The sequence below is a fragment of the Cryptomeria japonica genome, chromosome 11 (assembly GCF_030272615.1).
Source record: "Cryptomeria japonica chromosome 11, Sugi_1.0, whole genome shotgun sequence".
NCBI classification, from domain to species: domain Eukaryota; kingdom Viridiplantae; phylum Streptophyta; class Pinopsida; order Cupressales; family Cupressaceae; genus Cryptomeria; species Cryptomeria japonica.
Window position 1 is genome coordinate 87261197 of NC_081415.1, and position 72089 is coordinate 87333285.

General features: G+C 33.1%; 1 pseudogene; it reads left to right on the forward strand.

Annotated features, from left to right (window-relative positions):
• The first annotated feature begins 17725 nt into the window (after positions 1-17725).
• Positions 17726-41302, forward strand: LOC131860047 (stearoyl-[acyl-carrier-protein] 9-desaturase, chloroplastic-like; annotated as a pseudogene).
• The last annotated feature ends 30787 nt before the right edge of the window (positions 41303-72089 follow it).

The following is a 72089-nucleotide window of genomic DNA, read 5'->3' on the forward strand; positions in this document are numbered from 1 at the left end:
CCAATGATGACCCAATTGTCATTTTGAATTAGTTGCCAATGGTTTTATTTTCATATTGATCAGAGGTCTTTTGGCATGGAAGCAATTTTTTTTTCACCCCCTCCACCCAACAACCATGATTAATATATGAAAACATAAATTTTCATTTGCAAAGTACATGAAATATAGATAACAATGAGTAGTGCAATTGATTAAAACCTTTACAAATTTTTATAGCCTCTAGAGATCATTTACATTTTGTGGAACCATTTCCATCATTGTTTAAAATGTATTTAAATCCTTACATAATATTCCTTGCCATGAAGTCAAATTGTCATGACTAAGACTATTTATTACATGGTCACATCTAAGGACAAGGGTATGTTCATAAAGGTAGACATAGCAAAATCTTATAACCATGTCAAACGTAATTCCCCGAAAAAAATTATTTTAGCTTTTTTATTTGGAAGGGAGTAGTTTGAGTTGGCCATTAGTTGTGTCACATCATCATATTTCTCTATTCTTGAATCAATATTGAAGCTTCTAAGTTATTTGGAGCCTCAAGAGGCCTATTGCAAGGAGACCACCCCTTATCTCCTTAGTTGTTTATTTTAGTAGTTGAAGGGCTAGGAATATTTACTCAAGGCTTGTGTAAGATAAGGTTTGATTAAGAGTTCGAGCTTAGGCGATAGTATGCCTCCTCACTCTCGTCTACATGTTCTTTATGATATGGCTATGATGGGTGTTTCGAGAATTATTGAGGTGGAGAATTTATGAACTTTAGATAGCTACTTGGATACTTGCAAGAAAACAATTAATAAGGTTAATTCTTTTATCTAATTCTTTAATACTTTTATCTACTTCTTTAATACTCCTAGACTTATTTAAAACAAGATTGCCCAAATTATAAGTTTCCAGATTAGTTTTAAGTGGCCTAATCATTGGTGTGCTTATTTATTTTAAAAATTAGATTTTTTTATTAAAAGAAAAAGATTTGAGATATCTCTAAATTTTCAACATAAGGATCATGAATTCTTAGAATTATATATTTTTTTAATATTTTATTCAAATTTGAAGTCCCAAATAGAAAACAAAGGGTTGTGACTATTGCATTGATACTATTAAATTCCATTCCTACTTAACACTATTCCAATGGACCTAAATACTTCCATAAATTCTATGTATCCATTCAAATAATATTTTTTGTATGACCTAAGTTTCTCGACCCATTAATTTTGTGTAGTTTTTATTCTACATTTGGGGTAACGTGCACTGCCAAGTATTTCCGAACCTTTTTTTAACCACTTTTTAAAAAAAATTGGTTGTTGTGCTTCTGGTTGATTCTTTAACATATTCCTAAATATTTCCAAGGGATAAATTTTCCAATTTCAAACTCTTATGAGTAGGATTTTATGTTTCTTCAAGGATATATGAATAAAAATTGTATATGTAGCATCCTAAAATTGCGACACTTGCAATTTCGACTGCATTTCGGTCTTCACGATGGTGACACAACATGCAACCTGAATGGAGACCCCAAAACTTGCTTGCGACACTGAAAACTGCATTTTTCAAGCACCCTGGCCTGAACCTCCTTGCACCCTGCTGTCCCGGGAGGTGGGACCAGAGCGCCCAGCGCCCTGGTCCTTCAGGACCAGGGCGCCCAGTGCCCTGGTCCCTGGGTCCTATTTTGGGCCTGGTCTCCTAAGGGGCTCAGGTCTTTTTGTTTGCAATTTGGAAATTACATTTCCTGGTCGGCCTAAGGTCGGGAAAATCAGTCTATCAGCCCTAAATGACAAGTATATAAACTACATTTTCCTCTCTCATTTAAAAACACAGATGAATGAGGGAAAAAGCGTGGAAACTATACTCAAACATTCAAACATTCAAGCATTCAAGCATTCAAGCATTCCTTCAAGCAATTGATCATTTCAAGTCTCCATTCAAGGCTAAGTGTTGCATTCAAGTCAAGGATTCAACCATTGAAGAGGAGATCACATACTACATGCTACAACATACAACATACAACATCTATACCTTCGCACATAAGGATACAAACATCCTTAGAACAAGGTATTAGTACTTGTTTTACATACATTTACATTTACAGCTCTTGCTCATTTCTTGGTTAATTCCAAAACCGGGGTTTGACCTAAAGGCAAACCCCTAATCCCTAACCCCCTAATCGTCTTCGCTTTTCTGTGTGTAGGTTGCAGGTACGCGGCTGAAATTGAAGATCTGGAATCCTTGTGTAGAGACGAACCGATCCCCCTTCGTTTCGCAGATTTTTCGGAGGACTGTGGCGCTGGGCGCCACAGTCCCGACAACTTTTGCTCAAATTTACAGGACAGCGTCGTATCGACATTCTACTGCTAATTCCAGGTCCGCAGCTTCATCCTATAACCCGAACTCAGTTTATAAGCGAATCTTTATGACTTTCTATGTATTCTTAGCTTAATTTCCTTAACAACATTCTTTACAAAAGAGGGTAGCCTTGCTTTCCTAACCCTTGAAATTCATTTAGCATCCAATCTTACATTGTGTGGGATTGGATCTTATGAGTTTCAACCCCTCTTTTGAATGTAAAGTCTCTCCCCTAAGTGAAAACCATCGAATCCTAGCAAACCTCCCTTCTCTCTCCTCGGAGTTGGAAGAGGGGAGAACAACTAGGGTTCGATCGCGATTTTCCGCTTTACATTTTGGTGAACCCGACGTGAACATCCTTTCTGATTTTTCATGCTTAGATCTGAAAAAAAATTTTGATTACATTTCCATGTTTGATCTTTTGCAAAATTTTAGAGGTGATTGCATAAAAACCCTAAATTTTCTTTTTAGTAATTGAACTTGCGAAATGTCTAAATGTTAATGCCTGTTTCAGATCTGCCCTTCTATTACAAATTTTCAATTCATATTTGTGCTTTAATTCTGAAAATTAAGTGGTTAAGTGTCAAAACCCTAATTTTTGAAACCCTCTTAATTCAACCTTTGTCCGACAATTTGACCGATCAAAACATCTCCAAATCAGCTGTAACTTTGGATTCTGCAATAAAATCACAATATCCTTCATCCCTGAAAATTTGGAAAAAAGTTGCGAGGACCGTGTTGCACTCCGAGCGCCATCGTCCCCAACATTTTTTCCAAAATTTCGGGAGTGAGATCTTGCTGTATTTTCCTGCTAAAATCCAGAATTTTGGCTGATTTTGTCAATTATAACACTTTCAAAATTACAGTCAAAGTTGGTCTTGCGATTGCTTGGTCTAAGGCTTCTAATCATTCAAAAATCATTGAAATTAAAATTTTGTGTCAAAATTGCGTTTTTATTATCATAAATCTGAAAATTGTGTTTGCATTCATTCGAAATTTTAGTGCTTTATTCAAATTCTTGCATTTTGTGACTTTTGAAATTAAGTGCTTAATTACAACAACTTTGATTTCCGCTTTCAAAATTGAATTTTGCGTGAAATTGAGTCAATTTTCAAATTTCAAAATTTGCATTGCTCTTGACATTCCCTCTAAAATCATAAAATTCAAAATTTCAGTTTCCCTCTCTTTTTCAAAATTCAAATTTTGCATTTTTCGACAATCTTGATAGGGTTCAATTTTGAATTTACAACTTTAATTTGGCCTATCTACAGATCGTAAAATCACTCAATTTTTTCAGATTAGCTCTAAAATCATCATACCTTTCATCCCTGCAAATTTCGAAAAAAGTTGCAGGGACCGTGTTGCACTCCGGGTGCCACGGTCCCGGACATTTTTTCTGAAATTTCGGGAGACTGTTGTGATTGCATTTAACAGCTTAAATCCAGAAGATTGGCTGATTTTACTGAAAATTGCTACCTCTAAATTCAAAATCTTCTCTCTCTTTCTAGTGCATGAGTTTTACAACAATAAGCCCTACTTACACTATTCCCGTTAGACGAAGCCTTAGAATTAAGTCTTTCCGAGGTTTAACTACTGAGGAGATGGAACCTAATTTGAATAGCCTTTTTAACGAGGACATGGGTAATTCCTCTAATCCTCCTAATGATGAAGAAGCTCTCCATGAGGTTTCTGTAGAACAACTTTCGAAATTGGATAACCAATTTGACGATTTTCGACAATGGATGTCTCAAGAATACCCTGATAGTCAAGCTCTTCCTTTAATTGAGGGTCTAAAACGTATGCTTCAAAGTGATAAGAATGGAATTGATATTTTGTGTGGTATTGCACACATTGTGGATTCAAATGTGATGCCTATGAAGAGTTGTGCCGAAACCTTAGGTTATACACAACCTCCTACCCAAGACAATCATTCTATTCCTTTGACAACTCTTATTGCTAGTATACCTACCTTTACATCAAACATCATGACTACTTCTATACAAGACATTCCTCCCGTGATTACTAGTCATGGGGGCAACCCTTCTTCTTCAATTAACCCTCTTCCTTCATTCAATCCGACTTCTTCATTCATTCCTCCAATGAGTGTTCCTATTACATCTTCACAAATGAACATGACGCAAGGGGGCAATTCATTTAACCATTCCATTCCTCCTTGTAGTGTTCCTCTTGTCCAATCATCTCCTATGACTAATTATCACAGAGTCCCACCACCTTACTCTTTACCTTCTTTCAATAACATCACACCTCCATCTCAATCTAACACATCCAATATGAATTCTTCGACTGAAGCGACCATTAACAATCTAGCACAAACTGTCTCTTCTTTACAGCAACAAATTGCCTCTATGAATCAATCTAAGTTTAGTGTGCCCACATTTGACGTTGCGAGCCCACTTTCTCTTGACATTGTTCGAGCTATCCCTCCTAAACATGTTGAAATCCCGCATTTGGAGCTTTATAATGGTAAAGGAGATCCTCTAACACATGTAAAGACTTTTCAAACAATTTGTACTGATGTTGCTTATGACCAAAGGTTGCTTGCAAAACTGTTTACTAGAACATTAAGAGACAAAGCCCTACAATGGTATTGCTCGTTGCCTTCTTATTCTATTACTTCTTTTGAACAACTTGCAAATGCTTTCATTCAACAATTTCAAAACAATATAAGTCCTAAAGTTACTTTGATTGATTTAATGCATTGTAAACAAGGTGTTAAAGAAAAAGTGACTGATTTCATTGGTAGATATAAGCATTTGTATGCTCAAATTTCTTTTCCAGTGCCTGACAATGATATTCAAAGAATCTTTATTTCTAATTTACAAAAAGATATTCGAGACAAACTTCTGTTTTCTGAGTTTACTTCTTTCCAATAGTTGTGTGCAACTCTTCACAATTATCAACTGACTGTGAGTCAAATGGAACAATCACATCCTATGGCTCCGAGTGATAAGGGTGATAGCAGTCAACAACCATTTGGGAAGTTTAAACCGAACAGAGATTCCATCAAATTCAATGAAAACATCATCAACAACAATGTGAATGCAGCATCAGGTGTGCCTCCTATTTCTAAATTTTTCAAGAAAGAAAGAAAGTATACTCCTTTGAATGAATCATTGCATAGTATTATGAATAAGTTATTGGAACAAAATGTGCTTACTCTTCCTCCTATAAGACAAATTGATCCTACAAAGATTACTTCACCTTATTTTGATAACAAAGCCTTTTGTCAATTTCATCGTCAGCCTGGTCATGATACTGAAAAATGTTTTTCTTTAAAGGGTAAAATTCAGGATTTGATTGATAATAATACTATTTCTGTTTCTGGAGTGAATGATAAAGGCAACACATCTATAGCTCTTCCTAATCAAAATCTTCAGATTTTCACTGATCCATTGCCTTCTCATACCTCTAATGCAATTGAGGCTAATGATTCCTCTCTTTCATCTAATGGTCTTGTGTCTATGACCCCGAATGTGATTAACTTTGTAGAGCAGCAAGAAATTCCTGAAGAACCTTCCATCACATTTGATTCCAGTGAAACCATTAGGGCACCTGATGGTCCTTTATACATAGTTGCAAAAGTCAAGAATACACCTTGCCGTGGAGTGCTTATTGATCCTTCGTGCATGATTAATGTTATTACTGAAGAATTTCTTTTTACTTTGCAATTGAATCAAGTGATCTATGACAAAACAGATGTGATTGTGAAATTATTTGATGCATTTTCTTCTCCCGCAATTGGTTCTATTACATTGCCTATTGAGGTCCATAACAAATCCCTTGATGTGAACTTTGCTATTATTCCATCTTTCGAACAATTTCGTGTGAAGCTTGGCTATCCTTGGCTATCTTCCATGAAAGCTATTGCTTCTCCTATTCACAAGTGTTTGAAATTTCCCCATAATGGTGAAGTTGTTACTGTCAATCATAGTCTCTTTAAACCAGCTGAAAGAACTTCTAGTGTTCCTATTGATTACTTTTGGCCTAAACAATTCCAATCTCTTCCTCCGCGAAGTGATCATCTTTTCAAATCTTATCAAAAGTGGAAAACAGATATGATCTTATCTCTAAGTGAACCTAGAACACCTAAACTTGACATTCCTATCATTCTTGAGAAGGAAGTTCTTCCTTTGAAAGATAAAACTAATGTCTTTCCTCAAGAAGATTCCCAACCCATCCCTATGGATGTGACTATGTCTATGCCTAATAAACCTTCTAAGAGTAGACCTATACCTTCTCGTCATGATGGACTTGGTCTTCTCCCTAAACCAAAAATTCCTCCTTTATATGGAGCAGTTCCTCCTCCTGCCTTTTATAGAGATAAGAGACCTTCTTCTTGTCCTATTATCTAGCCTAAGAGACCATAACCTAAACACCCAAGTGCTAAGGATGAGAACATTCCTCCTCCTCAATCTTCTCCACTTCCTACTAAGACTAGACGAAATCGTTCTGCACGTGAACGCCGACGAAAGCGTCATCTTAGAGCTCAGGCAGCTGCTTCTCAAACTTTGCAATCTCCAAAAACACCTTCAACAAGCATTATTCCATTTTCTCCTCAGCCGGACATTGAGCCTAAATCTCCTAAACATAAGATGCATGATGATCTTGATCCTGTGCAAGTTAAAGATCCTATTTTTATAAATCTTGATGATGATATGGATGAAAATGTTATTCATGATGAAAATATTACTCCTCTTGCTTCTGATAGTGAATATGAACTTGTTGATGTCGATAACCATTTATCTAATGAATTTTCTAAAGCACTTATCCTAGCTCCTAGACAAGAACAATGTGGCTCGGAACATGAACATAGCCCTTGTTTGGATCTTGTGATAGCTCCATCTGCTGTGTTGGATGTTCCTCCTCTAGCGTGTTCCCTACCTTCCCGAAACATTGATCAGCAAGATCGGGGGGTAGATGACGTGCTAGACTAGTTACATTAGCATAGCAGATTCTCTCCCCCTCTCTTTTGTTACTTCTTCTATATTTTATTCTCATTCTTCTATTTGTTGTCCTTGGTGTTGTCTACTTGAGGACGATGCAAAGCATTGAGATCTCTCGGTCTCTCTCATGTTGACTCAAAAGACACATGTGTTCCCTTCTTCTAGGTGACCTTCCTTGATTGGGGAATGAAGAACAATTATGCATACACACATATGATATATATACATGAATTATCATACCGCATACTGACCCCGAGGAAAGTGAAGTCACCTCGTGCTTTATGTTTTGTGTCTATTATCCTTGGGTTTATCTCACACTTGGGGGCTAAATCCTTGCGATAACGTGCTCCTTTCTCATTTCTTATGTGTATCACTACGTTAAAACAATCATCCCCGGTGAGGCGTGTGCGATCGCTTTAACGTAGGGGGGCATACATCCCATTCATATCTTTTCAAGATACTTGAAAATTTCTTGGTAAATTTAACCTTGCCTTGAAAATTTTTGATATCTTTCTTGCATGACTCATAGTGAGGGAATCTTACTACTGACAGTCATGGTTCTCCCTCGTGATCTTCCCTTTTACTTTGTCAATCGAAGTCGTAAGATCCTTAGTCCACTGGGGGCTTGGTGTATCTTGCCTCCTTGACGTGGTGAAAGTCTTTCAATGTTGTTTCCTTGTACTTTACCGGAAGTATGAGCATACATACTCCCGCTAAAGTGGGGGCTAAATGTAGTGTCCTAAAATTGCGACACTTGCAATTTTGACTGCATTTCGGTCTTCACGATGGCGACGCAACACGCAACCTGAATGGAGACCCCAAAACTTGCTCGCGACACTAAAAACTGCATTTTTCAAGCACCCTGGCCTGAACCTCCTTGCACTCTGCTGTCCCGGGAGGTGGGACCAGAGCGCCCAGCGCCCTGGTCCTTCAGGACCAGGGCGCCCAGCGCCCTGGTCCCTGGGTCCTATTTTGGGCCCGGTCTCCTAAGGGGCTCAGGTCTTTTTGTTTGCAATTTGGAAATTACATTTCTTGGTCGGCCTAAGGTCGGGAAAATCAGTCTATCAGCCCTAAATGACAAGTATATAAACTACATTTTCCTCTCTCATTTAAAAACACAGATGAATGAGGGAAAAAGCGTGGAAACTATACTCAAACATTCAAACATTCAAGCATTCAAGCATTCAAGCATTCCTTCAAGCAATTGATCATTTCAAGTCTCCATTCAAGGCTAAGTGTTGCATTCAAGTCAAGGATTCAACCATTGAAGAGGAGATCACATACTACATGCTACAACATACAACATACAACATCTATACCTTCGCACATAAGGATACAAACATCCTTAGAACAAGGTATTAGTACTTGTTTTACATACATTTACATTTACAGCTCTTGCTCATTTCTTGGTTAATTCCAAAACCGGGGTTTGACCTAAAGGCAAACCCCTAATCCCTAACCCCCTAATCGTCTTCACTTTTCTGTGTGTAGGTTGCAAGTACGCGGCTGAAATTGAAGATCTGGAATCCTTGTGCAGAGACGAACCGATCCCCCTTCGTTTCGCGGATTTTTCGGAGGACCGTGGCGCCGGGCGCCATCGTCCTGACAACTTTTGCTCAAATTTACAGGACAGCGCCGTATCGACATTCTACTACTAATTCCAGGTCCGCAGCTTCATCCTATAACCCGAACTCAGTTTATAAGCGAATCTTTATGACTTTCTATGTATTCTTAGCTTAATTTCCTTAACAACATTCTTTACAAAAGAGGGTAGCCTTGCTTTCCTAACCCTTGAAATTCATTTAGCATCCAATCTTACATTGTGTGGGATTGGATCTTATGAGTTTCAACCCCTCTTTTGAATGTAAAGTCTCTCCCCTAAGTGAAAACCATCGAATCCTAGCAAACCTCCCTTCTCTCTCCTCGGAGTTGGAAGAGGGGAGAACAACTAGGGTTCGATCGCGATTTTCCGCTTTACAGTATATATACATAAATTTATTTGTGAAGACCTCTATATGTTTAGCAAGATCTTCTTCATTAGTGTTTATCTTATCATATTTATTAGTATGATTGAAATATAATTTTGATTAATGTGTTAACATCTTAATTCATTTTAAATCTTTAGAGTAGTGTTATGTACATTTCAAATGGATGTATATAATATATTTATTTATTATTAATTATTAATTAATTTGATGTTATTATTCTAGTGTATATAATTGTATGATTTTTCATTCCTTATCTTTCTAATTTATTATTTATTTTTATAAATTTTACTTTGTACCCAATGGGTAAATACCAATCTTTTATGCACTTAGGCAATCTTAAACTCTTTAAAATAAGTCAAAACATTCACTAGTAGTTTATGAATGTAAATAATTTTTGTGCACTCATAACCTACAAACTAACTAGGCAAATATCTTATGATAAGCTTGAATGTTATCATTTCATATGGATTCTGCACACATTAATTAACTATAAAGGGCTAATATATAGCTACTATTACTTGACTTAGTGATAGAATTCGGGGTCTAGTTAGCAATAGGGTTTATCTATTATTATAATTAGTAGTTAAATTATTTTATTCTAATACATACTAAATTATACCCCTATTAACACACTATTAAGTCTAATACGAGATCAAATAATGTGGCCATAATCCTATTTCAGCAATTTGCCTTTAATCATCAATTATCAGTGGATGAACCTCATTATAGATTTTTTCATGACAATCCCTAATATTGGAAGTAGAGTGAAGTTCTAGGATTTTGGTGAAACAATTGAAGACAAGGGAAAAAATATAAGAATGCTAACTCTATTAAAATGATAGAGCCACCATAGGCAATTTCATATTACTCCATAGTTGCATAACAAAATTATAACCATAAATGGAAAAAAAAATTAAAAAATCAAGGAAATTAGATTGTAATACAATTATTATATCAATGCCTTTCAATTTCCTATGAATAACTACCTCAAATTCCCTTACAGGAATAACTTACAAAAATAACATATAACTATGAGTTTATTCAACTACTAACATTAACATTTATTCAATAGATAACTATAATGTAAAATTATCCAATATCCCACCCCCCCTCCCCCACTTATTATATTAACTTGAACAAAGGATAGAAAATTGCAAGGGTTGACCACAATAACCCTTTTGGAGACTTTGATGAAGCACCTTCACCAATCCTCCTTGTCACCCAAGAAACATAAGACCAACTTCACTAATAGCTCTCCTCACTATAGAACTTGCAACCATTTGCACAACATGAGAGAACATAAAGCTGTCCCCAACTTCCTTGCATAATGAGACACATTTTATCTCAAATTCTACATCTTCTTTGATTGTGCCCCATGCCTCCTCTATTGCTGAGAATGAGAGAAAAAATCTCCTCTAATAGTCCAAATTTCCTCCAATTGTGTCAAATATATCCCCTATCTACGGAAATAATCCTTCCTTTCACCAACCAAACTCAAGTACACTAAGTGAAACCACATGAAAACCTATCCCCACATTTCTCCTTGAAGGGACACACATAATGCCAATCTTCCTCTTTTCTTTATAGATAGAAATTAGAAATAGATTTGATTCCCATGCATGAGTCAAGATCAACTTATAAGCTACATCAAAATGATGGAAGTCCTCTTGTCTCCATTTCCTCTAACCTCTAATCATACCCTTCTTATTATTTTCTAGAAGAAAATAGCATTAGAATCTCTGAAAATAATTTCAAGTGTACTGTGAATAACCTTGAGAGTACAATCATTCAATAATACAATGAGCATTGTCAAAATTTGAAGGTGTCAAAACTTTAATAAAATTACACCTTTTTTACAATATTATATAGATTATCATTATTACATTTTATTTAATCCTATATAAATATATAAAATATTTATACAACTTTAAAATTATTAACATCTTAAAATTTCCTATCAAAACCATTATTACTTTATAAACCCACACTATCCAAAAATTTAAAAAAATCAATGACTAATTCTTGCCTTCAATACAATTTCTCACCTCCACATAGGCATGTAGAAATAATATTTATTATCAACCTATTTCATTACATAACCATTTACTCCATAATTTATAGGTCTAACTAGACCCTTCTTTCACTTCTTCAATCCATGTTCTTAATGCAACAGTAATGATCTCCTTTGGTGGCAACAAAATTACCTAATAGTTCTAATCAAAATTTCAACTAATTGTAGCCTCCTTTCAAATAGAAGCAAATTTTTTGCCACTTAGGAACAATTTTCTTTTACTTACACCCTAAATCCTGTCAAATAGATAGTAGTTATAATTTTATAATGTAGAATGTTTCCTTCAACCATTCTTATCTCACTATGGGCATTTCTTGTAATAACATATGATAAAAAAAAGAACCTTAAATGCCTTCTTACAATCCTTCTTAAATTCTTGCAAGAATTTTCTTTTACTTACTTGGGCTAGTAATAGCACAAAGGTCATCTCTTCTCTTGATCCCCATTTGGTTTTTGTGGTTGTTAGATGGGAAGCTGCTAGCTTTGGCCTAGTAGTCAAATTATAAATTCTAGATTCACTGTTTGTTGACTTTGCGTATTGGCTAAGGAACTCACTCTTCAAGAGGTTTTATGGAAACATTCCTCTTATTGACTCTATTAGAAGATGGGTCAGCAATGTTTGGAAGTTGATAGGAAACATTTAGATAACTACAATGGTGGATCTCTATTCCTTATTTTTTATTTTTTGATACTAATATTATTTATAGATTCCTACTAAGGCACCCTAGCTTTCGATCCTGATTGGCTTATATTTCTCTAAGTATTCCCTTGGTTTAAACCCTGTGATTGACTTCAAGTTCCCTACATGGGTCGAATTACCATGTTTACCTCTAGAATTTAAGAGTGAAAAGTTAATCATGTCCATTGCCAAGTCTTTTAGGAAATTATATTATATTGACCCTATCACTAAGTGCAGGTGTGTAAAAATGGTCAACACTTGCAACGTCTTACTTTAACATGATGTTTGTGTAACCTTATTTTAGGGTTTTCACTCTTACTAATTATTTCTTCTATGTTGCACATTCACTCTTTATCATTTGTCGACATTGTGTCCTTCTGCATTTCTTACCTATTTGATTCCAATTCTCTCGCATTTTCAGTTAGGTCTTGTCAATATCATCTTCAAATTGCAATCATTAGGCGTGATCAGCTTATCATGTCCATTGGGTATTTTCAACCCTACTTGGTGTCAAATTAGGGTTTTGTCATGGATCTTTATCATGTCAAGACTTAATTCATTTCTAGTCCACTTTCCTAGGGTTTTATGATATAATTCATTTATCCTATTAACATTTCTTCCCTTTAGGTTAAAAGAATTTATTCATTTATCCTAAGTGTCCTTTTCAGCTAAGTTAATTATTTAATTGGCTAATTTATTTCCCTCATTTGTGAGTTAATTAATAAATGCCTTTTTAATTTACTAATTTTCTAATTTCCTTTTTCCACTTGATTTTCTCCTCTATTTTATCTCCATTTTTTATGCTTAGTTATGTCATAAATCATGAAGCTATTTTCATGGCCAATTTGTCATATTTTGAAAGCTATTTTCTCCATTTTGTCATCAATCATGAAGAAAATTTTGTGGCCAATTTTCCATAATTTGGAGGCTCAATTCTTTTTCAATTTGTCATCAATTTTGCATAGAAGTTTGTCATAATTTGGCATAGCATTTTTCATGCTTTGTCTACTCAATCATGCCAATTTTTGAAGGAAATTGCTTCTTCCATTTTCTCATTCCATTTTGGGTCTCTCATTTGATTTGCCTATAAATTGACTTCATTCCTTCATCATTCATAACCACAATTCTAGTATACTTATGCTACGAATTTTACTTTGCAATCTTGATTTTCCCTTGCATTTTCTTTGTACGTGAGATTCACATACATCTTTTTGAAGGAGAAAGAAGGACAATGGAGAATCATGGAGGAAGTGCTTTGTGATGGTTTGTGTTTTCTTTCAAGTGATAAATGTCTTCATAGCTTTTACCCAAATGGCTAACTAATTTATGTTAGAATGCTTTTACCCAAATTCCTAGTTACATTTTTTTCTTCATTTGTTTATGAAGCAGATTCTACATGCAAGATTTTGTGTGCTCGTAGATAAGAATATAGTGCTTCCTTAAAATATAGAAATTTATTCCTAGAATATAGTGCTTCCTTTAGTATTAAAAAAATTAAAACCTTCCTCAAACTTGCTGCTAAAAAGTTAAAGACCCCTCCCTCCAATCTCCAGGAGTTGGGCCCTATTAGTTCTAAAAAGAAAAAAGTGGGGAAAGCGGTGGAGATAACAAGTAAAAGGGAAGATGAGATCAAATTATATATTCCCCTCAATGTGAACCAGGTGGAACCAAGACATAAAAAAAGTGAGGAGGTGAACATTGATGTGCTCCAAGATAACTCAACCAATTGCTAGGATAAGTATTTCCATCAGGTTATTAGCAAAATCCTCTCTTTAAAATAGGGTATTAAAGATATACTAAATACTTTTACAAAGAAATCGATGCCGGATAAAACCGACAAGCTCTTGAAGATGACTCAAAAGTTAATCGATGATTTGAGGGTCATGAAAACTGAGCACGAGGCTAGAATTGCCAATCTAGAGAAGGGGATGGACAAATTGAAGAGCAAACTTAGGGGTTTGGTAGAAATTAGTAAAGAGGTCATGAACAACAGTGCAGAGGGCCTCAAAAAGGTGAATGGGAAAATGTCTTCTCACTAAATCCCAACTACTTAACAATTTTCTGCCTTCAACCACCAAGTCAAAAAAGAAGAAACTAGACCTAAATCCACAAGGTGTGGATATGCAGGTGTCGATTGGACCTTACACTAGGACAAGAAGTAGGAGTCAGGAGAAAGGCTCCATGAGATTCATAATGGAGGAGCTTGAAGAAATAAATAAGAATATAATTCATAAAAATTCTAAGCTCATGAAAGCTCTTCCATACTTCTATGTTAGTTTTTTGGTAGTTTGCCCAGTTTTCTCTATTTTTTCTTTTTGGGATCTATGGGGTGTTTCCTCTATTTCTGTTTCCATTAAGCTATTATTATTTTTTTGGTTTTCTACTGGTTTGTTCTTAATTTTTGGATTTGGGTTTTGGATCCCTATAAAACTCATTTTATTTTAATAAAAACTGGTTTCTTCAAAAGTTGGTAATTTGGTTCAAGAATTTGAATTTGAGAGTTCTTTGATTGTTTTCCATTATTGCATTCAAGTGGGTCATACACATTTTCCTTGTAAGACAAGTAAGAATACCTAGTTCATTTGGAGGGAAACAAAAACATGTGCATTCTTCTATATATTTCTCTTCTCCTAGAGAGGTTGATCATATAGTGGAAAGAAGGGGGAAATATCCTTTATAGACCCACCTTCTTCTTGAAGTTTTGAAGACACAAAAGGATTCCCACAATTAATATATGTTTGGAGGATTTGTATCTGTGGAACAAGGACAACATGTTGATATCTCGTTTATGGTAAGCTCTTATTCTACTTATTTTGATTTGTATTCTCTTAGGAAAATGAGTCTAGGGAGAAGGACCATGGTAATAAAATTAATAAAAAAATATGTAAATAATTACTTTAATCCTACATAATTTGATTATGTATCCCTTGTAGTCATTGGTTACTATCTCTAGTTTATGTTAATTGATTTAGTCAGTGTTGTCCTTTTCTATTTTGTTGTTGTTTAGCTACTATTTTTTTGGTTATTCGTATGCTATTCTATTGTGATTAATATTCCTCCTTTAGTAATGTAAATGGTTTTAGGATAGCTTCAAAAACCTTCTTAACTCATAAAAAATTATTTATTTTATCAGAGTTCTATAGTATTTTGGCTTTGACAGCCAATTCCATTAGTTGGTCAAGCAATGCATCTCTACAACGAAGTTCTTTGTCCTCATTAATGTTGCTCCCTCTAGTTTCTTCTCTACTTCAAGAGGTATTTGGAAGAGTGACCCTTTGTCCCCTTTTATGTTCATCTCAATGAGTGAAGCTCTGAGTAATGTGATTCAACAGGAAATTAGACTTGGTAATTTAAAAGGCCTCAAACCTTCTTCTCAAGCTTATATGTGCTCTCATCAACAATTTGTTGATGATACCATGCTTATGGGAGAAATTTTTGTCAAGGAAGCTAAAGTTTTGAATTCCATCTTATCTCTATGTGAACGTGAATCTAGGCAGAGGATAATCTTACCTAAAAGTTCTATTTTCTTTCTCAATACCCCTGCTCATAGACAGATCAAAATTGCTGACATTTTGGGGTGTAAACTTGGAAATTTGTTGGATGATAATCTAGGCCTTCCACTTTGCCCCGATCCTCCTTCAGAGACTTTTTGGTCAAGTCTTATTGAGAGGTTTCACAAGAAGCTGGTGGGGTGGAAAGGTTCCTTCCTTAGCCAAGCTGGTAAACTCCTTCTCATTAAAGCTTCCTTGTAGAATATTCCAGTTTATGCTATGAGTTTATTCAAATTCCCAACTAAATTTGCGGATCACATGGAGAAGATTCAAAAGATCTTTTTGTGATCTAGTTCTGAAACTAAAAACAAATTGCATCTTCTATCATGGGAATAGGTGTGCTCCCCTAACAAGCTTGGTGGCCTGGCCCTTAGACACATTCGGTATTTTAATAAAGCTCTCTTATCCAAGCAGTTATGGAGGTTTCTTAAAGAAGATAATGAGTGGACTTCCATATTTCACCATAAATATCATATTCAGGGCATTCCTAATGCCTTGGAGAATTATTTTTTACCCATTGTGGCCTCTGATATGTGGGAGAAAATTTTCAACTCTAAGGACATTATTGCTCAATGAATGAGATGGTCTCTTAGAGATGGTAGATATATCCTTTTCTAGGATGATTGGTGAGTGGGGGAAGGCTCTTTATCCACCTTTACATGGGCAAGAAACCTTAAGGAAAAATGTGTTAGACTTCTTGGCGTCTAGGTTGACGATTATATTTGGGATGGGGTCTGGATTGATATTGTCGACATGGATCCATCCCTTCATCCTGTTCAGGAGTGGCTATCACGGATTCATATTCCCTCTTTCCCTATTGCTAATGAGGTTTTTTGGAGTTGATCATCCTCTAGGGATTTCTCTGTCTCTCATGTTTTTCAGCTCATCACTAAGACCCTTTCTCTGGGCCCCTTTTGGTCTTGTATCTGGAACAATGTCCTAATCCCTAAAATTAATATTTTTTTCTATCTCTTTATGTAGGAGAGGGTATTGACCATTGATAATATTTGTAAAAGGGGTATGGCAATCCCAAACAAATATTTCCTTTGCAAAGAGAATGTGGAGAATGCTAATCACCTCCTCCTTCATTGTTCCTTTGCTATTGAAGTCCAGGCTTTTTTATTTCAGTTATGGGATTAATAGTGGATTTGGTCGACTAACATTATGGATGGCTGGTTCTAGTAGGTCTTCCCTCTCTTAGGGTTCTCTAGAGCTACATGATGCCTCACATTGCTTGGGGTCTATGGAAGGAAAGAAAAAATAGGATCTTCAAAGATAGGGAATCCTCACCTATTTTTGTGGCTCATAGAATTCATAGCTCAATATTAAGGAAAAATATTATCCTCTCGCTCTTTTCAAAAAGGAGATCCTCAGATTGACATTTTTTAGCAGGATTTAGATATCATTGAAGTAGATGGAACTTAAACTAGGACATCTCTATTTTGATTTCCAAGATAAGACAACCCAAAACTATTGTTATTTGGATCCCTCTGACTAGCGGATGGATTAAAATTAATGTTGATGGGGTGGCTAAGGGTACCCCTGGGCCGACTGGTTGTGTGGGAATTTCTAGGGATCACAATGGTAAGTTGTCTTAGTGGTGGTGCTCCCATTGGTCACCCAGACAAACCACTACTCTAAGGCTTACGTAGCTTACATTGGTTTGCATATGGTGGTTAGAGAAGGGATTAACCATGTTTGGTTGGAGATTGATTCGATGAAAATAATTAAATGCATTAATAGACACCAAGAGCCAAGTTGGACAATCAAGCATTTGATCTAAGATTTTCATCTCATGATTGCCAATCTGGATAATTTTAAAGCTTCTCACAAGTATCGAGAAGGAAGTGCCCTTGCCGATTATATGACAAATCTTGGGGTGGATTATGTGGAGGTTAAATAGTGGACGGAAATGGAAAGTTTCCCAAGAAACCTGTGCAAGCTGCCTAGAAAGGATGCCAAATTAATCGGCCACTCATTACCGATTCATAATGACAGAATGTCATTGGGATAATATTTCTTGGTGGAAGTTTTTCATGCCTCCCAATTCTAGCTATTCTAGAGGCTTCATTTTTTTCTAGTTAGGCTTTCTTCTGTGTGTTTTGGATGTGGTTTCTTTCTCTTTCAGAATGGAGCATTTCATGGGGGGTGACAAGAATAGGATGGAACCCACCTCTTTTGATAATTCCAAAAGGAATTCTGAGGCTTGGAATGAGATTTCGAATGGGGGCTTCATACCGTATATGGAAATGTTGAAAGGGAATTCACTGAGTGCCACTGAAGAATTTGTGAGCAGTTGGGATAATGGTATCCTTAAGGTCTATGGCACTGAATTTAGGATTGATGAATATTTTATTGCTAAAATTAGTGGTTTGCAGACGGAGGGAAGGAAGTTTTACAAAGAATGGAATTTTGTTGAAGAATCTATCTCCACTTTCTTTGATAAGAAGGAGTGGAATAGGTTTTAGAAAATGGCTGATGGTGGCTTTAACTAGAAGGATCTTCAGATGCCATGGGTCGATGTGGTAGAAGTTATCATGAGATACATCACTTGTGATGGTCAATATGCAAGCATGTTTTCCTACCGCTTTGTCATTTTGAATCACTTCAGGCATGATAGGAAAATTTCCATTACGTTTTATTTTCTATATTCTTTAAGGAATGGTCTAGAGAAACATGCTAAGAATATAGATGATTCGGTCCTCCATGAGGGCCTTATTCATCTTATTATGGATTTTTCCAAAGCCCATGAATTCAATTCATCCCCTTTTATGAAAACCCATGTTTCCTCTTCCAAACCGGAGGTTTAGGTAGTTTCTGACATGGATTTGGAAGGGGAAGATATCAGGCTTGCCAAGGACTAGAAGCATCAAGATTTTTCTGACAATCTTGAGTATTGTTCACCTTTTGGTGAGGGCCCCACTTAGAATATTACCCCTAGGATAGGTAGTAGTAGACGCAACAAGCACCCTAGGAGGGCCACTAGCAAATATAAAAATTTGGGGACCAAGTCTATTGACTTTATCTCTCCCAAATAAAAGAAGCCCAAATCTAAAAAGGGGGGTGGCAATTTAGATAGTAAACAGGAGATTAAGATCAAAATTCCCATAGACATTGATCCTAGGAAATAGGGGAGGGTTGTCGTTGACCTAGATTTGGGTAAATGCATTTCCTTTGTGGCCAACAATCAATTGGATTGTCTCTTGAAGATGGGCATGGATATTGAAGAAGGGTATTGTGGAAACTTTTACGGACAACTCAGGACCAAATAATACAGAGAAACTCCTTCAGTTGACCTAGAAAGTTAGTGAGGATGTGGACAAGATGAAATCAAATCATGAAAGAACAATATGGAATTTGGAGGTGAGTGTGGAAGAAATCAAAGGAAGTTCGAAAAATTTGGTTGAGATCAGCAAGGCCGCCATGAATAATAGTTTGGAAGGCTTAATGAGGGTCAATAATATGATTGTGGATTCCAAGGTTGATCCCATTGCCAGTATGACTCCTTCAGATTCCAAGAAGAAAATGAAAGTGAAAGGTGCATGTGGTTAGGTTTCTCATCCCCATACTATGACAGGTTTGTGTACTCGTACCAAGAGCAAGAACTAAGAGAAAGGAAGCTCCAAATTTATCATGGACGAGTTGGAGGCTATCAATAGGAAAGTTATTTAGAAGAATGCAGATTTGTTGTATTCTTATCAGTAGATCTATATTTCTTCTAGTCTCAGTCTATTTTGTGTTTTAGGCTATTTTGTGGGCTTGGGACAAGTCGGCTTTGTTGTTTCTATTGATCATGTTCTTTGATGCTTATTCTCTGCATTATGTAAAAATTTTGGGTTTTGGGTCCCTATAAAACCCATTTACCTTAATAAAAAACTATAAAATATCATTCCCAAAAAATCTCAAACTCTTTAAATGCAATAATGAAATTTTTTATACCTTGTTTACCATTTTCTTCTAATTGAACTAAAGTGAAGTGCAACATTTTAGGTACACTTGATGTTCTCTTGAGATGATAGATGGATGATGTAATATGATTTCTAGGTAGACTAATAGCATGACTTGGGGATTTGGTGATTGATTAATAAAATGGTAGCATGATGATAGCATAAGAGTGTAGATGTTAAAATATAATTGGAAGCCTCCAATTTATAGATTTTTCATAAGGAAAATCAAGGGCTATAATATAAGGTTATAAGAGAGTTGGGATTTAAAGAAGATTGAGGAATAGATTGAATTTGTATTCATATCACGTGTTTCACAATATGTGTGCAAGAGCTTGGCATTCTCATACATATGTAAAAAATATTACATTTGAGGGATATATGCTCACACATGTAAGAAAAGTACTAAAAATAATTGAAAATATCAAGGGGTTAGGTGGAATTTAAATATAATCTCAAGAGTTCATGCTCATATATGTGTGAGAAAGGAGTGGGATAAGATGGCCTCCATGTACTTGTGGGATCATAAGTAGGATAGTGAGATATAAAAAGGATGGTGGATTTAGGTTTTAATCCATGTAGTTGAGTTTAAAATTTGGGACATTTAAAAATAATTTTGGGAGACATTTTCATCATTATCCTAATCTATATTTTAATGCTTGATAAAAGGACTTTCCATGAAAATTTTAAGAAAATTAATAGATACACAAATTTTTCAATAGATTGATACATATGAGTCAAGTGTGTACTTATTTTCAAAGACAGATGATAGGAATGGCACTTTGATATGAAAATAGCTCCTCAATTACCTAAAGGATTAAAAATATGAGATAAAAATTAGATAGAGGTCTCATAAAAAAAAAAATTAGTCAATAATTAGATTTTACATACATTCAAAATACAATTTAATATTCAGCCCAAAATAAGGGTGAGCGTAGAAAATAGGATGTACCAAAAAAGTATTAAAGATAAATAGAGATATAGTTATGAATCCACAAGGTGATAATCAGTATAAACCATAACAAGATTATAAATATGTTAAAATAATCATAAATTACATTTATGAAAGCCCTAATCAAGAAAGAAAAATAAGAGAGCTCTAGATCATGTAGAAATGTCAAGTTCAACATAAAATATGATGAGATAAAATATATTCCATACACAACTATAAGATAATTAAATAAATTCAAATAATAATCATGTTTAATTAGATAGGATTTAATTAGGATATAGGATTAGTGATTGTTTTTTATTTTTAAATTAAATGCAATGGGGAACAAGGTATATCTATAAAATTAATGATGAGAAAATGGTGCTAATGATACATAGAATTCATTTTTTATAGACTAAAATTTGAATTCTTTATGTGCTCATTATTGGAAACCCGTACTTTTGTATAGTTTAATCTCATTTCCATTAGATTCGTAATTGATTTACATAAAATTGATCAATGATGAATTGACTTACACTAATTAAATTTGTTCTATCAATTCATGAAATTAAATCACATAAATGAGTACAACTTCAAGACTACAAAAAATGAAAAAAATAAGTATGCATAAAGTCACTTAATTTTATTTAAAGCTATTCAATGAATAATGACACCAAATTGTCCTAGTACATTTGATTAAACAAACAAAAATCAAGAGGCTTCAATCAAACATACTTTTTATGAAAACTACTCATTTGGTACCCCCATGACATCCCTTCCTTTTTCTATTGACATGTTACAATTTTAGAGGTTGAAATATATAACTTCGTGTCATGTACATGAGGATTAAATAAAATTACCTTGAGTCATGATTTTGTCTGTATGTACCTTTTGAAATTAGCTTTCTAGAAAATATAACATATAGTTTTTTATTTATCATTTTTTATATATTTATAAAATTGGTTGATTATCAAAAATAAAAACCTCTATCTTAAATACTAAGAAAAATCAAACTAGATATAAAGATTCAAAAAATAGATTACACTCCACATTTAATGTCTTGTTTAAAATTAAAAATAATCATTTCAATAAATAGGCAAAGAGAAACACTTTAAAAGTATAGGTTTAAATTACCATAATTATCAATAAAAAAATTACTCCAAAAAATGTATGCACTAGATGTTGGAGTTAATAATCTAATTCTAGGAGGTTGTGGAATGATTTTATTTATTGTAAAATTCATGCATTACAATAAAATCTCTTCATAAAATAATAAAATGTAATAATTAATCAATAAAAGTTAACAAACAAAAAAAAAATACTCCCTCCTCTCCCACTCTTTCTACCATTTCTTTTTTTTTTTTTATCTAGCTATTGGCCATATGGATTCAAGAGTGTGATTTTACATCCACCCACTCTTTTGTGAACATGTGTAATATTATTTTATATAAATTATAAAATTTGAAACTTATTCATCAAAACATATTGTGAAAAAAAATTATATGTGTAAAAATTGAGTCTAATAAAATATAAACACAAATTTTGATGCAATGAGTTTATTCATTTAGAATATCAAGATGTACTTTCTATATGCATGAAATTACTAATTTCCTTTTAATCTTACATTATCTCTTATATTAATTAATTGCATAAATGAATCATAGCAATGAATTGCACAAATATATTTCAAGTCAACTCACAAAAGTTAGCTACAAAGGATCCTAGTCTTAGAATTTGAACTTATATATTTAAATTTTAAGTTTAATATCATATACCTCCTAGCATTTGATTTTTCATTGATGTTAATAAGAGGAGACATAAGATTGAGAGAAGATTAAGAGACATAAGGTAGCAAAAAAAAGTTATTAGAAATAAACTTACTGAGATTGAGTAGTATTCTTAGTATGGTGTGATAACTGAAACACGTCAAGGTTTTATCCCTCACTTATATTTAAGTGCTTGGATTAAAGTTGGTTTTTTTTCTTTAATATTGTGAGAGAGTTGCAGTTGTGTAAGGATACCTTCTTTTACTAAAGAATGAAATTCAAGTCAGGTTTGCATAGTTTCAGTGGTATACAGATAGAACAACATTTGTTATCAGTCAAACATTAAGAATGGGTCATCAAGTTGAAACTTGACTTGGACTCTAATGAGAAGCATAAGCTGACAAACATAAAGTCTTAAATGAGTTCTCTTACAATTATATTACAAGCTAGACAGTTTGGGTTTGTTTGTTTTGAAATTTTCAGACAAAGGTTTTAGTTCCTATCATCATAGCGATAGGAGCAGTAGAGTAAGGAGCGACAAGAACTTTATAGAACAATGATATAAGTTCAAGGAATATTTTAATTATTATATTAATGGATTAGCATTAATGTTGGTTATCAAAATGTTCTCAAAGGCTATGATTAAAGGTCGATTTCTAATCTTCAAATTGCTTGGCTATGAAAGTCGTTTTTGAATCTAAACAACTAGTTTTTGTTTTAAGATGTTGATAGTTTGGTTTCGTATGTAACTGTTCGAAGATTTGCGAAGAATCAAACTATTTCAAAGTTAAAAATATGATGATTTCTCATATATAGAAGAGTAATGTATGAAGTTATCTGGTTTTGAAAAAGGATCTGAAAACTGGAGTGCTCGGGTGTTATGAAATGAACAATCTGTATTTTCTGTTGTAGAAGTAAAGATATATGATCAAAGGCTCTAGTGGCTTTCTAGACTACAAAAGGTTTCATGAAATAATGTCTAGGAGATTACCTTAGTCACTATCATCGATAAAATTGGTGAATTGTTGTTGTAGATTGTTGGGACAGAGAGAACAGTGAAGTAAATGCTTTATAGTGAAACAAAGTTACCCTTTGCATTTCATTCTTCATTCTTAAAGTGCGGTGTATAGCGAGTGGGATTTGCAAATTTATGCTATGTGAGGCACTATATGCTACGTGAGGTAGTTTATGCTATGTGAGGCATCATTTGTTGTATTCTATTTGAGGCATTATTCTTGCTAGTGAGGCATAATAAAGAAAGGATTTTCATAGTGGTTTTCCATTCAAAAAATTATGTCAAATATTCTTGTGATTGTGTCTCTCATAATCTTTGGTGATGAACATATTGTTTAGTATTGTTGTTTTAGAGTTTCATAATCTATCCTCATATTAGTGTTATTGTATAGAAGTAAGTTGTTGATTAAGTTTTTAAGACCACTATAACACCCCAGCCCTCTCTAAATAACAATACCTTCAAAATGGTATCAATTGACATGAAATAAAATTTAAGTATGAAAATAATTATCTTAAAATCAAGAAAACAAATGAAAAATATATATGTAAATAAAAATAAATATATAACAATTAATAAATTAAATCATATATAAGATTAAAATCAAATTGAATAAAAAATATATCAATCCTGATATACATTTATATTGAAACATCTCATCAAAATAACTAAAAAATATATCAATTATTATACATAAATATATTTTATAATTTTTCATCCTTTCAGTCACTGGTCAATTCATAATAATTTCATAAAACTTGTCAAACACGAATGCATTTGATTACAAATCTAATAATAAATTAGAGGTCAAGAATGTGACATCTCCTGTTCATCTTGGCCTTCTGCTTGAACTAAATTAGATGTGAAAGAGCTTATAGGGTCCCTTGCTTTCGGTATTATCAAATTTAGTGGTTTAACGTGTTCAAAGAAAAAATTAAAAAATGAAGAAAAGAGAATGTGACCCACGACGACTTACGACCAGTGACCATAGCTGAAGGAAGCCAAATTATATTAGGGATTTTTTAAGTGCTGAGGACCAAAACATTTGGCGTGTATGTTTGTTTTGACCTGACTTCATTCCTGCACGGCAGAATTTCCTAAATCATTTAATACTTAAATATGGAGGCAAATCTAGTTTGCCAGGTGATGCCATATGTTAAAGATCACGTTGCTTCCATGATTGTCGACAGGTTAATCTATATTCTCAATATTGGTTCTTTAGATTGTTTGGTCTTCAGATGTCACTCATTCAGTTAAAATAAGATGATCAAGGATGTCAATATAAATTGACCATTAAAGTTAATACAAGATTATAGGGAAGAAACTTTTTAGTGCGTTTTAGTTAAATTATGAAAGAATGATTACCGTTGATGGTTATATAGGATGACTGAGGATTAATTTATTTGTAAAATGAGAAATACTCTTGATGATTTTATGATCTCTAATCTATATTATAGAAATGTCTTTGTATGATGCATTTAAATAAATGCATAACCTTACATGCATTATTATTATTACTTTTTAATAAATGATTTTATATCATCTACACCAAGAACTTTTAAGCTATAGAGTATGAGAGCACAAATCATTAGGTTGCAAGTTCTTTCACTAAGAGCCAAGGGTTAAGGGGTATCCAATAAGCCAAATTCGCCTAGGGTACAATCCCGACCTCATTCCTTTTTCATTGTTGACATCTTATACATATAAATTTTTTTATCCTTAGTGAGCTCATAGACACAATATTTTGAATTTTTGGTACCCATGTTGATAGGTATGAGTTAGATCTCACTAGTTTATTGGTCTTGGAATACCAAAACTCAAATTTTTAAATATTAAGACATCAAAATGCCAATGATTTTGTCTAAGGTTTAGAATCAAAGTAATGATCTTACTTAAGATGAGTAGATAATTGGAAATTGAATGAGGGATATTTTGAATAGAAGACTATGGCACATTATATTGTATGATTATGTATTCAATCAATGAATTCATAAATTAAATCAAACTATTTGAAAAAATCATGCACTCAAAAAATCAACCTAAAGTATGAAATCAACCTCCAAATGAAGATTTGATTATCTATTTAAAATATTGTTTGAAAAACTAAAACTAATCCTAATCCAACATAATTTTCATCAATGAAAAATGGTAACAGAATTAGCTGAAAATAAAAATATATGTTGGGTTGTACACCCACCAAAGTGAGTTTGAATAAATCATGTACAAATTTTGCATGCATAAAAGTAATCTTAAGCAATTCACCTTTTTGCACAATACTTGTGAAAATATCTAGAAAGGTGAAGAAACATAACTAAAATCATAAGGAATTGATAATTCACAAGATGATATTTCACTTGTCTTTTAATAGGATTAGATATTTCATAGTCCTACTAGCTTGTTTGAACCTTCAATTGCTTTGAGAACCCTTAAGCATGGAATCGAGATTGGATACCCCTTAAGTAATGGGTACCTCTCTTAAGGAATAGAGATTGGATGGTGGCTCCACATTTTATCATATGTATGGTTCCAAACAAAAAAGGATGAATGGATCATTGATCAATGGTTAGGAAACTTCTTTTCAAACATTTTGAGTTCAAACTACCCTAAATTTGGGTTAGTAATTTGTAAATGTTAGCTATTTTTTCTTTTTTTTGCTTTTCATTATTCCTCTTGGTTGGTTTTTTTTATCCTATAATGCTTAATTGTTATCAATTTGACTCTACAAGAGTCTGAGCCCTTTCAAAATCCATCCATACATTAGTCAAAGACACTCTTTACATACCTATTAATATTAATGATATTTATGACTTTCAACAATAATGCAAGATTTCCATACTTCTTCGTATTTAAAAACTTCTAATCTGATTTCATGTCTATGTTTACCAAATAGATTGCATACTATTAAATCTCACAATAATTGCTTGGATATCTATGAACCTCATGAAGTCTCTATTTTTTCATAAATTGGATTTGATCTCTAAAATGAAAGGACCTTTATATTGCATTGAAGGTTGCTAAAAGGTACTTAACTATAATTAGTATCATGAGATTCTACCACAATTCATTGACCAATTTATGTAAACTAGTTATTATTGGTAAAACACAACTTGTGAATCTTGAAATTAAGACCCTACACCATAATTATATCATGCACTAAACCTAATTTAGAATTATATCAATTATTGTATACAATTAGATTTTATAATTTCTCTTCCTTTTCAATCACTTGTTAATATATCATAATTTTATAAAACATTTCAATCATGAATACATTTGATTAGAAATTTAATGATAAAGTAGAGATGAAGAAATGTGACATCTTTGTTCATGTTGACTCTCCTTTTGAACTAAATTAGATGTGAAAAACCTAATGGGCCCACTTGCCTTCGGTATTATGTGGTTTACGTGTTCAATAGAGAAATTAAAAAAAATGAAGGAAGGTAAATGATGTGTGGAATTTTAAGCAGTGAGATTCAAAATAATTGGTGTGTGTGTTTGTTTCGGTGTAACTTCATTGTTGCATGACAGGACTTGGACATGATCGCATGAATCCTTACACATTAAAATTTCTTTTCAATTTCAGTTCTTCAGATTGTTGGCATTCTACACTCATATGAGAATGGTTGATGTTGTCATTGATGGAAACCAACCGGTATTAGGTTCCACAGGATCACTAGCAACAGGTTATACACCGACACCGACACCGATAGGCACTTACACCAGTATTCAGGTTTCACTAGAAACGAAGCATATCGGAACTTAGTCCGACATGGGATGAACTTTTGTTTATTGCATTATAATGTAATTATCTTTTGTGAGCCGACTTGATATATTGTAAAGACTCATATATGTATGAGATCTCATAGGTCATCTTGAATGTATATGAGAGAGAGAGAGAGAGAAAAAGAGAGAGAGAGAGAGAGAGAGAGAGAGAGAGAGAGAGAGAGAGAGAGAGAGAGAGAGAGAGATGATATGTGATATAGTGAATGTATGAGGTGATTTTGTGTAAGACAGAAAAAGGTTTTGGTTAAGATATTTGTCCGAGCTTAAACCAATACTAAACCAGGCATTGGAGATGCTATTTTGACCAGTACATTGTATTGGATTTAATTATCCTTGTTTTAGTTAGTGAGACTCTTCTGAGCAGTGAGCTCTAGGCTGTTGGCCTTCTTGCATGTGCAGGCCCCTATTGTAAGTAGTATTTATTCATTGGCGAGTGAGAAAATATTTTGGGTCACAAATCCCACCAAGATTTTTCCCACACTAGGTTTCCTCATTAAAATATCTTGTGCTATGGTGTGCTTCTATGTTGTCTCTATTATTTATCTTTACTGCATTAATTCTTTCTTACCGGTACACTGTTTTGGGTTGCAAACTTATAAATAAGTTTAAATATTCAACTAACCGGTTAGACACTGATTCACCTCCCCCCTCTCAGTGTCTTTGGGACTGTCATTGAATCTAACAATTTGTATCAGAGCCTAGTCCTCTATTTGCAAAATCTTAACATCTTGAGGAAGATTCTGAAACCGGTATTGATTGAAAGTTTGAGAAAATAGTTAGAAGGAGCTCTTGAAGATTTTGATGTAGAAAATTTGAAGAAGATCAAACTTGAAGATGATCTGAGGACTGCACAAGAATGCATTAAAGGACTTCAAGAGAACCTGGTTATAGCACAAAACAAGAGAAGAGAACTTCATGAGAAAATGCAGAATCATGATGATGAAAAGGAAACACTTAGGGACATTGCAGAAAAGCTGAGACAAGAGAACAGTAACATGAGTAATGAAATGCAACATCTGACAATGAGGCTATGTAAAGATATTGAAGATAGGAAGAAGAATGAAGAGGATTTGACTAGGAGACTTAATGATGGAGCAAATGAAAATTTGAGACTTGGTCATGAAAATGATATGTTGAAGACATATCTGATTCACATGCAACGTGATAAAGAGGAGCTTATGAGACAAGTTAGAATTATGGAAAGAGAGTTGATCACTACAAATGACTACAAAGACAAATTCAAGAAAAGTTAAGAAAGGCTTGATGACATGCTCAAAAGGCAAAAACCTGATGGAGATACAATTGGACTTGGATTTGAAGTTGGAGAAAGTTTTGGTACTGCAAACAATCAAGGTCAGAACAAATCGATAAGACAACCTATTGCTTATAAATTTAATGGAAAATGTTTTAATTGCAACAAGTTTGGTCATAGAGCAAATCAGTGTAGATTTAGAAATAATCAGAATATCTTACCCACAGGTCAATGTTCCAAATGCAACAAAGTTGGTCATAACTCAGAAAATTACAGAATGAATGTGAAATGCTATGTTTGTGGTAGATTTTGGCATTTATCTAATCAATGCAAAACACAAACTGGTCAAGGATATGGAAAGGCTATTCAGAGGAATAATGTAACTTGTTATGCATGTAACAAGATTAGACATATTGCAAAATTTTGTAGAAGCAAGACTATACCGATGAACAATAAAGGATCTAGTGTGAAGGGAAAAGAAAAGGTGAACGAAATAAAAAAATATTTTTCAAAACAATGGATTAAGAAGAGAGATTAGAGAATTGATGAAACTATCTCTGCATCGGTAGAATAGAGTAATCCTCCACCGGTAGGAGATTCTTCACCTGATTGAGGAATAACCCTTAAGGGATATTGCAGAAAGTTGAAAATCATGCATTCTACCCTTGGTTGATGGGGATAAGACACATTTCTTCTTTACAGGAAGATATGTTAAGTTTTGAATTAACCGGCGAGCATTTAATGTGGTTGTTGAAAAATACTTTTGTTATATAACACTAGAAAACCTTCATTTCGACTCACTGATGATTCAAACAATCAGAGAGCGCGAAACTGTGCAAGGGCTAAGGCAAAGCAGTGAAGTAATTTTTAGGCATTCAAAGAATTTCAAGTTAAGAGGTATTTATCGAAATGGCATCTTCATCTTATGTACCTGATTTTATTGCAAACCCTATCATTGGTGAAAACATCAAACAACCTAGACCCGTGTTTAAGATTATCCCTGAGATCGCAAAACAAGATGATTCCATCAGAGCTTTTTTGAAAATTTCGAAGGGTGTCGCTTTTGCTAAAGACCCTAGAATCTACATCCATTGCAACATATAAGACCTAGGGACTGAGGATCTAAAGAAAATGTTTAATAATGTTATTACTGACGAGCAAAGTCTGATTAAACCTGAACATAAGATTGTTGAAGACTTAGGTTTTCTTGAAAAACTAAGCACTCCTGAATTTCTAGAGGAAGTAGTATGCCTTGTGTTGAGAAGAGTCCATGGAGAGTTCATGTGGTTAGAGTCAGTTTGCAAGATAACCAAGGAAGCAATTAAGGCAGTTACTAGTTTACCTTCAACCAGTAGTAGGCCTGACAAAACCAAGAAAATACCTAACAAGAGTGTGACAAGCTTAACCGAAGCCACATCTGATAGCAGATCACTTAGAGTCAATGATGTTAAGGATATAAATGTTAGATATGTGAGTATGATACTTGGATATAAAGAAAACATGCAAATAGATTGAATTCAGTTTCTAGCCTTTGTATTCATAGTGCATATGAGATGGTAAACAATAACACTAAGATTGATGTTTGTGAATGGCTTAAAGATGAACTGGTTGATAATATGAAGAAGATTAAGGGAGATAAGAAAGGTACTTTTCATTTTGGGAACCTACTAGTATTATTAATGCTATATTTCACCAAAGAGATACCCGACATAGGTCACAAAGATTTTGTGTATGACATCCCAATAGGAAAACAAATTCTAGAAGCTTTCACCGGTATGGGCACTGACCATGACAAGAACATAGTTGATTACTTTAAGATCTTTCAAACTCAGATGAGAGCTAGAGAAAGGTTACCACAAAGCATAGTTGATAAGTATGACAAACAAATCTGTTTTGTTATTAAGTGAGATGAGACTTGGATGGAAGAAGTAAGCCCTAGAACTATTTGGGTTACTAAGAAGGCTTATGAAGTTGACTTACCTATTCTAGAAACATATGAAAAAGCTCTACTTGATGCACCAAGAGAGCCATCTGAAGAAGTATTTGGTAATGCTGAAACCATTGCAAACAAAGTGTCTATGCAGAAAGAAAGGAAGAAAAGAGACAAGTTTATCAAAGATGCGTCTAAGATGGCTAGTGTAATTAAGGAAAATGTCATGAATATCAGTGGTATATTAGCTAGTGAGCTTGAAGGATTGAAACTGGAAGCATATGTTTCACCAGTTGTGACATCTTCTGATACCGACAGTGGGAAGGCAGCTGAGTTTAAGTGGAAAGGAAAAGGAAAAACCCACCGGTACCTTCTCCTTCTCCTAAAAGAACTAGGACACTAAGGAAGAAGCAGTAGGCGGTTAGGGAACCCTAGAAGAAACTTACACCGAAGAAGAAATAGACACTGGTTACACCTACACTGGATGATCTACTGAATGAAATAACACAAGAAAGAAATATGGTAAATGTAAATAAATAGTATCATTCTTTTAAAGATTCTGAGAGTGAAACTATTCAAGAAAGCATTATTTTACATATGGATATTTATAAGAAAGTTTTGATAGAAGTAATAGATGATTTACCTAATGATCTCTATATGACATTGGAAGCAAAAAGGATATTAGTAATGGAACTTGACAAGAAACTAAAAGTTGAAGCACTTTTGGTGGTACACCCAGTAAACTCTAAGGAAGAGATAGATGAGCTTATTTTGCAAGCTAACAGGTCAGTATTTGTTAGTGGACATCGACAAGTAAGCCTAATGGCTGGGAGAGTTAAGGAAATTGCAGATGAGATTGCAAACAGCTAGGACACAATTTTTGCTGAGAAGGAAAAGAAAGAGGAAAGAAACAAACCGAAGTGGACAAAACATTCAAAGTATATCAGATTGATAAGGGAAAAGCTAAAGTTGGTGGTGTTCTTGCTATAAAGATTATAGATAATATTCCACCTCCACCTCTGGTACACATAGAAAATCCATTGGATATGGCTACTGAAGATATAAATCACGATGATACTAACCCAGAGTTTGAAATACTTTTCACGATGAATGTAGATAAACAAGATATAAACATTGTTGTAGATAAGGAACAGGTAGCTGATAGTGAAAATATAAAGATCTCTCAGATATCGACACACACTGTAGACTCTCAAAAGACTCAGATACTTGCACAAGATGAGAAACCAACATAGGATAAGACAACTAACATAGAGCAATCTGAATCAAAGAAACTGGTAGTTGAAGAGATACTTGTACAGACTGAGAAACCATCAAAAGAAGAGGTACATAAATAGATAGAGAAACCAGAAGAAAATGTAAACAAAGAGGAACATTTTTTGGGGAATAAGGAAGAAGTAATAAAGGTAGTTGGACAAGCATCTATTGAGAGGAAATCCATAGCAGAACCAAGCACATCAACAGGAGAATTTAGACCGACTAACATCACAGATGTTCTATTGGATTCTATCAAGAGGATAAAAGATTGCAATGCCTTAGCATTTAAGGCTATTGATGACACTCTATTGATTTTAAAATTGATTGCCCCCACCTGGAAGACATAACACATTAATGATTCTATAGGTAAATTGGACACACTGTCCAAAATTATTTCTGAAAATTTTCTAACTTTGGAAAAGGTGAATGAGGATACCATTAAGGAGAGAGTTGACAAAGAGAAATATACATTATTTGAGAACACTATAAAGAATTATACTGATCACTTAGACACATTGTTATCGATACTCAATTCTACAATTTTGGAGTATAAGGAGTTGTATAGAGAAGCATGTAAACCTCATTATTTGATAGAGGAAATTGATGAGGAGATCAAAAGGACACAAAAATAAATTGAGGACATAGTGGACAACATGATAGGTTCATATGAACTTACATCAGTTTTTGAGCAAGAAATGGCAGTATATGAGGAAAAATAGGAAAACTTGGAAAAAGAAAAAGCAAGAATAAGGTCTAAGGCTCGTGAACTAAAGAATAAACTTGGTCCAAGGTTGGATAGTCTGATTACTCATAGAGCTGAACTAACCAAGGCAACAATTCTTGGAGAACGATCACTGGAGCAACAAATGCACTATTTCACTGGTATGATCCAATAGATTGAGGCTACTGTATTTGATAGTAACAAGTTTATGCAAAGTTCGAACCTAGTTTTGGCAGAGATTTTTTAGATAGTAACCAACCGGTTAAAGATTTTGAGGTAGAAATTTTGTATTCTTTAATTATTTTTGACATCTTTTGTCATTGATGTCAAAGGGGGAGTAGTAAGGATAAAAATGCATGTACATAGGAGATCACTTGCTCAAGAGGAGCACATCTTTTTGGATTTCAGTTTTGGGATAACCATTTTGGATTTTTCTCATGAGTGTTGCCATCAATGCCTAAGGGGGAGATTGTTGGTATTCTACACTCATATGAGAATGGTTGATGTTGTCATTGATGGAAACCAACTGGTATTAGGTTCCATAGGATCACCAAAAAAAGGTTATACACCAGCACCGACAAGTGCTTACATAGGCAATGAAGCATACCAGCACTCAGGTCGACATGGGATGAACTTTTGTTTATTGCATTATAATGTAATTATCTTTTGTGAGCCAACTTGATATATCATAAAGACTCATATATGTATGAGATTTTATAGGTTAGTCTAAATGTATGAGAGAAGAGAGAGAGAGAGACATGATATGTGATATAGTGAATGTATGATGCGATTTTGTGTTAGATAGTAGAAGGTTCTGGTTAAGGTATCTATTCGAGCTTAAACTGATACTGAACCAAGCATTAGAGATTCTATTTTGAGCACTACATTGTATTGGATTTAATTATCCTTTTTGTAGTCAGTGAGACTCTTCTCAGTAGTGAGCTCTAGGCTGTTAGCCTTCCTGCATGTGCAGGCCCCTATTGTAAGTAGTATTTATTCATTGGCCAATGAGTAGATATTATGGGTCAAAAATCCCACTGAGGTTTTTCCCACATCGGGTTTCCTCGTTAAAATATCTTGTGTTATGGTATGCTTCTATGTTGTCTCTATTATTTCTCTTTACTTCATTAAGTCTTCCTTACTGGTACACTATTTTGGGTTGCAAAGTTATAAATAAGTTTAAATATTCAACTAACTGGTTAGACACTGATTCACAACCCCCCCCCCTCTCAATGTCTTTGGGACTGTCATTAAATCTAACGTAGATTTTGTGATCTCATAGACACCACTAAAATGGAAGTCAATATAATGACCATTAAAGTAAATTTAAAGTGTATTTCTTAAAGTGTATTTCTTTCTAAAAGGAGAAATGGTCTTTATCTTTAGGTATTCTCAATTTAAAGTTAGTTTCTTAAAGTGTATTTGATTATTTAATGATATGTAAATGTTTTTATATAACATCTTAAAATGTATAATCTAGACATTTCATTTCTTCATCTTTTTTATGCAAGATTTTATATCATCCACAAATTAGCTACCTAATATAAGAACCCAATTATTTAGATTGACATCTCTTCAACTAAGATCCATGGATTGACCTTGGATATATGTTCCATCAAATTTCCTTAGGGCACAATACCAACCTCATCCTTTATATTGTCATGGCCTTGTGTTTAGAAAAACTTGATATTTAGTAAACTCACAAACACATTATTTTTAATTTTTTGTATTACCTAGAATTGTCTAAAGATTTTATTGACCTTTGAATAGGTACAAGTTAGATCCCACTCTTTATTAGCCTTGGAATACATTTCTCTCAAATTTTTAAATTTTGAGACATGAAAATGCAAATAGATTCATTATGTTGGGTCAAACATTATTTGGTAATTGGGGGAACATGTTCCTTAGTTTTTCTCCTTGAAAACCTCCTTTAGGGCATGAGAAAAAGTGTTGATGATGAAATGTCATTTTTATTTTTTGAATATTTCAATATGGTTCCATGATTAAGTCACTACATCTTTTCATCCTCCTTGGAAATCTTTAAGATGTCACTAATGAAGACAAACTATTCTTATGTGAAAAACTTACAACCATCTTGACATGGTGAGAGAAAGGTCTCCCTTATTTTTGAACTGTAAAGTATATTTTCAAGTATGACATATGAGCTTAAAATTATCTTATCTCATACTTATTAGGTTGTAACATCTACTTTGAAGATGTAATTTCCTCCAAGACTCTTCAACCCCAATGTTTGTATTATACTTTAGATTCTTTCACAAGATAGGTGAACATAAGTTCACATGAAACTATATCATAGTCCTCATAACAACTCGCAAATATCTGTTAAGCATGACTTTTTCATAATCATATTTCATTTGGCCTTTAATTTAGGATTAGATATTTCATGTTCATACTACCTTGAATCTTCAATTTCTTGAGGAACTGCTAAACATTGACTGATAATATTATTATTTGGAAACCAATACTACTTCATAACCTTTAATATCTTGACTACCTTATAGTGAGTATCCCAATATTCTAATAATATTGATAGTTCACAATCCTAGAACATTTATAGGAAATTGAGTTGGAACAATTCCCTAAACTATTGTATAATCTTTCATAAGATATTTATATAATATTCTTTTATGATTTGACTATCCTCTTATAATCATCTTGATGAATGTCTCGTATGCATCTTTCTTGTATGGTTCTTATTGTAGATATCCTATCTAGCCTTCACTATCTCACACACTTTCTCCTTAAACCTACTCTACATAACCTTAATGATATTCTAAAGACTTTACAACCTTTAAAAATTTTGACATTCTCCATGTTACATGACTTATTCTCTATTAATAATTCTCTTATCTATACACTACTACGATGCCACTATACCTCCTTGATTGACTATCAAAACAACTCTAGTAGAGTTCATCACGGTCTAATGCTTCTCCAATTTTAATTTATATCACAAAGTCTCTACCCTTGAAATATTTGAAAAGCTCTTCGATAGGTCTACATAATCTATTATCATATTCACAACCCTTTACTCTTATGCATATCATTGTTTGACCAATATTTTAATATTCATAGTTTCCATCATCAACATTAATCAAATATCCTACTTGGATTAACTTGTCTTCCAAACATGGTGAGTGAGAAAAATAGATTAAATTTCAAGACTTCAATATTTTTTCTTTGTTACTACAAAATGGGCCATGATACTACTAGTTCCCAAATAATAAGAAAATCCATTTCATTTGGAATAGAAAGGAGAAACAATAGGTTCTATTTAATTTAACATCACTAATGAAGCACATAAGGAAGAAATTTTACAACAAGGTCTTCTTGAGAGTATGGTAATAAATACATATCTCAAGGGATTAGGATAGGATGATGGTGCTGAAAATTATGTTGTCATTGATGTCAAAGGTTCAATTAGCATCATTATTGATGTTAAGGTATCTGGGAGGTTGTTGGAAGTTTAATTACTTTTGACATGACAAACAAAACATTTAATGGAGTCAATCATGGACATACATGAAATAACATTATGTTCCACTTGATTTCAAGTATCTAGAAGGTATAATAATATTAATTATTGTCATGTCATGTTAGAGATTTTTTGATCTAGATGAATAGAGTCAAACTATGATGGATTTATCTCTTCCAATATGTCTCTAGTATCATATGTCATGCAAAATAGATATTGCGTGTGCCTCAAAATATTGATCCTTCTTCTTAACCTTTTGATATATATAAGAGCGTCAAAAACCATGTAACACATATCTTAGTCAATAGGAAAATGTGGCGAAACTATCAAACTAACAATCTTGAAATTGTTTGCTAAGCCAACATATATCATGGAGAAGCCACCATGCATTACTTATCTTTTACCTATAAAGGTCCAAACTATTGACGACTTTAATGAATCAGTTAATGGCACAACATTTAAACTTATTGAAATTGATAACTTATCAATAATGAAAAATCTTTACATGTGATGATTTTTACCATCAAAATTGACTACTTATCATAAAATTGTAATCAAAATGTCTCACTAGAATGAAACGAAATTGAAAATAAAAGCTACACATTACCTTCTTTCTTGGGAAACCTCTCTTCTATTGAATCTTTAGAGTTAATCAGGAATAAATTGAGTGGGACAATCCCCTTTTCCATTTGTTTTCTCACCCGCCTTATATACCTTGATCTTTATGAGAATGAATTGAATGGAAGCATACCTTCCTTCTTGGCCAATCTTTCTTCTTTATCTTTCCTTGGCCTTATGGAAAACCGGCTTAGTGGAACCATACCGGCTTCTCTTGGTAGTATGTCTTCTCTTGAGTCTCTAATTCTTCAGCAGAACAAATTAAGTTGGAAGATACTGGCTTCTCTGTGTAATATTTCTTCTCTTGTGGCACTAAATCTTGCTGGCAACGAATTATGCGAGAAAATACTGATTTCTCTTGGAAATCTCACTTTATTGAGTTATTTATGGCTCAGAGGGAATCTACTTAGCGGTGACATTCCAAATTGCTTGGGCAATCTTTCTTTACCGAAAGAGATAGATCTTTTGGACAACCAATTAAGTGGGAGCATTCCGATATCACTTGGAAGTCTCAAGCTGCTGAGATATTTATATCTTGAAGGAAATCCAACGTGTGGGGCCATTCCTCCTTCATATGCTCATTTCTCCTCCCTCGTTAGATTGTATGTCGATGGCAACCGTTTCAATGAAACCATCTCTTCATCATCACTTCCACCCTCTTTGGTTGTCCTACACATGTTACTAAATCAGTTTCAGAAACTTTCTTTCACAACCTTACAAGCCTGAACATTTTGCATTTATCCCATTGTGTGCTTAATATTAGCAAAACTTGGATTCCATCCTTTCAGTTATCTAGTTTAAGTTTAGTGTCATGTATGATTCACGATGAAATTCCATCGTGGATTTCAACACAATTTTCACAAGACACTAGAATTAGTTAACACTGGTCTCATGGGAGAAATTCCTTCTTGGCTATGGGAAGCCAATCCTCTAGTATATTATCTAAATATTTCAAGAAATCATCTAGAAGGAAGTATCTTCCCAAATACTTCAATGCGGATGCAACTAAGAACTCTAGATGTGTCTAGAAATGCAGTAAGTGGGCACATCCCATCAATTTGGTTCCCCAATATAGCAATTTTCTAGCTAAATCATAATTTATTCAGTGGTAATATTCCTTCAAGATTGGGTTGATTATCTCAACTAGTTTTATTAAATCTTGCAAATAATAATTTAACTGGACTGATCCCTAACAGCTTGCCCAAATGCTCTTCCCTCATTGTCATTAATTCGGGAAATAATAGCTTTGAGGGAAGATTATTCATATGCTAAGTGAATTACATTCACTAGTTGTTCATAGTAATAATTTGAATGGGCCATTCCCCCTCTCAATAGTAAACTGCTCAAAGCTACAAGTTCTTGATATTGGGAATAACTTACTTGGAGGTGAAATATCAAAATTAATTGGAAATCTTTAAGAGATAAGAGTATTGGTGATGAAAGAGATTTTGGCCAGCTAAGAAGCCTACAAATCTTGCTCCTTTCTTCCAATCATATCTCAGGTTCAATTCCACACACAATTCCATTCTTACAAGCAATGACAAATGACAATCAAGATGGTTTTGTATTGTCTTCTACTAACATTTCTTATCAAGATGGATTGGAAATGACTTTGAAAGGTACAATTCAACACTATGAATATATATTCTTTCCACTCTGACATCCATAGATTTCTCAATCAATGAATTGGAACGAGAATTTCCTTTTGATTTTGGGAATTTGAAGGGTTTGAGGCTTCTAAACCTTTCAATGAACAATTTGAAAGGGGGCATTTTAAATAGTTTGGGAGGAATGTGTCAATTGGAATCATTAGACGTTTGAGGAAATTATTTTTCAAGAAAAATTCCTACACAACTTGAATCTCTAAACTATTTGAGTTCATTGAATTTATCATACAACAATCTTTCAGGAAGTATACCACAGGGACAACATATAACTAGTACATTTTGAGAATCCTCCTATTCAGGAAACTCACAATTATGAGGTTCTCCACTACCAAAAAATTGTTCATGGCCTCAATTTTCTCCTCCCCCTCCTCTAGTTTCAATGAAGAAAGAAAAGAAAAGATCTAAATATCCATGGTATGAGATATTAGTGGGATTGTCATATGGAGTACCTTTTGGAGGGATATTGTCATTGATCTTGATAAGAACTAGTTGGAGAAGGAAATACTTTGATAAAGTCCTAAAGTTTGTGTTTCCATGGGAAAAATTCGACACTATGAAGAAATATGCAGCTTCAATTTAGAGAAATGTGACAAGTAAATTCTAAAGTTTATATTTCTTTGAAATATTTATTGTAGTTATTATAATACTAAATTTCAATAGGAATATTATTATTATCATGGGCCCTTACACCTATGAATTGTAGATTGTTTGCATATGTGATGCAGATGGAGGAATTCTTTCTTTTGGAGTTTACCATTGCATGTTCTCTTGCTCTACATATCGATGAGCACCCTACAATTTATCATTAGTAATTGTTTGGTACAATCTTCTACCAAATTCATGGTTTTGTGGCTTGCGAATGAAACTTTCATATGGTTTCTCTCACTTTTATCTATAAAAGTTAAGATTTTTGTTTTAATGCCAAGAATAGCTTATTGCTTCTTTATTATCAATGATTTTTCTATGAGGTTTATAGATCATATCTAAGGTCATTTCGGTGTAAGGTGTTTATTTCTCGCTGAAATTTATTGCAATAATAGATGATGTTCTAAAACTCTTATTATTATGTCAATTAGTTGTCTATGATACTTGTTTTATCCATATATTTTTCTATTATTTCTAGTTTTAGTAAATCAATTTTTTTGACTACTTTGGTTTTGTATGATCGTTCCCTTTTCTTATTTGCTGCATTTTTTTAACAAATTGTACTCAACTTCAGTTAATATAAAAAAATAGTGATACTTCAATGATTTAAGTGGATTAAAAGTTTTAAATATTCTATAAATCTATTTATTTATTTGTTTAAATTGTAAATTATATCAATAAATATAACTATAAAAGAGACATACTTCTGAAAGTTACTATGTTGGAAATGTTAAGTCAATGAATTTGTTTTCACTGATAATAATTATTGTAGAGTTTCATTATAAGAATATTGATTGAAATGTAAATTTTTGATATATTTATTGTATGACTTATATATAGTCAATAATATTCAATTGATTAAGTAAGAATATGTATGTTATTATTTCTATGAAATTGAGATTCTCATACATTAATACTATGTTTTTCTTTGTGATTCTTCATGATCATTTTCTTTTGGTTACGAATTAAACTGGGAAGGATGACGTAGATGAGTTCTTCTATGTTAGATTTGAATTTTAAAAATTACAAGACATTTTCTTCATAAAAACAAGACTATTAAATTTTGCATGTATGTTTGTTTTCTTATTTTTTCGTATAACTTTTTATATAAAATATAATAAATTTTGATTTTGATGTTGCCGTTTGCAATTTTTCAACATTGAAAATATTAAAATTTTAATCATTTCATATGGTCAAAGTTCTCTAAGGTTGCCTTTTCCATGTTTTGATTGGATGAAATGAACAAAATTCTTTCAAAAACACGACCCACGGTTCTATGTTTTGTAAATTAAAATGTGAGCAGCACTCTGATTTTAGGGAGCTATCTCAGGCATGTATCTGCAGATATAAATCAGCATTGGGCAACCCTAGTCTTTAACGATAATCTTTGTCTTCCTCTTGTCCCAAGGTACAACCAAGAAGTCTTCAAATGTAGGCACCTTAATAAAGCTTACAGATAAAATCTTTTAGGCACAAGAATTTCTCTCAAATGTCATGGAAGACCGATTGCATTTCTGCTCTGTTCAACACAGACAAGATTATTTCAGCCACTGGGAAGTGCTGTGTTCACGGTCCATGGTACTCAATGTGACAGTGCTTTGAATGCCAGAATATATTTGTTTTCTCTGTTGAGTGGCTAAATATTTTGAAAGTTGATATCCAGTTCACCAAAGAAGCAAATAAGACCATCTAGATCAAACCCAAGATAGATTGCTTGAAAAGCATTAAAGTCATTGGTGATGACGAGGCTGTCAACAAAGGAATGAAATAAAATAAAAAGTATTGATAATGATGAGTAAGGTACAAACAATGTAGTTCTGAAAAAAGAAGAGGATATAGAGTGATATTTATGATCAAGATGATGATACTGGAGTAGTGATGAAGAGGATGAGGATAACACAAAGATGGTGCAATGTTAAATAAATTTAAAATTGAAACACATACAAAATGTTCTATTGATTTTACAGATTACAAAAGTTTTTATCATACTAACAAAAATCAGATTAACTAATAATAAATAAATTACAATGTTCTATTATATAGAACTCTAGATACATTCAAAAACTTCTTAAAAAAAAATTAAAATGAAAAATTATCTATGAGAAATATCTTTGCCTCATGTTCATGGCGTTATAATTGTTCAAAAGCACTAAAAGCAACCCATATCTTGGATTTGTATACACATCATTCCAAGAGAGAGCAACCTTCATATCCCATGACAATTCTGCAATGTAGTCAAAAGAAAATGGTGACCTTAGCCTGGGTCCAATATGTGGCACCATTGCTTACACAAAAGGTAGTATGAAAGTTGTTTAAGATTGATCCTAATGGTTCAATGCTATCCTTTGACGACATGATGAGGAAAAATATCACAAACCCTGCTCACTTGATGTATAATGGCCAGGATAACAATCTGTTTGAGAATTTCTCTCCCGTAGATCAGAAGTCAGGGGTCTATACACCCAGAAACAACGTAGAGATCTTGGAATTCTTTGTGAAAAGGTGTAATAAAACAAAAGGACTGTCAAGTGAGGGAAACAGAGCTCGGGAGTTTGTGTGCAAGCTGGCACCGAGATTAAGAAGGCTAGAAAGAAGAGCTGAGATAAGAAGAAAGAACAAGCAGAGTTCCCTTCAACTCAACTTTTAATAGAGGGGTGGTTCCATAAAAAAAGTTGGCTAATCTGCTCAAGATCTAAATTCACCTTATCACTCTATTCTCATTATTGGTGGTGTTGCTAGGATATAAGTGAATACAGAAAAGTTCAAACTGGGGTTTCACCCAAGTTCAGTGGAGGGAAGTGAAAGTTAAAGGGGCTGTCTTATGACTTCGAAATTTTTTAATTTCATAATTCTATGTTGGAGGCAAAACTCTTGACATTTCGTTCCAAATTTATTATAAATATTTATCCATTAATTTATAAGGGGGAGATATTGTATAGGAGGAGAAAGAGTGAGGGAGCTCTTGTTTTTGGAATTCAAACAAGGAAGAACATTAAGTCTATATTTCTAGTGCTAATCTTGGCCTTGTAGGTTCTTCTTATGTAAAATATGCAATCACTTTAAATATGCAATCACTTTAGATATTTTTCTGTCATGTTTTAATGATCTGTTTTAATGATCTTTTTGTGATTTTAGGAGGTATTAAAAGTAATCTTCTAATCTTGAATCTGAAAATCTTATTGGGTTGAGTCTTTATGTTAGACACTCCAATTCAGATTGCAATGTTGCTATAAAATCATATTTTGAAATAATAATAAATCTTTTAGTTTATTCCCTTTTGATTTGAAACCTCTTTCTTTCTTTTTCTAGAGGATTTAGTTATTGGTCCCATGTTATCTATATTCAAGGTTTCTCTCCTTTTATTTTAGCCTCATTTTTGTGCTCTTTTATAGTTTTTAGTTTAAAATATTCAGAAATATATAAACCCCATCAAATGAGGGAGCTACCCCTCTAAAATAGAGAGGAGAATCATCAAACTCTTAACCATGTCTCAATTTGTTGGTACCTTTGTTACTTCCTATGGAGCGAGCTTAGTAATTTTCCAAGTGAGAAAATTGTTAGTCAATAGGTGTATACTTGTTCTAATTAAAATATAACAACTCAAGTAAATAAAATAATGTAAATGAATGTCTTAATTATTACTATATATTGATATACATTGTTAAAAAAAATTCACATCTACCATGAATATGGTGCTATGGAGAGGACTAGCCTAGTTTATGGATTCTATGAGACTCTTAGATAATGAATTCAAGACCATCTTGTTTTAGAGGATTTTTTCTTATTGAATTTATGATCTATAGCCTTCTCAGATAATTGTATAAATTGGATAGGAAGAGTGATATATAAATTGAAGAAGAATAACACATTTTGTGTCAAATGTCACCATAATCATATAAAGTGAAAAAGTGATGTTTAGAGGAGGGTGCAACCTTGTTTAGATGAATTTTGGTAACAATAATAAACACAATGGTATATATCCTCCTCTATTTTAACAATTAAAAGGACTTGGAAATTTGTATTATCACAAGAATAAAATGAAGTTATGCAAAATTATATGCATCAATTTCCTTCATTGAACAATAAGAAAAATCCAAAGAGACAAAGAATATAGCCTCAATGATGAAATAAAAATTAATCAATGGCATTGACATTATTAGGCATAGAACACCATTTCACATCCCAACACAAGTAGAAACATGGAACTAATATTTGTACTTCCTTAATTTGAACCACATTGACAAAAAAAATTGTAACATTAAAATGAACACCAAGAATTAGAAACATGGTGCATCTTAATTAGGCTCAATATGACCTATATAAACATAAGACAAACCTTATTATTGTGTGTGATCTTACATTGGAGATCATTGCTAATAGAGAATGTAGAAAGAATTATAGAGAAGGACATAGCATAGAAACAAATGTCATTGACATTCCTAGGCATTACACTACTATTACAATGAGAAAATCCAATTTTAAATTGTTAAGGAAAATAAATATATAAAACAAACACAACATTGTGGTTTGCAAATAATGATACATGTTAGATAAAATAAAGAATACTCAATATCTAAATGATTCCCCTATGTTAATAATCCAAGGGAACAATGTGTTGAGAATTCATGGAAGTAGACAAGACATGGATCATTAAAGGGATGAAACAACTATAAAATCACATAGATAAATGATGTAGAAAATATTTAATCATTATTATATTGTTGCAAATCAAGTGTGAAGTAGATGCTCCTACTTTTTAAGATGGTTCTAATAAATAGATCCTATGGATTTTGATAGATTTTAAAGGGTAGAGGAAATAATTATTTATTGTTTTTCGTGATGCAAAGGAGAAATGAAATGAGTATTGTAGAGAAAAAAAATTGGTTTATTCATCTTGTAAGATCAAGAAATAACACAGTTTTAAAGCCTTTCCAAGAGAAAAGTTGAAGAGATCTGAACATCCTTGACTGTTCAAATCTATATAATTTTCAAGTGGTGACACAATAGAGCTAGAGAAATAATCACTTATTCTCACATCATAAAGACGTGGACAATATATCGTGGATGCATTTAGACTTAAATTTTGAGCACCTATTGTTGAATCAACGAGATCAAGAGTTTGAGGGATCATATGAAAAATAAAATACCTAAAGATCAAAGTCATTTCTATTGGTCTATAAGTTAAGGTTAGCAATAAATATTGAGATCCCACTAACCTCTACGCTAATCCAATCACCATCCATAAAAGTTTAAAATATTTTCCATGATGCCATTTCATCATCTAGTAAACAATTTAATAAAATATTTTATATTGAAAATGCTAAATTGAATTCAAGTTTTTTTTCCATACAAAGACAACAATGAAGGAAAGGGAAAAAATTCCAGTAAATTAAGTTTTATAAATTTAGTATTTATAGTGGGGTAGGTAAATTCAAACATTACATGAAATAAATGGAGGTCATTATCACGATAAATAAATATTTTTACCCATTCTTTAATATTTGAATAGTAAATTTAAAAGTGAAGGAAAGAATATAAAGATTTCATGGATTAATTCATTCATTCTAATCAAATTCTAAATGAAAATATGGCTAAAAAATAAATGTTGTATTAAATGGTCAAATAAAATATTGAATCAAAATACTATTGCGAATAATATGTCAAACGCAATTTGTGTACAAATAAATTTCATGTACTTTTAATATTTGTAGATAAGAAAAAATGAACAAAGAAAATATTAAAATATTAGTTTCAATATTTTCATATTTCATTATGAAGCATGTAAAATCTATTTGGATGACTATGTAAGTTGCATGAGTTAGATTTGGAGTTGTGTATGTTGTATCTTGTAAGTGTGAAAGTTCACAAGTGTAGTTGAGCACTAATGAAGTCAGTTTCAGATGTGTAACAATAGTGAACTATAATCAACATTTCAAAGGATGCATTTCTCCATGGTTCAATAATATTGATTCATTGTATTCAAATATATTGTATCTTTCCCCAAAGAGGTGATCTTTAGTATTTGCAACTCATTGTATCTTACCCTAAGGTTGTGCACCTTAGTCATGCAAGTCAAAATCTAGATCTGTGAGCTTCCTTGGCCTTGAGCCTAAAAATTTGTAAGGTATTTTCATACAATAGGATAGTTCTCACCATGGTTTTTTCATGTAAAATATTGGTGTTCATGTGTGGTTTATGTTTTATTTTTTAGTTCTTTTATTTTGCACATGTGGTAATTGGAATGAATGGTAAATGAATGATTAAATTGGTTAAGTTTTAATATATGTTGATTCACATAGCCATCCTCCCTCCCCTCTAAGCATATGTAAGTACTCGAGAATCTCATCAAGTTGGTATCCCAATATGGAAATATTACATATCAATGACAATTTATTCACTGGCAATATTATTTCAATCTTGGGATTATTATCTCAATTAAGCTATTAAACTTTTAAAATAATAATTTAACTTGAGTGATCCTTGATATCTTGTCCAAATGCTCCTCCCTAATTGTCATAAATTTGGGTAATAATAGTTTGGAGGAAAGATTACTGCATGAATTTAGTAAGATAAGTAAATTATATTTATTAGTTGTTCATAGTAATAATTTGAATGGGTCATTCCCCCTCTCAATAGTAAATTATTCAAAGCTACAAGTTCTTGATATTGGGAAAAACTTATTCAACATGATACAACAATTAACCTATCATTTCAATCATAAAACATGAAAGCAGAAAGCACAAAAAAGTGTGAACACCATATTTACATGGAAAACTATAGATAGGGAAAAACTATGGTGAGAATCACACTCGCAATATGAATAATTAATTACAATTTTTAGGCTCAAGGCTAATGAGCTCACTACCTCTAAAAAACTCTTGTAAGAGTAAGATGCACAACCTTAGGGAAACATACAAAGGGTTTCATAAATTGCCAAAAGAAAAACACCTGTTAGCAAGTGAAAAGGATCAATGAACTTAAATGAACAATATATCCTAATTATAAAACTATCTTTGAACCATTGTATCAAGCAACCAATATCATGGAAAAATCATCTAAAACTATCATTCTCACTTTTGAAAAGTCAAAATCTACTTGTACATTAGTCACATACACTTCACATCAATTCACATCCATCTCATTGTCAACTCATATATATACAAGATAGTTCATTGAAACCTTAAACAAGGTCTGTCACAAATATAATACACAAAATTAAATAAATTCAGCCACCTAAACATATAGAATCCATTCTAGTCCAGTTGAAGACATAGAGGGGACCAAAACATATCATAACACAACCTTTTCAAATAATTCCAATGAATTACACATTCTAACACAACCTCCAAGGTCAACATCAAATTTACTTAGATGTAGATAAATATTGTAGCTCACCACCTAATTAGCCCAAAAACATTCTCCAATCTACAAAAACTTAATGAAGATATACACAAGCCATGGTGAGCCCCATATCAACATTAAAAATTAACCACCAAAATATATCCAAACTAAAAATAAAGGATTTAGATAAGATACATCAGCTTAGTTAGTTGAAACCTAGACCAACTGATAACACTGAACTTGGAGCATCATAAATTCACTCTTGGACCAAACCATCACAATAAAATTGAACAATAACACAACACAAATGAAATAAACACATATTCCAAGCAATAGCACTAAAAACCACATATCAGAGAAATGCCAAGTATTCTCTAGACCAATTATAACATACAACCTACTATCAAAAACAACAACAACTAACTCAACCATTTGAGCAATAGAGGAAATATAAAATTGGTAGTAAAATATACATAGATTATAAACATTACATATAGAACCACACTCCATAATATTCATATATTGGAGGAATGCAAATAATTCTTCCATTGGGACAATGAATACTATTTTCCACATAAATATTGTTTCCTACATATTGAATCTTCTACTACACCAAACTTTTGGAAACACCTCATACTTAACCAATATCATTACCAAACTACACAACAACATCATAACATGCATTTTCAGACCATCTGCAAAACAACAACATAAATGGCAACATTGGACATGTTGGTATGAATGACAACATAAAACAACAACTCAAGTTTCAAACACCTTGAACAAAGGCTAGAGGAGAATGATTCAAAATGATAAAAATGTTGTGGAAGTATTACATCAAATATCCTATATTATAGCCTCTAAATATTATGCCAATGAATAGTTGTGTTGAAGCTCTTGGTCTTTCAAATCATCCAAATCAGGTTGGTTTTTCCATTTCTATGCCTACATATTTGTCTAATGTGCATATGTATACATCTTCCATCATGCTTACCTATACACAAAATGTGAATTCTACATAGATAGTAATGTGGGAAATTTCATAAATCATTACTCCTACATAACTCTTTCCACTAGCCTTTTGTTTGAGTCACAACCGTCTCCCATATGAAACTTCTACTTTACCTCAATCCCTTCCTCCATTACCTCCCAACAAATACAAAATGCTTGAATCACATGAGATATGCATGATGCTTAATATTTTTTCTCCATCTAGAGAAGATCAAACCTTATTGAGGCTCTTAAGATCCCACTTGACTACTTTTCTTCCTCTATAATATTATGAATGTCAATAAGGTAACCACGTAGACTTCTTGTTCTAAGCATATCATCATATGTGTAGCCATACCACTAGTGATTGCAGAGCATTTAAGAGAGAAGTTAAAATACTCCTTAGTAATTTAATATGTAAAGTGACATTGAGTTTCTTCTTTGTCTTGTCCCTCTCATAACTAAATAGTTTCTTCTTTGTCCTATCCCTCTCATAATTGAATAAAAATTCATCTATCATATCGCTCCTTTCTATGTTATATTAGGAGAACTTTTTATCGGGTCTTATTTTCATTAATAGTGATCTATAGTTTTATATTTATTCATAATTCACATACTTGGGTAGACACATAATAGTCTATAGTGTAGTTACTCTTTCTCATACACTAAGAAAATAATAATTGACATTTTAGAGGTATGTAGCCTTCATCAAGGATCCATTGTCCTTTCTTTTTTTTAGGTGAATATGCTTGGTAAGGAACTCTTTTTTTCTTATTTAAAAAATATATATCCCTTTTTGAGGATCTCCTATCTTTGTGGAGGTAGGTATCCTTAGACAAGGATTATCTCCTCTTTCCATTTTGGAAAGATATGTATCCCTCATGGGGATCCCTTCTCTTTGTTTTAAAGTTTGTATCCTTATAAGGATCTCTTTACCCTTAGTTAAAGTGTATATCTTCTATGAATCTTTCTTCCTTTCTTTAGGATGTGTATCCTTTATGAGGAGCTCTTCCTAGTTTGGACAAATATATCGTTAATGAGTATAATTCTTTGGTTTTAAAGGTGTGTATGATCCTTGATATGGATCTATCTCTTATACTTAAGATATTAGCATAGTAAGATATATTGTTTATTTTTATCATTGATGTGGCCCCTAAATGGTGGTGTTGTGTGGCATAATGTCCCCTAACATATGACTATCAATCTATCTCTAGTAAATTTTTTGATATATGTCTTATCATGATCATTTAGTATAGTGTGGCTTGATTTTCCAATCCTCATGTATGCTCCCTAAGGTATTGATGGTTTATGAGTCACCTAGCATAACACTTCTTTCTAGCCAGTGACATCCATATGACTTGTCCTGATCATCTAGTATATTTTGGTTTGTTAGTTTGATCTTTGTTTCTTTTATGTTACTTGAGATATTGGGAAACTAGTATAGAGTGACTTGATAGATTCATCCTTATTATTTATGCTCTCTAGAAAATTGTAATCTAGTATAGCATAGATTTCTAGCTTTCTCATTATTGTTATTTATGCTCCCTAATGCGTTGAACACCTCACTAGTTGTGACTATTTTACTACAATACATGGAATGACTAACACAACAAAACTAGTTGGCTAGTGGAATCTATGTCATTTACATGAATTACCTAACATAACACAACCTATGGGCTAGTATAATTTTTGTGGCTTAAAATGTCCATGGACCACTAGCATAACACAACTTGATAGTTTATGGACTATGGGATCTCATCTTAATGTTATGTTCTCTAGTATATTTTTCTAGAAGTATACTTGTTTGTTTATAATAGAATTATGCAGGATGATATAACTTAGTGTTTGAGACAACCCTTTATTTGGAGGTCTCTTCACCTAGTTGACTTAGGAATTTTTTTTGCCTTAGTACTACCATTTTTATGTTATTTTTTTGTTTGGTTGGTGTGTATTAGTATGTTTTATTTTATTATTATCTTATCCTTAATGAACTTTATGTTTTCGACATACATGCATCTTTTAAACATGCTCCAAGACTAAGAAGGGGTGTGAATCGATCTTGATAAATCACATAAAACTTACACTACAAAACATACAAAGAACTTTTTTTAAGGAGAATCACAATCTCTGAGCAAGGTACATTAATATATGAATCAAGATGAAAAGGATTTCAACATATTACCTCTAGTAATCTCCAAGCATGAAGATGCCCTGAATCCATGTCTCAAGAAACCAACTTCAAAAACATTCACCACATACTTTCTCTACCTCAACTTCACATCGCATAATTTGAAATTGATATGATCATGTATGCAATTTGATCTACACACTCACATCATACCTTCATACTAATTTTATCATCTATACGATCATCTTCGTCATCACAAATCATAAATATGGTTGACTAGAATAGGGGACAACCATAAGTTATGTTAAACTAGTCACCAAACATAATTTTAAAAAAAGTAGTCCAATATAAGAGATAGAGAGGATCTCAAAAATCATATTACATATTTCTAAGTGCTCCCAAAAATCATACACATTTTGGCACACATCCACCAAAGTCAAAAACAAGGTAGCGTGTAGCTAAACCATGTAGCACATAACCAATCAGTCAAAAAATATCTTCCAAATGAATTAACTCAATGTGAGTCCCCACAACCTAAATTAGGATCCAAATACAACTTATCACAATCTTTAAAGATGAAATTAACCCCTTTAGACATAATGCAAGTAGGAGAACAACGTCTATTGGCCAAACTATACAAATTAACTTGATAAGATAACACCAAACAAAATGTAGAACCAAATAGATCATCCAACATCACATGGAGCAGATAACAAACATCCAAAAAAAGATGTAGAAAATTATTATCTATTCTTGTAGAATACTTAATAACCTCAAACTTGAATTGACACACACTGCTATCATTACAATTATGTCTAAGATATAGAAATTTAATCATCAAAGCAAAGAAATATGAAACATTTTTTAAAGACCAATCTTGATAAATAGTCGAACTGTTAATAAACTATAATTACCAATGACATCAATAATTACCAATGACATTAATTGCAACACTAGGGATCTTGAAATATAGGAGTGCAATATCCATAGAGAATGCATATTATCTTCAAGTCTATGAGACCATATCATCAAGTAGAGAGGAATATAGAGAATTATTCCAAATTATCATCAACATAAATTCCTATGATTACTTACACTATCAATTTCATAAAGACAACAATATCTAAGAATAATCATGAACCATCATTCTCTAGCATACACAAGATCATCTCAATCATATCCTATTTATTGACAAGCATCTAAGCCTCATCTTCATACTTCATAATCACATATGAATATGATATCATCATCATACTTCTAATGCTTATCTCAATGCATCTTATGATCCTCGTCTTAATATTCCTCATCTCAATGCATCTAATCCTCATCATAATATGATATTATCACCATTATACTATCTTTGAAAACCCCCACATTGCAAGGCTATCTATTCCATATGAACCAAAGGTATGGCACATTATTGATTGTTGGGGGGTAGGGCTCCACTGATGGATATTTTCCCAGTCTAGTTTCACTTAACATCATCAACGCATCATAATAAGTGTAGACATCATACACTAAGAAGGTGGACATTGACAACACTATACATCTACAACCATCTTTCATTTGATGATCATCATACCAAACATATCATCAATGCCACCACACAAGCTTTAGGTTGACATCAATGACAACAGGTACCAACAACATTCTACTTTGAGTGTTCTTGTGTGAGTTGATAACATCCTAAGCTTGGGGGCTTGCACATATCTCAGCATAGTGTTATCTTAAGTTTAATGTACCTTGCTTTAAACTACTCCATTCCTTTACTATGAGTGTTACCATAAGTTAATACTCTAAATAAAGTATGGAATAAATCTAGTATTATAAATTGTTTATCTTAAATATTTCACAATCTATTTGGCACCTATTGTAGTGTGCTTTCTTATAGATCATGTAAAGACCATTTATGTTCTATGTTACCCTAAATTTTCACTAGTAAGCCTTTATCCTTGTGAGGGTATATATTTTATCTCATCATTCCTATTGTGGAGGGGAGAATACCAACATTGACATAGGTAAGATCGCATACAACACAACCATTTTTCCTTATTTTTTATGTGTTCAAGTTTAAATCAAACAATAATATAGTTACGAATGAGCCTACAAGGTAAAAAGTGACAAATAAAGCTAAGTTTTGGATAGGTGGAAAACCTAGGACTAAGGAGCCTAATATCCCTATCCTACTACAATGACCCCAAATTTTTGGATATTATTGTGTGGAGCTTCTAGATCCCATTTTTGGCCATCTTTCAAAGCCTTTGTCATCTCTAGAGTAGGGCTCCCAACACTATTGTCCGACATAGTTAGATTTGTATTTTAGAACCATCTTCCTCTTTGTTGTCTAATCGCATATCTTCTTTTCCTTTTAAGCTTTTAATTTTGTATATATATTAGATATTGTTAAATTTAGTCATTTTACCCTAGTTAAACTAGTTGTTTTAGACACACTCAATTATTCCAAACACATGCAATCAACATAAATGTGATTCTAGTATAACGTGGTTCATCTTTGTGGATATCAATTCTCGCACACTCAAATCTCTAATGTTAAATGAGAAATTAAATTGATCCTAGGTTCATACACATGTTAGTCTAGGATCACTAGTTCTATAATACAAGATCATAGAGAAGTTGATTTCTACATGAGATTTTCCATTATAGCAACATACATTTGAATAGTAATTTTCTGAAATGAATGAAATGATCAAGTGTCTTGGAGTTCATCTTTACAATATTTTCCATAATGAATGTTTTATTAATAGCTTATATTCAAGGAATGGATTAGTTTTGTTTTTCTGGAATATTGGGGTTGTTGTGTTATCCAAGAATTGGTAAGAAAAATTACAATTAACTATTCATAAGACATATTAGTGTAAAGAAAAAATATATGTTATCCATTAAATATGTGTTATTTTGTTGTTAGCAACTCACCTACAAGATTATATGAATCTATAGCTAATGTTCAAAGCACCGATCTAAATAATTGGTCTCCTATCACCCATAATAGCTTAAAATAATGACAAATCTTAAGAATTTAATTTCTTATTCATAATTATTTACATTTTCATTGCTTGGATATGAAGGTACACAAGCGATATATAGCCATTTATTGTGTTAATTATACTATAATGCCATAATACATGATAATGCACGATCTAACATGTTAATATCTTGTTATATTTCTTGTTAAATTATTGATATTGATAAAAGATGATGCCCATCTCTATGGTACAACCTAAATTCTAGAGGATTTAAATCATTGTTTGTTGGCTAACATCCTAAAATCATTGTTATTAGCTATTATATCCTTTAGACAATTTGGGCATCAATTGGAAGAATCAACATTCATTAACCTAAAAATATTGAGTTCCAAACTAGCAATTACCCTACAACTTTGTCACCACATCTCGAGGCTTATTTGAATTACACAAACTCAATGCAATAGACAACCCAAAATTCAAGTTCTTGGAGGTACTCACATGAGAAATGACATTGCAAATAAAAGTAGGTGCACAGGGGGTTAGAGGAGTAGGCATGCTTCCATAAACCCTATCAATAGCCTAAGGAGAATTACCTTGAAACTTGTAAGTGAGAAACATCAAATACAAATTTATTTTCTTGCATTTGAGTATGTATTAACACATTAGAAAATAGTTGATGTAGTCTAAATAACAACATTGTGTTGCATGGCACAATTAGAAAAATTACATAATTTCCATATTTCTAGATTCTAGAAAGAACCCACACCTTGGAAGCAAGCCAAGTCTAATTGTATATATAGAGAATGCACGACCAATCCCCTAATAATAGCATTAATCTTGACTTGCAAGGTTTAAGATGCACATCAAACAATAGATCAATGCGTCTCTCTTCCTCCTCATTATGAACACAAAAACCCATTACATTTGTCTTTATCTTCAAAATCTAGGTCTTTCACAAACTCTAGAAAAGATAGTCAAATTGATGTAGTTTTTCCCCATTCGTAGGCATAAAAAAACATTTATTTTAGAGTTGCTGGTTTTCAAACAAGCAATAGTTTTCCAAAGCTTAAAAATAGTTAAAGATGCAAGTCTTGATTCCTTAATGTGGTGATCTCATAAACATAATTAAAATTCATTTATTCAAAGATCATTTTGAATGCATAAATACCATGAAAGAATCACTTAAACAAAGTTGACCTCAAACACATGTTTCTTGTCAACCCTATTATTATTACATTATTATAATGAAAATTCTTACACAAAAAGTAGATTACAGGTTCATATAATTACACAATACACCTAATTAAACAATATTTTACAATTTATTAAATAGTTTGAAAATCACGAAACAACTTTCTTGTCATTAAAAAATTACAAGAAAAACTGTCTAATCGGCTGCATTTTGTTTGCTGCATACACTGGCTACCCTTTGTTAGTAGCCAAACCCAGTTATCGTCTTCCCTGTTAAAGTCCACACATGTGTTAGAAAACAATAAGTAACAATAAGTAGCTGTGACTGAATGATAGGGAATTAGGCATATTCAAAGGACTGTCCAAAAGCAGAGATTAGTGACATATGGTAATGTGCTCGTGTGTCTTTTTCAGCAAATCCTAATCTTCAAGAGTACTTCTCCGAATCAAAAGATAGCCACGCGTGCACAATTTCCCAAACTGTTTGTGACGTTGCCGTACAGGTTAATCACTTCAGAACACTCCCCGAGATTTTAAGAGTTTTGAAGACATTACTTGTCGCTCAATCATGGACAATTTGGCACACTAAAAGGCCTGTTATATTATTATAATGAGTATTTTTGACATAAAATACATTAAAAAGCTATTGGGAAGACTAGCCAACGCACTCATTCTCTTTCATGGTTACATCTGTACAGAGAAAAACAGTTCATAAAGCCTTAGTTAGCATCTCCATTTGTCAGATTCATTTACTGCAAAGTGATTGCATTTTAGAATACGTTTCATAGATGTGACTGAATTATGGGCAATGTGACTGAACACTTGGGTTTCATGTGTCGGTTCCCAGCAAATTATCTGCTTTTTTCCACTAAAACATTAAAAAAATTAAAATGGACAAATCAATAGTCTTGTCGACTGCACAGGCAAGGGTTTCATCTGTCATGAGTATGGGGCACCTCATCTCCCCTTGTCACTTCCTCGTACAGGCTAATCAGTCGACACGACAATCACAGATTAGAGTGTTGAAGGCCATACCGGTGACAATTATTCACGATTTGGAAAATTGAAATGACGGCTGAAAACGGAGAGTTGAATAAGGTAGCTTTAACTCAATCTAATTGGGGCCATTACTCAGATTTAAACGATGCAAGTAGGGTATCAGTATTCGTCATAGTTAATTTGGTGTATTTAAGTTTTAAATGGATAAAATTTTGATGATTTTTAGATGACACCATTTAGATATTTACTTCGCAACACTCAAATAATCATAAGTTACAATTATTTCAATACATTTTTTTAATAATCTAATATTTTTTTTAATAACTGTTTTTATTCACAAAAGTTTCAGAGTATTAATAAAATTGTATAACTCTTTCAATTAAATATTTAAATTCTAATTATTAAGAATAATGACTATTAATAAATTGAAATATCTTAACGAATTTTTTCAACAAACAGAATGAATAAGAAATGAAATGGATCATGAATACAGAATTTGATTCTTAACATATAGGAAATACATTCACACGGTTTACATATATATAAGAACTGTAGAAATCGTATGATTACAAGAACAGTTATTGAATATGAACAGTAAGAAGATTTCTTTGGATTAGGTCCACAGTCCCTCCAGTTATCTAAAGTCACAGAACTGGCAGGCTCCGTTGTATTATTATCACATTCATAACTATAGCTGCTTTCAATGGACATGTGGAGTCACTGTACGCAAGCATCAGTAGTCACATTCTGCCATTTGATTCCGTGCGGGTAGACAAAGACCACACTTGAAATAATCACATCCACATTTATTAGAAGACGTGCATGTCGTTCGGGCGCGATCTGGGAGGCGATAAATCTTAAAACCACCTCACGAACAATGGCTGCCATTACATCACCGGGCACCTGCGAATTTCATATGCATTGAAGGTTTTCAGCATCATTTGTTCAAGAGTTCAGATTGTAGATTTCTCGCACCATCACGTATGTTATATGCTTATGTTTCCGAAACTATTTTGTGGGAACAGGATCCTTTAACTTTGACATGTAAAAATTAGATACTTTTTGGTTTTATTTATATTGAGTTTTAATAGGTAAACTTAAAAGCTATTGCATTGAAAAACTTTTGGAAAGCTTTCTATATGATATAATGTGCTTTGGAATATATATTTTAAGATGTAAATTATCACACTCTTTTACCCAGGAAATCTGACATTTGTAACAATGGTAATGAAGTGCTAAAATCTTGTGTTTCGAAACACACATGTCAGGGTTTTCAGCATCATTTGTTCTTGAGAGTTCAGATTGCAGATTTCTCGCACGATCAGGTATGTTATGTACTTATGTTTCTGAAATTATTTTTTGAGAACAGGATCTTTAACTTTGAGATGTAAAAATCAGATAGTTTTTGGTTTTATTTATATTGAGTTTAAATAAGTAAATCTAAAAGCTATTGCATAGTTTCTGGATTTGATTGTGTATAAGCTATTGCATTGAAAAACATTTGAATACCTTTTTATATGATATAATATGCTTTGCAATATATATTTAAGATGTAAATTATCACACGCTTTTACCCAGGAAATCTGACATTTGTAACAATGGTAATGAAGTGCTAAAATCTTATGCTTCGAAACAAACATGTCAGCCTACTTATTTTGAAACTAACATTGACAGCTACCAATTTTACGTGTAAGGGCTGCTATAACGTAAGCATTTATAAAAACAGCCTGACTACTTGTAACTAATAACACAGTTTTAGGACTAAACTCGCCAACATTTATTTTATAAAAATGTTATAAATAGTATTATATTTTTTCATTTTAGGCAAAGACTCATCTGAAACAAAGTGAAGCTCCGCGGAGTTTCACTTCTCATAGAAACAGTACAGAAAACAGGTGGAATGAAGATCACCTAGTAACTCTTAAAGTCTCCTATGAAAATAAAACGGTGTAAAGATTGGGGTATATAACCATTGCAAATACTGTAAATGTGACCAAATGGTTTTTCTAGTATTTCTTTCCCTTTTTGACTTTCTTTTTGAAACGTGAAAAGTTGTACAACAGACATTGAGAATTTTTACTTCTTTTTGAGCTATTCTTCAAGCTTCTGAATATATTAGTTACCAAATTTTCATATGGCTTTAATACTTAAATTTTGCCTATAATTTTAGTTCAGATCTGTTCTATGGTGAGCTTGAATGCAAGAGAAAAAGAATTAGGAGATGAGTATTAAATTTTTACAATCCAAAAACTAGATAACGGTTTCAAAATTCGGTGTACAAGCGTGAAAATTTTAATAAACACGAGACAGCTATTTCTGCTAAATGTCAACCTTAAATCCATAATCCTAATAAGGACTTTGATACTACATATTTCATTGCCCTAGATTTTTTTCTTAAAGCCATTTTTTGTTTTGTTTTCACATTGCAGACTGTCGAGGGAAAATAAAATTATTATTTTTAAAATTTGAATGGCAAATGTTTTTATTAGTAAGTGTTGGATTGTGAAAAAGCACATCCTCAAAATTTAAGTGGTATCAAATTCAAATCAAACATGAAAATAAATAAAGGGTATAGAATAAATTATCATAAATAAATAAAAAGTTAAATAGTGAGAGCAGTCAAAGAGAGGGATCATTGGAATTGGTTCTGGTTCAAAAAAAAACTAGTGTTTGTTTTCACATTGCACTGTTAAATGGTTTGTTGGACAAGTTATTTTTGGACAAGTTATTTTTAAGACAAAGAAGAGCATGAAATCATTTAAGTTCTTTCTCTATGGTGCACACATTATAAGCTAATTAGTAACAATATTTTTGATAAGTTTATTTTGTTGATCAAGTAATATTCTTTTAGTTGGGAGAATAGAAGCAGAAGGAAAGTTAATTGTTTAAGCCCCATATCATAAACTAGTTAATAACAATATTAAAATATATCATTGTAATTTTTTATTATTTTGTCAGTTATTGTATCATGAATATTTTTTGTAGACTTATTATACGTAGTTTTCTACTATTTTTAGACACTTTTTACTAATCTTAAAACTAGGACTCAAAGAAAGCTAGCAATGTTTTGCTCTGCTGCGAAACCCTTCTCCCGCGCTCCTGCACTTCGCAATGTTGATATTTCCTCTCACAATGGCGCACCCGGTTGTTCCTCGCTGCTCAGGCTCTCCTTCCTCTTCACGGTCGTAGGGAGCTTCGCCTAACTTCAGGGATATCCTGGGTATGGGTGCCAGTGGAGCAGAAATCCGGCCGAACAAGGCTCCTTCGCCAATTCATCCCTCCCTGCTCTGGGCTTCGTGCATGATATCTCTGCTAGGGCATCTTTATGCTTGGAGCAGATTGATCAACAGTCCATTCTTTCCCCGAATCCTCTTCTGTTCTCTACTCCTCTGGCATTGAGTGTTAACCTGGGAGGCGTGCTACCATTATGTTCGTCCCTAGAGATTTGTCTGGGCAAGGATACGATGGAATTCACGACAGATCATGTGGAACAGCTTAAATCACACATATTAAGCTTATATTTTTAGATTTAAAAATATTAAACATTCAGAGTTGACTGATATTTTCTCGGTTTAATATGTTGCTTAATGTATGTGGTCATACCAAAAATACTCTTCTAGACTTAAAAATATTAAACACTCAAAATTGACTCACATTCTCTAAGCTTAATATGTTGATTAATATGTAAAATTTAAGACTGGAGCATGCCCTCATTGGTAGATTCACCAAAATTATGACTGGAACTGTAAGATCTCCATGCTTGTATCTCTGAATTTTGGGGGAAGGACATCTAGGATGAAGTTACCCCTGCGCTAGGATCTTCTTCTTCCATGAGTTTGAGACCCTTGAAGATAAAAAGAATGTGCTAGAAAATGGATTGTGGTTCCTCAACGATGACATCCTGTGCCTAAAGCCTTGGTTTCCATCTTTTTGCCCAAGGTCTGAGTCCATCTCTTCAGCATATCTTTGGCTGTGTCTCCCATATCTTCCCTTGCAATTCTGGGAGCTTGATTGTCTGCGACAGATTGGTAATGGCTTCGGGAAGTATTATTGTTCCTCTAAGGAGACAATCAATTATGCTAGCTCTAACTGTGCGTGTCTATATTTGAAATGGACCTTTCCAAGGGTTACTAGTTGAGAAAGATCTGAAAGTGGGCAATAGAACTTGGAGGTAGCCAATAGACTACACGAAATGTTTTCCAGTTGATCACACTACTACAATATGCAAAACAGATGTTCATGCGAGGGGTCTTCAGGCTTCAAGGGCCAAGCCTACATGGTGGATTGGAATGGAACCCCACCATCATAACATTGCTCTTAAACCCAGAAAGTTATGGCTGCTTCACATATCGAAGCAAAATCTGAGCAGCCCTGTTCACCAATTGCGCAGATTACTTCTTCGAGAGATTCACATGGGACTTAATAAAAAGAGAAAATTTTGCCTTCTCATCTTTCCGAGGACATTACAGACTCTCCTGAGTCGATTGTTGTTGTTGACAGCGGGGGCTTTGGGATTGAGATGTTGCTTGCGGTCTCTTCAGGGGCTACGACTCTCGTTAAAGGTGACGATACCTCATCAGGAGGGGTCTAGAAGATTTTGGAGTCCTCACCGCATTCAAATATAGACTGGATTGAGGTACAGAGTAAGAAATCCACACAAAAAAAGTCTGAACTCATGTTTCGACAGATATTTTATTTATAGTAGTTCTTTGCAGATAGCAAGCTATACTTTATGCACCCTTATTTTAGGGCATTCATTTTTATTATTTTATTCATAATTATACGGGGTATAGCTTCCTGATCTCTAGGTTATGGATTAAAGAAAAGAGGAAAAAAAATCTAAAAATAATGATTTACATATAAAATCATGTAATAATATAATAAAAAACTATTATAGATCATAATAGAAACAATATTTTTGATAGAAATCATTATTTATAAAATGATATTTTTAAAAAAAACTTAAATTACCTATCTTTTTAATATCTCATCACCCCTCACAAAAAAACTATGTTCTTTTACATAAGAGATATTTAATTACAAAATAATTAGAATCCATTTTTATATCATCAAAAAAAAAAAAATGTGCTATAAATCATAATTGATAATGGAAGAATCACATTAATCATGGAGATAATCAATAAAAACTAACAATATGCTAAATCTACGTAATTGGTAAGCTTAAATATTAATCCCTAGCAATATACACCATTATTTTGTACACCCAAATTCATGTTTATTAGAATCTTAAGAACAACTTAAAAACTCAAAAGCTAAGATACTATAAAATTATAAATATAAATTATTCATGAAATCAAGATAGAATTATAGAATTAGTATCTAGGGGAGTTAGAAAAATAAGAAAATACATAAAATATAAAAGTGTAACTTTCATTGAATACATCAACACCTCACACTCTATCAATACTATCATTATTTATAAAATGATATTTATTAAAAAAATATTTATAAATATAGAAAATTACCCACCAAAATAGATTAAGAAAAGACCCCGGTAGAGTCAATAATGGAGATACATTATTTTTGTAAAAATTTAAACAAGTTTTTTTGGATGTTGGATAGTACTACAATGATTGATCACTTATTGTATTGATAGGCTCATAAATGTAGTACATGTGAATATTTATCACAGGGGATATACTTAGTAAACCTGGGTTATATCATGTGCGCTCATGGCATACTAAAGAATCCTCCTATTTTCAAAAAATATTGTCCCAAACTCTTTTTTTGTCACCCCTCCCAATACACAGCCTAAATTAAAAGCCCCCCTATTCTCGCCAAATATTGTATTTTTTCATAGCCTAGATTTAAAACCCCCCTATTTTCATCAATAGGAAATATACTATACCCTCATTTTTGGGATATTAGACTCCCCAATATGAATGTACGTGATATATTATTGCCTAGTCATTGAAGCCCCCATGATATTTATGTGCTTCATCCAATGATGATGGACAAAGTTCTATGAAATTTGAAATGTTCTCTAGTTGTCATAAAGGATGACCAAAGGCTATTTCAAGGGAATTTAAAATACAATGTGATCAGAAGCAAATCTGAAACAATGAAAAAATATTTTTATATTTTTTTTTTAGTTTTTCTAGACGTTAGTAATTGCCATTTTTGAAGGCCTTCAGGGCATTTTTAGCCCTTGAAAGTTTGGCATGTCCTTTAGAACATTGCCAAAGGCATGTGCTTTTAGGACTTTGCCTCCAACTCTTGGAGACCTCTCCAATGAGTTAAATGACTCATAATTTTGAGTCCTATGTAGAAAGTTGTGCCTAGTTACAGTTAGGACAAAATTTTATATATTTTTTTAAAAAATTTCATAGTTTTAGATTTTATCATGTAAATAAACAAGATGTGACTGTTGGGTTTCGATTCTCAAGGAGTTGCTGGTGACCCTTGGAATTCCTTGGACTGATATATGTTGGATTTTTTAATTGAATAGATCACTTTTTGGCTTTCTTCAATTCTTTGCTTTCTTGTTCATGTAAAAAGAATTTACAATACCATGGGTTCTCACTCAGGTGTTGTCATCCGAATCCATAATTTGGATTAGTAGTATTAGAGCAATTTTTCTCTTGTATGTTATATCACACGCGATCAACATATCAAAGATTGGGGTTGGAAACAAGGAATCCTTAAGACTACCTTCCTTTGAGATGCACACGATATCAGATGGCTAAGTTGCAGACCGATGATGACATTAAAGCATTGGTTGTAGATGCACTAACAAAACAACATGAAGAAATGATGGAGCAGTTCAAGCAAATGCTAGAAAGTCGTGGGTCACAAGCAAACCCACCATTCACAGGGTATATGCCATTCAAGGTGCAAGTGAATTTCGATATACCCACATTTCAAGGAAAGATCGATGCAGATGTTGTTGATGATTGGGTTTCAAAACTAAAAAGGTATTTCTCTATCAATCAGTTCTCAGATGAAGAGAAAATAACTTTCACTCTCCTCAAAGATGAAAATCATGTGAAAGATTCATGGGAAGAGAAGTTATCTTCCAAGGCAGCAGAAAATGGCAATACTTTTATTTTTGATCAAAAATCCACATGGGAAGAATTCATGGAGCACATAAAGGAAGAATATTTTCCTATTGATACATATGAGTAGAAATATATGCAGTGGCAATTGCTTCAATAGAAGAAGGCCCAAACTGTTCAGGAATATACTAATATGTTTCATTCCTTAGCAGTAAAGCTTGGCATCAAAGATTGTGAGAAGCACCAAGTTTTGAAATATCAGAGTGGACTCCACAGGTATATCCAAACTGAAATGGAATTCCTTAACATAGAGACTTTACCTAGTGCATATAAATTTGCTACAAAAATTGAGGAGAAATTCAAATAGAAAGGAAGGAGGGATAACTACACAAACAACAGATGGAAGGGTGAAGGTGGCAAAACTACATGGAAACAAACCTCTAAGGAACCCTCTCCAAATTCACCAACAAAAAAGACATGGAGTATGAAGAAGACACAAGAGAATGGTATGTGGTATGAATTTTGTAAGAGTCCCTCTCATAACACAAAAGATTGCAGAACCATAAAAAGCTTAATGATGGAGACACATGAGGACAAGGCAAAACCTAAGGTGGCAGAAACTTGCACATAAGAAAGTCATGAACAAGTCATTGAGGCTGATCCATATGAAACGGTAGCTACTACAAAGATATTTCCCTGGGAGGGTGAGGAGAGATTGTTCCATTCACAGATGTGGGTCAGAGGAAAAGCCCTGCACTTTATCATTGATAGCAGAAGTTAAAAGAACCTAATATCAACAAAGACTGTGAAGAGACTGAATCTGATAACAACAACCCACCAGCAACCCTATTCAATGGGATGGGTAAGTCAAGGGAGAGATATCCAGGTGCACTAGCAGTGTTGTCTTTCATACTTGATAAAACCTTTGAAAGATGAGGTAATCTGTGATGTGGCTCCTTTTGATGTTTGTGATGTTTTATTAAGACAACCATATATGTACCAGTAACATGGTGTTTATGAGTCCAGGCCTTGTAACATGACAATCGGATTAGGTGAGCAGAAATACCAAATACCAAAGGTAAGGGTAAGCCCTGCATGCACTACCTCTTTGATTAGTGCCAAGCAATGTAAGAGGTTGGTGGCCAAAATGGGAATGTTCATATTATTGATGATTCATTTTGAAGAAGAAAGGAAATCAGTTTATAATTCCCATGCCATCACAAACACCACAGCACTGTAGAAAAGATCAATGGACCAAATTTTGATGAAATATGAAAATCTATTTAAGTTACCAACTAGGGTACCTACACATTGCCAAGTGAGACACGCTACTGATTTGATACTAGGAACTCCATTACCTAATGAACTAGTCTACCATAGGTCAGTATTAGAGAATAATGAGAAGAAGAGGCAAATACAAGAATTGATTGAGAAGGGACATATTCGTCCAAGTGTATCACCCTATGGCAGTCCCATTGTTCTAGCAAAGAAAAAGGATGGAACCTGGAGAATTTTTATTGACTATAGGGCCTTGAATAAAATTTCTGTCAAAAATAGGTACTCACTTCCCTGGATAGATGACCTCTTGGACCAGCTTACAGGGGCCTGATTCCTCACAAAAATTGATTTGAAATCAGGGTACCATCAAGTACCAATTGAATCAGCCGATGTGTGGAAGACAACTCTCAAATCTAAAGAGGGATTGTTTGAATGGCTAGTGATGCCTTTCGGTCTAACAAATGCTCCAATGACATTCATGATAATGATGAATGATATACTTAGACCATTCACTAATTCCTTTGTAGTGGTATATCTTGATGAAATACTCATCTTTAGCAAAACTTGGGAGGAACATTTCCAACATGTGGAAAAAATTCTCTCAACCTTACAAGATCATGGGCTTTGTGAAAACAAAGAAAAGTGCTCCTTCGGTATGTAGAGTATCAGATACCTAGGATATGTTATTGACAGTGAGGGTGTCCATGTTGATCTGGAGAAGATACAAGTGATTAAGGATTGTTAGTCTCCGAGAAATCAAACAGAGTTATGAAGTTTCCTCAAGTTGGCAAAAATTTTATCGCAGATTTGTGTTGGGATTTTCCCATTTGTCTTGCCCTCTAAATCAGTCCTTGCGGGGGGGGACAAAAGCAAAGTTTAAATGGATAGGTGCTCAACAAGATGCATTTGAGGGGCTAAAATGAAGGTTATGTTCTGGACCTGTTTTATCTCTTCCTGACCTGCAACAGTCATTTGAAATACAAATAGATGCATCAGAATATGCTCTAGGAGCAGTCCTCATGCAACATGGTCATCAAGTTGCATATTACACTTATACTTTTTTTGATATAGTGCGTCGGTATGCCACATATGAAAAGGAACTGTATGCTATTGTTCAAGCTTGTAAGCAGTGAAAACATTACATTTTGGGTAAGGAGACTATCATCCACATAGATCACAAACCTCTTCAATTTTTCCAAATACAAGGGAAGTTGCAGAATGATCGACATCAACGATGGTCGACATATCTTCAATAATTTTACCTCAATATTCTCCGCAAGAAGGGAAGCACTAACAAAGTAGTGAACTATTTGAGCAGGCCTCCAATTGTAGCCATAAGTATGGTTTTGAACTCATGTGGTCATCAAGCTGAAGCCTGGGCTTGCTTGTATGAGAATGATGTTGAATTTGTAGATGTTTATAATCAATTGGTGAAGGGACATCAAGTGAATGACTTCTATTTGCAGGATGGAACGCTTTGTCACCTTGGCCAAATCTGTGTGCCCAATGCAGAACACAAAAAGCTGATATGGCAAGCTCACTATAGTAAGGTTGCTAGTCATTTTGGTATAGGTAAGACTACTGCTATACTTTAGAGGTATTTCTTTTGGCCAAAGTTGCGAAATGATGTTATTTCATATATTCAAGCTTGTACCACATGTGCTATTGCTAAGCCTGCCAATCATAAACTTGGGCTATATTCACCACTTCCTGCTCCTGAAAAATCTTGGCATTCAATTTCTATGGACTTTATGTTTGGTCTTCCTACCACCAAAAGTGGCCATGATTGTGTGTATTTTGTGGGAGATAGGTTCTCAAAAATGTCAGTAATAGTGGCATGTAAAAACAATTTTTGTAGAGGAGACTGAAAAGCTCTTCTTTGAATACATTTGGGTTCATTTTGGTCTGCCAAATACCATTATCTTAGATAGGCACAATAGGTTTCTTAGTAAATTCTAGTCTACACTATGGGAAAAGATGAACACAAAATTACCAAAGTCTACTTCTTTCCACCCTCAAATAGATGGCCAAATAGAGGTAGTGAATCGGATGATCATACACATCCTATGAATGTACCACTCAAAATATCCCCGCACATGGGATGAAAGTCTTCCATATGTTCAACATAGCTGCAATAGGGCAATTCACAGTTCAACTGGCCACAACCCATTTGAGATTTTTCTTGGTTATCAGCCACTTGCACCCACAGATGTTGCCATACCACTTATTCAACCTTATCTAGTTCCACGTGTTGGTAAGGAGGAAGATAAGGCAGCCTAGTTCATTGATAGAATTCATCATCTGCAACAACAAGTTCATGAAATCTTGGAGCACACCAACAAAAAATATAAGGAGAGACATGATGAGCATCGTACTCCTCATAATTTTCAAGTTGGGGACAAGGTGTAGTTGCATATCCAGAAGGAACAATTTTAGGGTGCCAATAGGAAGCTTCATCCTCTACATTATGGTCCATACGCAATCATCAAGCAAGTTGGTGATAATGCTTTTGAGCTTAATTTGCCTCCATTTCTGGGTCTTCATCCAGTCTTCAATGTGGAACTATTGAGGCCATATTTTCTTCCACTATTAGATGTTGCATATGTGGCAGAAACAATCTCCACTACGTAATTGAATCCAAATGCAGCTACCCATTCCAATGCGATCAGATTGTGGACACCATGGTGAAAACACTCAAACAACAATAGATTTACCTATACAAAGTGGTTCAAGCAGGGCAGATTGCTCAACAAGGAAAGTGGTTTACTAGGGAGCAGCTTCAAGAACATTTTCCTCATCTCATTCAGAGTGTTGATGCAATTGGGCCCATTTCTTTCCAATGGGGAAGTAATGATCAGAAGCAAATCTGAAACAGTGGGAAAAAATTATAGTTTTTTTTAGTTTTCTAGAAATTAGTAATTGACATTTTTGAAGGCCTTCGGGGCATTTTTAGCCCTTGAAATTTTGGCCTATCTTTTAGAATAGTGCTAAAGACAAGTTCTTTCAATACTTCACCTCCAACTCTTGGAGACCTTTCCAACGAGTTAAACAAATCGTAATTTCGAGTTCTGTGCAAAAAGTTATGCCTAGTTAAAGTTAGGACAAAATTTTATATAGTTTTTTAATAATTTTCATAGTTTTAGATTTTATTATGTAAATAAACAAGATGTGACTGTTGGGTTTCAATTCTCAAGGAGTTGTTGGTGACCCTTGGAATCCCTTGGACTGATATATGTTGGATTTTTGAATTGAATAGATCACTTTTTTGCTTGCTCCAATTATATGCTTTCTTGTTCATGTAACCATAATTTGCAATACCGCAGGTTCTCACTTAGGTGTTGTCATCCAAATCCATAATTCGGATCACAATGAGAATATTTTAAAGCTAATTAGTCTTTACTTTGAAATCAATAGCACCTTAATGCTTCACGTCAATGGAAGATAAATAAATAGTAGATAAATTTTAGGTCAACCAAGAAATATGACTTAACCAAGTGCAAATTTATAAATTTAAGTGAACCTATAATCTCAAAATTGTAACGACCAATTTCATTATACCTAAAATTATCACTATTTTTTTGTTTACCATTTTCTTGAATTTATTAAGTTTTCATTAATTTTTATACTCATCTACTTCTGTCGATATGGGATAAATATGGACATCCATTTGAGACCTACATTGAACCATATGGGTTAGAAATCTATCCATATACTATATGTGTTCATCTATCCATTTGGGATAGACACTACCAATTTAGAAATATATGCATAAATGATATATATGTACTTTAGCTATGAATTTAAATTCATTTAGACCATATAAGCTTTGAGTCACTATCTAAACAATGCACTCCCATATTGAAAGTGCACCACGGCCACCATGGCCAAGAGTGTATTTAAATATATAAATACCTCAAGCCTCCTAAAGTTTCATGGAGTTAAGAAAAATCTATTGTAATTTCTTTTGAGTATACAAGTAATACATTTTATCTTGATTATGTTAAAGTTTTTTTCTCTTCTCTTGTATCAATATTTCTCTTGAATAAATGTATCTTGTATCCTTGATCAAGTTATCATAATCCCTCTATCATTTTCCCTAAGACCCATTTCTAAATGCCTCAGTATTGGAAACGTTATTTGTTTCTTTGATTGCCAACATAGTGTACATTAGAATGAGGTCAAGGCATATTTAGCATATAGTCTTATTTTCTACTCTAAGTTTGTTGTGAACTATTGTGTGGATATGTAAATCTTTCTAGGGTCCCTTTTTCAGTATAGTTATTCTAAGATTGCTACTCAGAAAAGGAAGTAATAATCATAAGGAAATAGTCACCATGATTATTACTTGTTTCTTAAATCAACTAATGCCTAGTGCTAAATATTGCCACTATTGAAATTGATTGTAACAAACATTCTATCATCATGTTTAGCTATCAAACAACATAGCAAAATTATATGAAAGTCTTTTGCATCCTACATAGAGCTTTCTAAGTTTGAACTACTGTGTTTTGGTTCATTTGATTAATATTTTTAAATTATTGATCTATGAGAGATGATTCATCATTTGGATTTATTGTCAACAAATTTTTTTTAAAGTGTAATGTCATAGATGTCATTGTAGCAACTTCATTAGGCTATAGATTTAGTAGCTCAAGCATAATGAAATTATCTATAAATAGGTACCATTGATACTGATTTTTATTTTGACTTTTCGCTTAAATTTTTCTAGGTAAAGGAAATATATAACTCTAACTTATTTGCAAGGAAATAAACCTACACTATGTTTATTACTCTACAATATAATTTGACTAATTCAATATACTTTGAAAATGAAAGATAATACTTTTAAATGAGATAAATGTTATGTTCTTGAAAGATTATTTAACTAATACTTATCACTTAATATCGGTAACTTAAAGAGTAATTAATTTTCAAATAACTTTTATCTAATTCTTTATAATATATTTAAATTTTTAAAATAAGTAAATTAATTCTATTTTACTTTTTATGAAAATAACTACCATATTCTTTGAATAAAATGACATACTTACTATATTTAGTAAGTTGTCTTCAAGTAGGACTTTGCAACTCGGTTTAGGTTGCTCGAAGTCATGTTTTGATTTATAATTTTGAGATTGTTGTAACTTTGTAATTCCCGAGAATCAACACGAATGACAAAAAAATTTCATGGTTTTTTATTGGTATATTTTTACCAGGTTTTTCCATGTAGATCTATGTTATGTGTTATTGTTCTTCTTTGCAACTTTTTTACACTTGTTATTTTTCTCACAATCGATATCAGATTGCTTGAAGTCATGTTTTGATGTATAATTTTGAGATTGTTGTAACTTTGTAATTCCCGAGAATCAACACGAATGACAAAAAAATTTCGTGGTTTTTTATTGGTATATTTTTACCAGGTTTTTCCATGTAGATCTGCGTTATGTGTTATTGTTCTTCTTTGCAACTTTTTTACACTTGTTATTTTTCTCAAAATCGATATCAGAGCATTGGTTATTTGTGTAGAAGTTGTTTGTTTTTAGAAGTGACCAATGGCTGGAAATATTTTTACTAGATTTGAGGTACATAAGTTTGATGGTTCAAATTTTGCTCTATGGAAAACTTAAGATTCAAGATTTGTTGGTGAAGGATAGATGTGACAGAGCTCTTAAAGGAGTATCATCAAAACCAGCAAATATGAGCACGGGAGATTGGAATACCATGGATAGGATGGCTAGAGCAACAATATAGTTATCTCTAGTAGATTCAGTTATGTTCAATGTTGCAGAGGTGAAATTTTCTCATGACTTGTGGAATAAGATTGCAAAGTTGTATGAGACGAAGTCATTAGCAAACAAATTTCTTCTAAGGAGAAAGTTGTATAATTTGAGGGTGTGTGACAATTAATCTGTTACAAATCATTCGAACAATTTGAACACAGTAACAAACAAGTTGGTTTTAGTGGGTGTGAAAATCGATGAAGAAGATAAGGCAGAAATATTACTTTTATCCTTGCTAGATAGTTGGGGTTAGTTGGTGATGGCTCTCAGTAATTCTACATCAAGTGGGAAGCTGGTCTTTGAGGATGTGGTGGATTCTTTAATCTCTGAAGATTCAAGGTGGAAGACATCTCAAGGATCTTCTTCTAATGTAGCCCTTGTTGGAACAGGCAAAACTCAGGAAAGAGCAAATGCTGAGTGTGGACAAACCAGGTCCAAATCAAAGGGGAGGAAAAGGGTGAAGTGCTGGAACTATGGTAAGAATGGACATGCCAAGAAGTATTGCAGGTTGCCAAAAGCAACCAAGGAGAATCCGAGTACATCAGCATTTGAGGAAAACATTGTTGAAGTTTAGACAACATTAGAAGATGGAGAGGTATTAACTACTAATCTCAAAAGTTCTTTACTTCATGTTTTTATTCTTGATTTTGGTACTTCCTTTCATATGACACCACACAGAGACTAGTTTTTTACTTATCGGTCTTGTGATGGTGATATGGTCTACATGGGAAATAACAACCCATGTGAATCTTTTGGTGAAGGAGAGGTAAGAATCAAGATGTTTGATGGAGTAGTTCGAACTATTCAACATGTTAGGCATGCACTTGGTTTAAAGAAAAAATTACTTTCACTTGAAGTGTTTGATGAACAAGGTTATTGATTCAGTGGTGAAAATAGTTGTCTCAAGGTAACAAAGGGAGTTTTAGTTGTGCTAAAGAGAGAGAAGGTTGGCAATCTCTATAGGTTGGTTGGACAAATTAACATTGGAGAGGCTGTTGTGGTATCTAATGCAAAGATGGACTCATTATCAACCTGGCATCAAAGGCTAGGCCATATGAGTGAATGAGGTCTCAAGGTACTGCTAAATAAAAATATTCTCCCAAGTGCAAAATCTAAAGATTTATGTTTTTGTGAACATTGTTTGTTTGGAAAATAGAATAGATTGAGTTTTTCTAGAAGTACTATTGGAAGAAAAGATGTACTAAACCCGATTCATTTAGATACTTGGGAAGCTCTTGTAACATCTATTGGAGGTTCATTATATTTTCTTTTATTTATAGATGACTATTCTCGTAATGTGTGGATTAATCTTCCCAAGAAGAAATTTGAAGTGTTTTCCTATTTTAAGAGGTTTAGAGATTTGGTAGAGAATCAGTAAGGTAAGATAATAAAATGTCTTAGAACTGATAACAGAGTTGAGTTTTGTTTAGAAGAATTTAATCAATTTTACAGTGAGCATGGAATTGCAAGGTAGTTGATGGCTGCTAGGACACCACAACAAAATGGTGTTGCTAAATGCATGAACCATACAATCATGGAGTGAGCCAGATGCATGTTGAGTACTACTGGTTTGGAGCAGAAATTTTAGGGTGAGGCTGTAAATACAACTTTTTTCCTGACCAATAGATCTCCCACTAGTGCTCTTGATAATAGAATTCCAAAGGAAATGTGGTAAGGTAAATCAGTTGATTACTCATTCCTCTCTATTTTTGGTTGTAATGTTTATGTACATATTCCTAAAGAGAATAGAAATAAGTTGGACAAAAAGTCCACAAAATGTATTTTTCTTCACTATGTAGAAGGTACAAAGGGGTACAGATTGTGGGATACTACTACCCACAAGATTATTGTTAGTCGAGATGTGTATTTTAATAAAAAATCAATGCAAAGAGGTAAAAGAACATCAAGGTATGGAAGTTATTCTAGTAGAGGTGGAAAAACTTGATGATCATCTAGATGTTCTTGATGAAGAACAATCAGATGCAAAGCAACTAGATGAAAATCAACAAGAATAACAACAACCAATTGAGCTACATAGTGAATCATCATCTGTTTAAAGAAGATCTAGTAGAGTAATCAAAACACCTATAAGGTATTCTCTTACTTGTAATTTTTCTTATGCATTACTTACCGATGTTGGTGAACCTAGTTCATATCAGGAGGCTTGTGAAGTTGAATGTGCAAGGAAATGGAGAGTTGCTATGGAAGAGGAGATGGAAGCTCTACATAAATAAAAAACATGGGATCTTGTGCCATTGCCTAAGATGATAAAATCTATTGGGAACAAGTAGGTCTTCAAGCTGAAGAGGGATTTAAATGATAAATTGGAGAGACATAAAGCTCGGTTGGTGGCCAAGGGGTATGCACAGAAATTTGGTATTGATTTTGATGAAATTTTTTCATCTATTGTACATTTATGTACTGTTAGAGCTGTTTTAGCTCTTGTTGCTAGTCTTGATTTAGAGTTAGAATAGTTAGATGTAAAAACAACCTTCCGGCATGGTGATCTCTCTGAGGAGATTTATATGCAGTAGCTAGAAGGTTTTGAGGAAAGAAGCAAAGAGAATCTTGTTTACAGACTGAGAAAATCACTGTATGGTTTGAAATAGGTGCCAAAGTGTTGGTACAAGTGGTTTGATTCCTCCATGTTAAGTTTGGGTTGTGAGGCTAGTCATTGTACCTATTTTCAAAGGTATGATGATGGTAGTTTTATTATTATACTACTGTATGTTGATGATATGTTGGTAGCAGGTACCGACATGTACAAAATCATCCATTTGAAAACTCAATTTGCTAGGGAGTTTGAGATGAAGGACTTAGGTAGTGCAAATCATATTCTTGGAATGAGGATACATAGAGATAGAAACAATAGGAAATTATGGTTGTCACAAAAAACTTATGTGTAGAAGGTTTTGCAATGCTTCAATATGCAGAAAGCACAACCAGTTAGTACTCCATTTCTTGTTCATATTAAATTGTCTTCTAAACAGTGCCCTAGCACAGAAGTAGAGAAGACACAAATGTCTCATGTACCGTACTACTTGTACGATATATAATAACACAGTATTGAGAAGATAGATTAAGTCAATGAACCACATAATTTTTTTTTATTTTTTTTTGCATATCTTATATTTTTAATTGAATGCTATTTTGTATGAAAAATAAATTAAATGAATGGAACCACATTATTTAAATTTTTTTTTTATTAAAGATCTTTTATTTTTAATTGAATGCTATTTTGTATGAAAAATAAATAACTACCTTTATAATTGAATCTTATATTTTTATTTAAAAAATAATAACATATTATTTATAAAAAAATATTGGATAGTGAAACTGTACATCCTCAAAATTTGAGTGGAATCAAATTCAAATCAAAGATAAAAATAAATAGAAATAAAATTCCTAAACCTGAGAGCAGCCTAAGGGAAGGATCATAGAAATTAGTTCTAGCGCACAAAATATCTAGTCTTCTTTTAACATTGCCCTATTGAATGGTTTGTTAAACAAGTTTTTCTTTGACTGGGAGACAAAGAAGCACACGGAAGCTGCACACATTATAAGCTAATTAGTAACAATACTTTTTATTTTTTTGGATCAAGTATCATTTTCCCTAAAATGCATACATCATAAACTCTAAATAACAATAATTAAATATATTACTAAATTGTTGATTTGCCTAATTTTTATTATTTTATTGGTTAGGTATTGAATATTTATAAATTTTTTGTAGAGTTATTATGGAC